This window comes from Lynx rufus, unplaced genomic scaffold (genome assembly GCF_022079265.1).
Source record: "Lynx rufus isolate CCGP_SWC_20201006 ecotype Redwood Valley unplaced genomic scaffold, mLynRuf1.p SCAF_3, whole genome shotgun sequence".
In the NCBI taxonomy this organism is placed as follows: Eukaryota; Metazoa; Chordata; class Mammalia; order Carnivora; family Felidae; genus Lynx; species Lynx rufus.
In genome coordinates, this window is record NW_025814845.1 from 176,865,235 (window position 1) to 176,937,323 (window position 72,089).

General features: G+C 42.9%; 1 pseudogene; it reads left to right on the plus strand.

Moving 5' to 3' along the window:
- The first annotated feature begins 24,458 nt into the window (after positions 1 to 24,458).
- LOC124521010 (aspartate aminotransferase, mitochondrial-like) lies at positions 24,459 to 26,264 on the plus strand (annotated as a pseudogene).
- Positions 26,265 to 72,089: the final 45,825 nt, after the last annotated feature.

Consider the following 72,089-nt stretch of genomic DNA (forward strand, 5'->3'; position numbering starts at 1 on the left):
GCGTCCTTTCCTTGTGGACAATCTCCACTCTTACCAACTTATCTCTCTTCCATTATTCAGTGTGCTACATCGCCACCAGACTGGGCGGGTACTGCATGCCAGACCCTTTAGCAGGCCTGGGGACACAAAGTCCCAGCCTGCCAAGGGCTCACACTGGCATTAGGGAAATAAGCCCACGGCAGCATGAGGACCCCTGATCAATTTTGTGATAGTGGCAAGAGGAAAGGACAGCAGAAGAAACAGCAGACTGCCAAGGGAGATGGGCCGGGGAGGCTTCTCGGCCAGGAGTTGGGACCTGAAAGGTAGCCCGTGGTTTCCCCCAAAGACAGGTGGCACTCATTCCGGGAAGAAGGGAAAAACTCATGGAGGCCCGAGCTTTGAGAAGCACGCTGATCTGGAGAAAGAGCACAGCTGAGGGGCCTCCATCGGGTCATGAAAGGCTCATCCAGTCCCTGAGTTTAGGGGAGCATAGCACACTTTCCCCTCAGCCACCTCCCCACTGCCTCCTCTGAGATAATTAACTAATCCCCGTCCCTCTCTCCTGGATCCGGCTCCGCAGGTCCCCTTTCCGGCTTGTCCTTGCTTTGACTTTTAAGCGCTGCCGGCCTTCCCATTTTGCCTGGGGTGGGGAGGAAAAGCTGAGTGAGGTCAGCAACTAAATGAAGGAGAAAGCAACCACATCAGGAATCCTAGCAAACATGTTAGACAAAAGCAGGAAGGTTGTGTTAAAGGAAAATCTTCACATAGGGAAGTAGGGAGACAAAAATAAAAAAGAGAAAGGGAAAAGCAAACAAACTTAGGTCACCTGTGAAAAACCACTAAGTTAGCTAATGAAATACAGGATGTGACAAAGTAAATTAGAAAAAGCTAGGGAAGTAATCATAGCGAACACTTAAATCGCAGTCCCTGTGTAAGCCCTTTTCTAAGCATAAAACACATATTAACTCATTTAAACCTCACAGAAACCCTGTGAGTTGAAAACCATTATCCCCACTTTATAGACAGGGAGACTGAAGCACAGAGAAGTAAGGGAAGTAAAGAATGGCTGTATGCAATGGAAAAGAATTAGTAGTGTGCACACGACAGAAGTTCACAAAGAATAAGTTTATTTGAGGGGTTTGCGAGAATTCTCGCCTTGTGCTCTTCGTGTTCTCCCTGGAGAGGGTTGCATTAGATGGACTGGCATGCCACCTTGCTCAAGTCCGAGTTTGGGACTCAGACATGGCCTGGGTCAGTAGCAGTCTTTTGACGTGAAAGCCAAAGTGAGTCCTGGGAAAGAAAAAACCTACACACACACAAAACGGGTCCTAGAGGAGAGAGGGGCAGGCCGACTTCCTTCTTATAAGACTAGAGATGGAGTGATCCAGGAAGGAACGTTCTACAACTCAGAAATCAACCTCCGTGCAAACCCACCCCCCCACCCCAACCCCGAGCCCTGAGGTTTCCATATCTCAGTTCCTTCTGTGTGGGCTCCAGGGTGTCTGGGTGAAAGTGAACAGGGGGGGCAATGGTGCCTGCGGACGGGGGCAGAGACTGTAGCGACCAACAGCCTGGCAGTTCCCAGCAGGGGTGTGACCCAGCACTGGGTGCACACAGCGTGGTATCTGGATGAAGTTGGCAAGTCCCCACCGGGACTCTGGTACCCAGTAAGAGCTGCTGTGCTGTCTGGAAGCCGTGATGTCACCTGGTAGTTACTGAAGCATCTGGCAGAGCTATGTCCAAACAGAAGACATGTAAACAAGAGAAAGAATCTTCCAAATAAATGTAGGAACAAACCCCAAAGAATCCCTGGCGGGGGGGGGGGGGGGCGCAGGGGGCGAAATTGTGGCAAGAGTGATAAATACAAATGATAACTATACATGTGACCTCCAATCAAAAAAAGCAAAATTCAGCTAGCCTTATGGAGAAGTATTTGGGTTGCTTTCATTTCAACTTAGACCTTAGGCAAAGTCTGCATCTAAAAAGAAAAACATGCTCGCAAATAATAATTTTCCTGAGATCAGAAAACAGATCTTAAGTTATTACAGTATTTATTCAAAGGAGACTTAGTGTTTAAAAAAATGGTTTCTTAGAAATTCATGTTCATTTTTGTGTCCTTAAAGCTTTGCTAATTACCAATGAATCTTGTCCATTTTCTGTTGTTTGGATAATGTTCGTGTTTCCGTGGACAAAATCCAAGACTCAAGAGTACAAAAAGAAGGTTCGCGGCATTTAGGTCAAGATTTGCTACTCCCCTCTCCCTTCCCTGCCCCCGCACGCCCCCCAATTTTGATTCATTGTGGTCCTGGAGGCATGACCTTATCTATCATCTGAATGACATTCTGGTTTCTGAAAGGGCAGTACTCTGAATGGCAAATAGTAAGATGAAAGTATTGAATCTCTTTAGTCCGTCTGGATCCTAGAGCACTTTATTTTCAAGGGTAGATAGTATACACAACTAACCCCCAGAATGATCACTCCGGTTATACCTAATGCAACAAATACTATTCAACCTTAACAACATAAGAATTTTATACTGTCTGGCTTGTTCTTAATTCTTCCCTGAGGGCCTATTTGGTTTAGCATCAAATATAAGATTAAGAGACTCTAAATTTTAGCTGAACAGCCACTCAAGGGATTTAGATGATCTCTTTACACAACAGTTAGCATGCAGCTGACACTTTCTGCTCTGAGAGCACAGCCTTCCACATACGATACACCTCAATTTCCTAATGTTGGTTGTTTCTTTGAAAACCAAATGAAGAAGAGTATTACTATACCCTCAAAAAATCCACCCTATTCGTTGTGGGAAATTTGGGGCAAAACGAATCTGTCGTTTTATACTGAATAAAGCAGAAGAAGAGAATGAAGCTTATCCTGACTATATAATCACATGAAAATGTGCGTGTATCTACATATGTGTGCATATATGTGTGTATTTGCATGCAGCTTAAATCTGCGAGGCAGAAATGAAATGGAGAGATAATAGCTCAACAGGAATTCAGACTTTGGTCTTCTAAGGCTGGTTCCGGGGTCCCCTGCACTACCCTACGCCGTAACCCAAATGGTGATAGAAATTTGCCGGCCAGAGCAGATAGGAGCTGTCAGTCCCACCAGCTGGCTAATAAATAAATGTTTTTGCATAAGTAGTGAATCATAATATGCACTTTTCTCATGTATTTAGACTTAAGATTCTTTGAATAGTTTTAAAGAGACAACAAGGAGAGAGAAACAGGGAAGGCAGAAGATGGTAATAAAGATAAAAGGAATGAAAAGGAATCTCCGTCCCTCTTTTCTCTCTCTTTTTCTCTCTCTCTCTCTCTCTCTCTCTCTTTGGAACAGCTTTTCTCCAAAGACATTATAGCACCACATAAGGAGCTGCAAACTTCCAAAATGTATCACTAGGAAGTTACAGACTGGAGAAGAGCTTTGGAAATGAGGTTGGGAATGGAGAATGTAACAGGGAAGGTTCAGGAAGGCAGGGGAGCACCTCTAGCAGCACGCCACTTGGCCAGACCTGGCTCAGTTAAAAATGTTTTCACGTCACTGTGCTCCAGCAGAGTCACTCTCCTAGACTATTTGCAGATGAGATATCTATTTTAATATTTGACTGTATTGTCTCTGCAGGGTAAATGCAAATATTTGTATACACAAACACATTTAAGTGATGGCGATTGATGTGGTTCCATTTTCTAGAATTAATTATTTCCCCATTCATAACGCTTGAGTGCATATCAGATTGCTGGGTGGAGGGAGGAGAGCACAGGGGTGGGCTGCAGCTCCTCGTGCACAGAGGAGCGAGTTGGCATGGCTATCCCATATGGCTTGCATGTGCACAACTTACGTCAAGTTGTATTTTTAAATGTGAGGGTGTGACTAAGCATTAAAAACTATTTAGACTGCCTTGAAGCTCTTTGATTCCCCAAAGTCTTAAGTTTTCTGCAAAGGGAATTGAAGGAGTAATCTTTGTTCCAACTTAATTTCCTCACAAATGTGTCCTCTCTTCTGCGGGGCAGACCTCTTGCCCTGCCTGGTAAGAAATGCTAATGATATGGCCACAGCAACCAAATAAAAGATTAGGTGCTGCTAGGGAAAGAATATTACTCATAACTCAGTATACATCCTGTCAATTATTCTGCCCTGGTGAATAGTCTGTGACGGGAAACGAGGAAGTGATAAAAGACCTCTCAACCCCATCTCCTTGAAAGGAAGGTGTAGCACTGAGTGATTGCATACCAGGCATCTTGCCCCACATCCCACAGCATGGGGGCTGGGTTCATCCATCACCCATACCGCTGTGGACAGCCCTTGCTCTGTTATAAAGTATAGGTATAAAAGGATTTGACATTTGGGTCTCAGTCGATAAGTCAAGAGTATAAAGAGTCCAAAATGAATGTCTTGTCCCAAACCAAAATATTAATTAAAAGTGAGGGGAGAAGCATAATCGTGCAAGCAAAATGGTAGCTTTGCCTAGAAAATACACCTTTTGTCTATTCTCTTTTTTCAGTTTATAAATAACATGATTTCATCAGTGTGTTGTGATTGAAACAGATTTTTTTTTCACATTTTTGAGTATGTCAATGGATAGTAAGTAATTTAGGTTTAGAATAGCAGACCCAGAATTGCGGGTACCTGGTGGCCTTGATATTGAAGTTCTCACCCAATGAAGGGACTCCTTCTATAATACTGTGCGGAATGACTCAGATCCAGTTAGTCCTTGAAAATTGCCAGGGTTATGGACAAATCATGACCTAACCAGGCACGCCATTCTATTTTTGAATAGTTCTGATTATTATTGAATAGTGGGATAGGATTGGCTAGGGATTAGATACTTTTGAAAGTTTCCGTGTCTCTCACCAAGTACCCATGTGCATGAAGCGATAGGTTTGGGAGCTTTGTTTTGACCAAAAAGAGGGATGGATAGAGGAGAGAAGAAACTAAAGACTACACAGAGTTTCCTACCTAGCCCTTTGGCCTGGTTGGCGCTCCAATAAGAATAAAGAGTAAGGGCCAGAAAATGAAGAAGGGCTCCATGCACAAGCACGCTACTGTGGAACCCAGCGACCAACTGCGCTTCTCCGTGGAGCCCAGCTCTGCTGCAACCCCCCCCCCCAAGGACGGACAGCCTGGGGAGCAGTGGTGGGGAGGGGGGAGGCACCTTCGCATAGACATCGAGCCTCGTATGCGACTCAGTCAGCTGTAGCAAGCGTGTGGCTCCTGCAAGTACCCGTGGAGGCAGCTCATGTGGAAAAGGGCGAGGCAGAGTAGACAGAGAAGAACGTAGCAGATGTCTCTGGGGGTATGCTGTGGACAAGCTGGTTATTGGGAAAGTCCCAGAAGTATTTTGGTTGGGAGGAAGCAGGAAGGAAGCCTGTGGTGCGGAAGTGTGGGCAGAACAGGTTGCCTGCGTTGCTGACGCCGAAGTGTATCCAGGCTGGCGACATCCACAGCAACATTTGGGCCACATTTATGCGCAGCCACGGCTCCTTCCTATGCAACAGGGGCTAATTTCATTCCTCCTCGTTTCCCCAGCCTGTGAGGATCACACGTGTTACTGACTCTCCGAACAGTTGCGTTAAGTCACAAATGGCTCTGGTCAATAGAAATAATTAATGAGTGCTATTTTTCTCACAATAGAAAGCACATTTGAATCTTCGGCAGGATGGGCAGTGAGAAGCCGTGGAGTAAGGTTAAAAGCTGTCACTGAAAGGAAGAGTGACCGTGTAATGTATCGCCTAAACCAGGACGCTCTTGAGAGTGAAAGATGGTGTCGTTAGTCATTATGCTGGGACAAGAAATGATAACAGGGACCGTTTGGATAAATTGGGCCACAAGGATACCCTACCTAAAGGTGATTGGTAAGACATACGCAGGCACTAAAATCAAGTGGCGGTCCCGTATTTCTCAAACAGCCTGGAATGCAGCCTAAAGAGAGCTCAGCCATCTTGAAGCCTACTTCTGCCCGCTGACACCAACCCTCCCCACCACCACCAATAACGCAGGGGTGGGGGATGCAGACTCTTCCAGAAACCTCAAAGAATAATACAGATATTTCTTACAGATATTCTTGAAAGGGGGGTTCAGTGTTTCCAAGGAGTGGATTATACACATAGCGAAGCATCCGAAAATTCTTCCTCCCACCTCAGTCTCCCCAAAGTCTGCACGGTGGCCGCCTCCCAGTCACCCCCACCATGTCCTTCCTCCCTCCTCCATACAATCGTCTCACAGCTGTTCACTGTCTCTTTCTCCTCTTGCCCCACAAATCGGTGCTCTTCCCTCCTGCCCACCCCTCCCTGCCACTGAACATGTGCAGTGGAGGAAAGCGGGAGATTGTGAACACGCATGCGTTAATTTGTGTGCGTTCATCACATCTTTTAGGTCCTCATTACAGTAAAAATAAAAATTTTTGTTAGGGAAAGAGACGACCCCAGGGTGGGACGTGCTGGGGGAGGTGGAATTCAGATGGAAGGAAGAGAAACACAGGAGCAGGCAATCACTGAGGGCGGGCCTGGGATGGGTGCTTTATTCACATGGTGTGAAAATGGGCACTTCCTCTCTTGGTTTGTCTGACGCACGAAGGCAGTAGCTGCTATGTGCCAGGTGAGCTGGGAGATGTACGAGCCCATGGAAATTTTAAACCATGTCAGACATTTCACCTATGCTAAGGGTCAAAAGGGTTGTGTGGTTGGAGATTGAAGGGATTGGTGGAGATTATTTATTTGGAGATTGCTGCTGGTGTGTTACAAATTCTACCCATGCCTCTTGTCTCTAGCAGCAGGGGGGCCTCTAAAGCCCACTTAGCAAACTTGTGTCCCAGCCTTAGAGCAGACTTGGATTTGACCCATGGCTGAGGAACGTGAGGTCCAGAAGTACCTGGCTATCTGTTCTGATGGCAGAGTGAAGGAGATTGTCAGGTTGGGGCCTGGTGGCTCAGCCTTTTGGGTAGGCAAAGCATTCCTGAGCGTTTCCCATTGACCTCATCTGGTGAACCCCCAATGAAGAGAAGGAATGAACGCTTGTCTTTGAACCTATTCAAGGGGCCCCTAGGAAAGCACCAGCCTTCAGGAGAGGAGATGCAGAGGCACTCTCCTCTTTCCACAGGCTCAAGAAGGGAGTGAGCAACCACAAAATAAATTCCATTTGCCCAGGGTGAGGGGACCCTACATGGAAGTTGCCCAAGGCTGGAGAGACCGCGCCTGGCAAACTACGGCCAGAAGGCTGGCTGCCTGTTTCCGGAAATACATATTTACTAGGACACAGCCAGACACTTTCTTTGACATATTCTCCATGGCAGAATCGAGTAGCCATGACTGTATGGCCTGTGAAACCTAATATATTCACTACCTGGCCTTTTACAGAAAATGTTTGCTGATGGCTGGGAAAGATTCTCAGCAGACTCTCAGAAATGCCCCATAGGGAAAAGAGTCCGACTTCAACCGTTTTCACACTCACAGAACGAATGACTGTCTTAGAACTTCCCACTGCTTCTTGCTCTCCCTGCCTCAGCCTGACAGGGTTAGAAAGCCAGAAAGTTCTGTGGCAGGAGAGGCGGAACCGAGCCAGCCCTCCTGTCCCATTGTGAGGGGTCAGCCCTCGGGCTTGGGCGTATGCATGGGAGGACTGGACAGTGTGAGAGTTTTTACTCTTAGATTTGAAAGTTTGCTTATTATGGAGGCCTGGGCACTATTCCTGACTAATCTTGAGAACAGGTTGATGAAAAGTAAATGTGTTTTTCATTCAGAGGCAAGGAAAGACCTTCCACCACTGAACAAATGTGCAGGAACAGTGGGAGGAAAAAAAGGAATTTAGCTTTAAGCTAACGCCCCGAGAGTCCAGCCTGTTTAATATATTTGCTGGTTTCGCATACATGTCTTCAGAGAAGAAAGCCAGGTTCTAGATGGAACTCTCCAACTATTTATTTTTTATTTTATTTATTTATTTTATTAATCCCCACCCACCCACTATTTACATTATGCAGGACAGTGCTCTGACTTTCCAGAATTCAGTGTTCTCATCTGCAAAGTTAGGGTTGGACGAGCACTAGATGATAACACCACTGGCCCGTACAGATGATAATCTGTGAACCCAGAGCTTGGTGGACATCCTTCGAGATGGATGGTGTCTCTTGGGGACTCTTTTGCAGTGGTGCACATGACGATTGCTGTAGCAACGGGTAACTTGTACTTAAATGCTGGGGAAATGGTCCACGGCATGTCCCCACCCTCACCTCTAAGGTAGTCCTTGAGTGCTGCCTGACTACCTGAGCCTCTCTCATTACGTGGGGTGAAAGGAGCTGGGGTACAGACGCCTTCACGGAAGGCCTTATGTTTATCTGGCCAGGAAGTAGGCCGTGTGTACTGTTTGCTCTAGCTGTGGTGTCTGAGGTTAAAATTTCCTGAAGTGTCCTTGCTTTTGGGCCCCCTCCCTTGTTGTCTTGGGGTTAAGGTAAAAACTCTGTAAACAGGGTCTGAGGTTTGCAGTTTTTTAGCAGTATCCTCCTGTTATGATACAGGAGCCCCGCTGATATTGTGGTGGGGTGTAGGAGTAGGGGAGGCGTTTATAATCCTGTGATTAGGTCTCAGTCTGTCGGTGAGGCAGCTGGAGTGGGTGAGGCTTTGGTAAAATAGTTGCCCTTCGGGCATTCCTTATTAAGGAGAACAGAATGCTCTGGCTATATTTCAAAATACTTACCCTGCCAGAAACACAAGGAGATTTTTCTTCAGTCTTCACAATGAAAACCTGGCAAAGCTCCTGGAGGTCAGATTCATGAAAGTGTGGGGTTCCAGTCTTGGGGGGGAGTTTCTGACTCTCAAAGTAAACCGTGACTCTCTATGCCTACGTGTCTGTCTCTCCGGTTTTAGGGCCACCAGTCGGCTTATGAACTCACTTCTCTGATGGGTCTGAGAAGGGTCACTGATCTTCACTTTGCTTGGCTTTTTTCTTGTAAAGACAGGAATGACGAGTTTCAAGCTCTTCACATGTCAGACCAGAAACCAGAAGTCTTCTCACTTGTGCAGGAAAACTGAAATCACAGAGAGTCTACAATGTTTGGCCAATAAAATGGCCATGTCACGCGTTCCACCAAGCTCAAGCAAATGAAGCAAATTAAGAGTGCAGGGCGATTGCCAAATCTGAGATTCAGAGTGCGCTGGTATAGGGACCCCTGGAATTGTTTTAGAGATTGATTATGATGTTTTGTGTTACAATTCAGTTTGGGAAATTCGGGTATATAAATCTCTAAAGCAATTTTCTGAGTACTGTTTCATGGGGAATTCTTACTCCGAGTCCTTCAAGCAATACCTGACACATATTTTATTTTAAAAATTATAATCACTTTTAGCACTTTAGACTTCACACAGATTTTCACATACATTCTCTCAGGGGTGGATAGAATCTCAAAGGTGAGTGTCTTTGCCTCAAGCCCTTCAACACTTCCTTACAGCAGCGGGGCCGAGTATGGTTTTGCTGTTCTCTAACAGATACTTGTGGAGGACCCGCATCCACAAACCTAAATTCATGTACACTGGGAACGTATCCATTTCGTTAACTTAAAGAAATTCTGATTCGGGCTTTCCGTGCTGAGGGGACGAGTAGAAAATTCCATTTCTATCGCTCCAAGTGCCCCTCTCTCCTCTCTGGGACGCAAAGAGCCCAGAAGGCCTAAATGGTACTGAGAAGGGAGAGGAACCCACCTGGTGTTTTCAGCCCATCCTGGCTGCCCCTGATCACACGTTTCTCTGAGCCTGCGAGCCCTAGACATGAACACTCTCAGTTCAAACTAAGCTGCTTCTTGCTTTGCCACTAAGCATAGGTGTCTGGTTATACCACACGGATTTGCCCCCGAGGCACTGCCAATGTGAGAGTGTGGGTCTCCAATACATGTGTACCTTATAATCTCACTACAGAAAGAATGGGAAAGAAGGAGGGAAGGAAGGAAGGAAGGAAGGAAGGAAGGAAGGAAGGAAGGAAGGAAGAAAGGGGGGGGGAGGGAGGGAGGGAGGAAACAACCATAATAACAGAGAGACTTTCTTCCCTCCCTGGGACACAGACTATTGTGTCTTCAGTGAGCTCCAACTCTTGTAAAAGACAAGTGGAGACGTTGCCCTCCATTAGCTCCTACTTTCTGCCCTGCCAAAGGCGTCTGAGGCAAGGGTCAATGTCTGGAAGCTAAGAACACCAGAGGGTAACGTGAAGAAGAAACGCATTTTAATCTTTCAGTGAATTATCCTGCCACACATCCTTCCGCTAAGAAACCAAAACCCACCCACAATAATTTCTTGACACCTGAAAATCCTTTCCTTCATTTCCTAGATCTGAATATTAAATATCGAAGGCATGTGATGGAGTGGCACAACACAAACGAGTCTGTGGAGTGAGACCGACACTCAGAGAAAGGTCAGTGGATACCCTCTGAGCAAAGTCATCCAAAGGCAATCACGTCACAATGCGTGATTCAAGAATGTGGGAAGAATGAAATAAACATTGCCCTGACATTCAGACAGAGCCGTACACATAGAGTTTTAACAGGTTAAGATGACACAATGGGCTTGATCTGAGGTAGATCAAGCTGAGGTAGATTCTGACAGAAAGTTAGAGCACTGAGAACAAACGAGAAAGAAATGAGGTAAGGCATGAAGAGGAAGGAATGAAACCTTACGTGTATCTCAGATAATTCTGTATTAACGAAAGTTTTGATATTATGCTTTAGTTGCCATTGAGCTTTTGTAGGAGTTAAAAAAAATGTCTCCTTCATCAAGGGAGCGGCAGGTCTAGACAGAGGATACTTTTCATGACCTAAAGTATACTTCAAATGATCTTACCTTGAGTGTAATTTCAAAGTTACGTAATATCTATCACAGTCACTTATCAGTGATCAATAGACCAGTGTCCTGTAAGATGTAGAGATGTTTATGTTTTTAGGTTACTGACATGTACCTGCCTTTTCTTTTCATGTCTTCATTTCTGTGTTTGGCAAGCATTCATTAGTAAGTATAATTGTTAAATTATTCAGTAGCCCAGAAATTCACTGAAGCATGTGATTCTCATTTTATATTTCCACTAGAGAACAGCTCCTGAATTCTTGCCACTGGATGTGACAAAAATTCAGTCAGAGCAAAAATCTACCTTAGAATGCTTCAGGGTATCAGGAGAGGCTAGAAGCAGCATGTGAGGGTGAGGCAATTCATTTCAGACACTGAAATCATTCGTATGGTGGGGTAAGGCCCTGGGTAGTGTTAGATTTCCTTGAGCAAGCCAACAAGTGCACACACACACACACACACGTACACACACGCAGAAGACCAGTTCCATTTCTGGAAATAAGGCAGACAAGATATTCACATTAGTCTCTTTAAATATAACTCATCTAAAAATGCTAGATGTATATTTGTATCAACATATGTGTATGGATAGGTAGGTCATTGATAGACAGACAGATGTATATTACATGACTTAGCTGGTCGAAGTAAGGAAATTCTTTAGTGTCCAGAAATGAAGAGAAATCTTGAATCCACGGGACATGCACTGGCATTGGAGTTTTCTCTGGAGGCATGCTGGTGGCCCGGTGACAGCCTGAAATTTAACGGTCCACATATAGGGATTGGGGGACAAAGCCCAGAGCCTGAACATTGCGAGAGATCACTAATGAGACCCCTTTCATAAAACTACATTTCCACGAGTGGCATCATCAGTCTGAACCAAAAACTTGTTTGGAGAGGAAGACATTGAGCAGAATTGCTTATATTGGTTTTGCAGCGTGACTAGAAGAAAGTAGGAAAGTGCTCTTTGTGAACATTTCTAACCTCAAGACCATATTAACAAGTATTTAAGACCAGAATTTCTACTATTTGTGTGGTCTGAAAAACCATAAGTTTACATTTAACGTGGTCTGAGCTGGTAGAGACCTTAAGGAAGTGGTGTTCCCGGACCGCTGGCAGAAAGTTCACCCTGGAAAACCAGAAGGAGGAAGGAGGATGAGGCTGTTACAAGGAAGATTCAGCAGAAACAGGAAACTGTGGAGTCAGAGATGCAAAGATGATAGATATTGGAATTGTCAAAGAATATAAAATAAGTATGTTTAATATGCTTGGGGGAAAAAAGGCAAATAGAAAGAGTGACAATGTAGTAAGAGATTATGAAGATCGATCAGATTGACTTGAAAAAGAACCAAATGGGTATGTTAAGACAAAAAACTGGGGACGCCTGGGTGGCTCAGTCGGTTGAGCGTCCGACTTCGGCTCAGGTCATGATCTCACAGTTTGTGAGTTCGAGCCCCGCATCGGGCTCTGTGCTGACAGCTTGGAGCCCGGAGCCTGCTTCGGATTCTGTGTCTCCCTCTCTCTCTGACCCTCCCCCACTTGTGCTCTGTCTCTCAAAAATAAGTGTAAAAAAAAAACCGAAAAACTGGAAAATGGAAACTTGATGACTGGATACCTAGTCAATTATGGGGAAATAGAGCTGGTAAAATTTCCCAGATGACAGCATGGACAAACATGGGAATGTAAAATCTGAGCGACGAAGAGATGTGGATAGTGGAGCAAAATCAGCCAATGTGAAAATACATTTAATGCTTCCTGGGCGCCTGGGTGGCTCTGTCGGTTAAGAGTCCGACTTTGGCTCAGGTCACGATCTCACCATTTATGAGTTCGAGATCCACATTGGGCTCTGTGCTGACAACTCAGAACCTGGAGCCTGTTTTGGATTCTGTCTCCCTCTCTCTTTCTCTGCCTCTCCCCTGCCAGTACTCTCTCTCTCCAAAAAGTAAATAAACATTAAAAAAAGTTTTAAAAATACATCTACTGCTTTCTAAAGGAGAAATGAGAGAGAGGAGGAAAGAAGCATTTGGAAAGATAATAATTGGGAATTTTCTAGGGCTGATGGAAGAACCATGTCCTGGGGTTCTGGAAACCCAACCAACCCCAAGCAGAGTAAATAAAAAGAAATTCAACACTAAGGCATATAATAAAATTGCAGACTGCTACAGATAAAGAAAGACTGTCTTCAAAATAGCCAAAGGGAAAGAGAGCTTGCCCATTAATTGGCTAACTACATAATATATCACTCAAATCAGGATGCTTTTGAGAAGGAAAGGCGATGCTATCCCAACAGAGACCAGGACCACAGGTGTAATCTGGGTCTGCACCACATAAATGAGAGCACCTGGTCACCAAATCTGTAAAAGAATAACGATTCAATTGACTGCAAGGACAAGGAGAGCCTGGAAGACAATGGATAAGATCTTCAGAGTGGTGAAAAAAAGTATTCAACTAGAATTGCATATCAGCAAAATCTCTTTTAAAAATAAGGGTTAAAAAACAAAGGCATGTTTAGGTAAGTGAAAACTGAGAGGTCATGATCAACAGATGTCTCTAAAGTAACTTCCTTGTAAGAGAAGGAAAATGAGCCCAGAAAGAGTCTGAGATGCAAAACAGTCAACAAAGAAAGTTTAAACTAACATTGGCTGACAAAAGTAATAGCAATAATAATGCCTAGTGTATAAGGCTACGAAAATAAGATAGACCTAAATTTCTGTACAAAAATAGCATAAAAGTCTGGAGGAGAGGTAAATTTTTTAAAAAGCTAAGTAAGACTATTAATGTTTTTGGAGGAGGGTAAAGCTATTGGTTAATTTTACATTTTGTTAAGTTAAATATCCATGTGATATTTTCTGAGTCACTACTAAAAAATGGAAGGAGTGTATTTCTTAGGAAATTCTAGAAAGACAATATTAGGGAACAGAACAAAAAAACATCATCCAAAAGAGTAAGAAAAGCATTAGGGCGCCTGGGTTGCTCAGTCGGTTGAGCGTCCGACTTCGGCTCAGGTCATGATCTCACGGTTTGTGAGTTCGAGCCCCGCATCGGGCTCTGTGCTGACAGTTCAGAGCCTGGAGCCTGCTTCGGATTCTGTGTCTCCCTCTCTGCCCCTAACCCACTCGCATTCTGTCTCTGTCTCTCTCAAAAATAAATAAACATTAAAAAATTAAAAAAAAAAGAGATAAACCTAGAAGAGTCGGGGTGTGTGGGGAGAACAATGAGAAAGTATGAACTAATAAACACATTAATTATAAATGGACTAATATCTCCAGCTCAAAGATAAAGATAGACCGGATTTATTTTAGAAACCCAGCTACATTATGTTTACAAGAAACAAACTTTAGAGCACAGTAAGGTTGAATAAAAAAAGATAGGGAAAGGTAATACAAGGCAAATCCTACAGAGTTGAAAGTAGGATGGCCATTTTAATCTTAGATGAAAGAAACTTTAAAGCAAAAACGATTAATGGCAATGAAGATCACTACATATTGATGAAAATTTCAACTCACCAGGAATTCAAAATTTGTATTGATTCCATAAAACAGCCTCAACATATATAAAGCAAAATTTGAAAGAATTACAAGAAAAAATTTACATATTAAATTTATCACAATAGTGGGAGATTCTGTTAACACCTCTGTAGCAATTGACAGATCAAGCAGGCAAGAAAAAGCTTGATCAAGAGGTCATTATATCTAAAAATCATACTTGGGGCCATAAAGCAAACAACAACTAATAATTTTTCAAAACTACTTCATATACATGACAGTCTCTGACCACAGCACAATTAGATACCAATACCAAAAAGGTAGTCCCTCACTGCACCCCTCAAAAAACCCAGTTCCCAGAAATAAGAATAAATAATCAATGGGTCAGAAGAAGTCCCAGCTTCTTAGAAGATAGTTAGAATTACAGAGTAAGGTAAATGCCACATATCATTGCAGTTAAGCTGTACTTAGCATAAGAAAAAAAAGCCTTAAATGCTTACATTTTCAAAAAGATGAAAATATATGAGCTAACATCTAATTTAAGAAAGTAGGTGAGGGGCGCCTGGGTGGCTCAGTTGGTTAAGCCTCCGACTTCAGCTCAGGTCACGATCTCGTGGTCCGTGAGTTGGAGCCCCGCATCGGGCTCTGGGCTGATGGCTCAGAGCCTGGAGCCTGCTTCCGATTCTGTGTCTCCCTCTCTCTCTGCCCCTCCCCCATTCATGCTGTGTCTCTCTCTGTCTCAAAAATAAATAAACTTAAAAAAAAAAAGAGTAGATGAGTACCAGAAAAAAACCCATATAATGAAGAAAAAAGGAAACACTCTTCCTTTCCTGTTTCTTTACAGTTTTCACTGAACATTGTCGTTCCTCGTTTTCCTTTCTTACTTTTATTGGTCTGCTTATGTTGCTAGGCATTCCATTTTCATCTTTTTAATTCAGAAGTTTTACCGTCATGTGCTCACTCAACTAATGGCCTGGCCTTTTCCAGTTCTATAAATCAGACCAAGTACTTCTACTGCCCTCTTATTTCAAAGTTATTTCTCCCACTGAGACCCACTATATCCTTCCTGATTTCTTCTTTCTGATTTCTCCATGTTTTGCTCAAACCATAATGGAATGAAATTGTTAGAATTCTTTTTTTCCCCCCTTTTTCTCCTCCTTCCAGGCATCTCTCACCCCCTAATTAAATCCTGGAATGTTTTTGCTTCCCCTTGCGCTCTTATTTCTGAGGTTTTGCTGAAATAGTTGGACACAGAATTTCATTTCACATTTGTTTGTGTGTTTGTCTTTGGGGTCCATGTGCAGGATTTACATTATATGTTATATTCTTATCCATTAATATTTAATGACATATTTCTAAAACCAATGCATTTTTCATCTCTAATTGTTTCCTGCCTTCCCTTTCCCCATCTTGAAGTCTCTGTTCCAGTTCATTGGTCTTTGGAAAGGTCTTTTTCTCAAGTATTTATCTCAGATGGGGCACTCTGTGATTTATGCTCTGAATCAGTGCATGTCCTTGAATATCTTCTGCTTACCTTAGCAGGTAAACAACTGAAAATGCCCAGTATAGGATTCAGGGTGGGGGGTGGGGGTGGGGTTCCTTGCAATCTTATTTAAAAAAAATTTTTTTTTAAGTTTATTTATTTTTGACACAGAGAGAGAACGAGCATGAGTGAGCGAGGGAGGGGCAGAGAGAGAGGGAGACAGAATCCGAAGCTGGCTTCAGGCTCCGAGCTGTCAGCACAGAGCCTGACGCGGGGCTTGAACTCACAAACCATGAGATCATGACCTGGGCCGAGGTCAGACGCTCAGCTGGCTGAGCCACCCAGGCGCCCCTTCCTTGCAATCTTCTAAAGATATGAGCCCACTTCCCTCTAGCTTCCAGTGTTACGGATAAGAAGTCCAGCAACAGCCAAAAAAGGAAAAGCCTGGAAACTTGTTTTACCTGGATATGCCTAAACAGGTGTTTATCTCATCAATCTAACTGAACGTTCCAAATCTTTTTACTCTGCAAACTTGTCTTCCTTAGGCTTAGGAAAATCTTCTAAGTGATTTAAAATTATTAGTTTTATTGATTGATTGATTGATTGATTGAGAGAGAGAGAGAGAGGGAGGGAGGGAGGGCACATGCAAGCAGGGGAGAGGGAAAGAGCGAGAGAATCCCATGCTGAGCACAGAGCACGAAGCAGGGCTGAATCCCATGACCCTGGGATAATGACCCGAATCGAAATCAAGAGTGGGAAGCTTAACTGGCCGAGCCTCCCGGGTGCCCCTAAAACTATTTCTTCTACTTCATATGTTCTTTCTTCTTTTAGAATGTCTGTTATTCAAATGGCTGGTATCCTGCCTCCATTTCCCAAATCGTCTCCTTGCCCCTTGTGATTTCCAATTTATGGTGTGTTCTATTCTGTGATTTGTGATGTGGATGGTCCCCCCATCTTGTAGGCCACCAACACAAATCTCATCAGCCACCCTCTACCCTCTGGATTCAGGCACTGAACAGGTGAGGGTTTTAAAAGCTCTAGGAAATCATTTTATCTGTTATTCTGTAGTCTTGTTCCTAAGTGCTTCTAATTGTTTGATTTAGGAACCCATTTGTCTGCTCCATCAGGTGTCTTTCGTTGGCTGTGCCATCTGATTGTTGGATCTATTTGTCCTCTTTGGCTCCTGGACATCTTTAGATCTATGTGGGGGGTTTTTTTGTTTTCGTTTTTTGTTTTTGTTTGTTTTTTCGTTTTTGTCTCCATTGGCAACTGGACTTCAAGCCTATTTTTAGTGTTCCTCTAAAAAATCAGGCAACTCTCAAGCCAAGGGGTCCCATCCCTGTGAGGCTGGCACAGAGGCAGACAGCCCCCTCTGGGGCACCTAGAGGAAGCAGGTCACCCTGGGCTCTCCCAGCGCCCATGGCAGAGAAGACTTGCCCAGACCTTTATGTTCCCTGCAGAATCTTGGCACACTTCAGTAGGACAGGGTGGGCACCCTACCCCTTGCGGTCCACACATCTTGATTGATAAGTCCAGTCCCTTTTCTGAGCTCACCCAGCTCAGCACTTCTCCCTGCTCCAAGGGAAGTTTCAGGGAGGCAGGGGGCCCTGCAGAGGGCCCAAAGCCTCATTTATACCCACAGTAGAGCCTGGCTCTTGAGAAGCAAATCTTTTGGATTTGGAAGTGGAGGGGAGGGGAATGTCATTTAGATCGCCGTATTCTGAAAATCCCCTGCCTAGGTCTTTCTTCTGTAAAATAAGAAAATTTAGACTAGTGTGACATAATACTTAAGAGATCTTTCAGCTCCCCAAATCTATAAATCAGAGATTAAATAAGAAGCATTGATGACTATGTTAATTTATGGGCTAGAGTGTGTCATAAAAGAAACCCTTTAGGGCGAGTGTTTTTAAGAAAAGACTAGTTTGTGCGTGAATGCTTTTACGGAAACCCAGCTAATCTGGTGTCAGGAGATGGAGTTTGGAACTGCATGGCAAGATCCTCTGAGTTTTCAAAGCTGTTCATCCTGATCATGTGCAGAACATGAAATGTTCTCTTTCCATAACCTAGAACACTGCTTCTCAAACTTTACTGCACCCACACGTCACCTGGGGGTGCTACAAAGCAGACTTGGATTCAGTAGTTCTGGAGGATGGCGGGAGCGTCTCTTTCTTACCAGTGGGACTGCCCACACCGCCTCAGCAAGGCGTGGAATATTTGCGGTGGTAAGTAGACCTCTGGTGGCCATAGCAGAAATGAGCCATTATTTTGTCATGCAGCTATAAATTCGTTTTCTGAGAATGTTAAACAAATATCTTCTCCCCCCGCCCCCAACAAAGCCAGCAACTGATACATCTCTGACATGATGTAGGCAAAGCCAACGTAGTTGATTAATTTGGACCCCATTAATCTGGAATTTGGTGTCCTTCCAGACAGACTACATTGCCAGTGATAATCCAAGAAGGGACGTGTTTAGTCTATTAAGCGCCAAAGTGAATGCCATTTTGTAAGGAAAAAAAAATGGAAATGAACCTAGTGGTAGCCTTTATATACAGATAATGAATGAACTCCAAATGATGAGTCTTTATTTTATGAAAAAAAAATTAATTCTGTCAGGCTTTTAATTTAATTCTCTTATCCCTGTCAAGGGTGGCCATAAATTACATTTCTTATAAAACATTCACTGATTCAGGCCCGTTTCTGAATCAGAGTAACCTACTCTTTAATTAGGAAACATGAAGGCAGTTTTAGAGTAGTTTCAAATTTCTCAGCCTTTTGGCTCCTTTCAGTCTGCGCTTCCCAAACAGAAAATAAAGAGTTGCTATGCCCTTTGACTATTGTCAGTGTTTCAAATTAAACAGAGAATCTATAAATGTTTGAAAGGTATTGAATTCTGGAAACTATTTTTTCCTATTGTTTTTTTTTCCTAGCTACAAATATGTTTCTTATTTTGAATGTCAATAGACATATTTCCTGGCTTTGGCATGGTAAATAGATGAATGTTCCAGAAATTGTCTATTTTTTTTTTTGAGATAACAAAATTAGTATCACTTTAGGAAGGAAGATAAACATCCTACACCAAGAATGTGCTTATTCTCCAATTTAAGCCCATCCAGTTGAAACAAACTTGCCTACTGGTGTCAGTCTGGACTTGGTGTAAACCTCCTGCCTCCTGTACAACTATCATTAGCCCTGAGCAGTTATTGGAAAATGTTTCATTGGCTCATGGAAATTTTCTCTAGTATAGTCATGTTCCAGTGTCCTTGCATTTGGACACTAAATCAGATGCCAAAGCAGGTCTGTTTCTTCCATTGGCTTCCATAGTATCATCATATCCATTCGCATTACAAGAGTTACACAGACCTTACATATTGTAGGAAGTTCTGTAAGTTTATTCAAACTGCTAATTAATCAGCTTTACAAAAACATCTGGAGTTATTCCTACTACTACCCAGAGTTGGCAGTTATTGAAAGAAGGATTTGTGTGGATCATTTCAGAGGCTTCCTGTTCTGGCATTCAAGTAAAGGTTTGATGAGAAGTACAGGTAAATGGTTAATTAAAGATATTTTTGTAGCTTTAGAGTCTCTAAAATCACACAGTTTTGTGTGTACCTCTGACTCAGGGAGCGACATGTGGTTCATGTGTACAACCAGGCATCGCCTGGTAATGGCCCTGAAACCGTTAGTTACTAAATAAAAGAGAAAACCCTATTCCTGTGCTCTATGCTCACAACTCCTCTGACACCGGTTGTGTGGGTTTTTTCTCATACCGACCAGTCAGTCCTCTGACACCAGCTGGGTGTCCTACAATTTATACTGTCCACTTGGGGTTAGCAGAAGACCCCACAGGTTAGGGGCTTAGTTTCACGAGACTAACCCAGATGCCTATTTTGAGTAGTGTGTCCCCAAGTCATCCACACTTCTTTCTGGCTTGGGCACAACGAATCAGGGGTTTCAATGACCCCCCTCCTCAGGTTCAATAATTTGCTATTGTGTCTCACAGAACCCTGGGAAACACTTACGTACATTTATCAGTTTATTATATAGTAAATAATATGATAAAGGATACAAATAAATGAATGGCCAAATGAAGAGATACATAGGATGGTCCAGAAGGGTCCCAAGCACAGGACCTTCCTTCCCCATGGGGTTAGGGTGTGCCACCCTCCCAGCACATTGGTGTGTTTATTAACTCAGCAGCTCTGGAACACTTCAGGGATTTTTATGGAGGCTTCATCCTGTAGATATAATTAATCATTAACTTGTTTTCTGGCCCTGCCCCCACCCCCTCCTTGAGAATGTGGAGTAGAGATGAAAGTTCCAAGCTTCTAATCATGGTGTGATCTTCCTAGTAACCCGCCTACTTCCTGAAGCTATCCAGGAGCCACCCAGAGTCTCCTCAGTTGAACCAAACGCACTCCTGTCATCCAGGAAGTGCAAGGAACTGGGGTCAAAGACCATTTTCCATGGTTTCAGTTATACTTGGTCAACCAAGGACAGGAAGCAGATGAGCCTCCTTCTGATCAGAAGGTCAAGAGAGCTTAATGCTACATCACAATGCCTACACCACTCATGTCCCATCATTACACAGTCATTTTATCATCTCACATCGTTGCAAGAAGAAGGGTGGGTGCAGCGCAATAACATATCTTGAGGGGGAGACACCACATTTGTGTAACTTTTAGTATATTGTAATAATCGTATAGTGTCAATATTATATAATTGTTCTTCGTTATTAGTTGCTGTTGTTAATCTCTCACTATGCCTCATTTATAAGTTAAACTTTATCGTAGATATGGTGTATAGGATAAAACATAGTATATATAGGGCTTGGTACTGGCTGTGGTTGCAGACATCCACTGGGGGTCTTGGAATACATCCTTCACAGGCAAGAGGGGTGCTGCTGTGCTCAAATTCGAGACATAATTCAAGTCCTTATTTTACACTTTAAAACCTAACTTATTCCTTTCTTAAGATAAGTCTAATTTATTCCCTGTCTTGTCTTTCATTCTGTGGAGCCCTTCTATTAAGTGAGGCCGAAAACACAAAGGTACTAATCAGAGCGACCCTTCAAGTCAGAATTGGAAGCAAATCGCTCCATATGCCAAGTCACACAAAAAAGCGTAGGCGTATTTTCCCTTATCTGTGTACCCACCATGACAACCGTAGAAGTCATTTGAAAAACTGAGACATTTATGGGATCTGTGACGTCAGGAGTAAGAAAAGAGGTGAAAATAAGAGGCAGCTGAGGAGAGCCATGGGGAGATTTCCCTTCCCAGGAAGGAGCGACACATTCCAGCTTGAGACTTCCTATACTCCAAATACGGAATACTTCGCTTTGCGTTGCTGCCTTTGTTTACTTCTAAAAACCAGAAATACATCTAAAATAGAAGCGTAAGTGTGAAATGGGTATTGCTCGTTCACGCGTGATGGAATCAATTCAGTCGGATCCCCTTCCCCCTACATCTGCAGAGCCCGGAAGGAGCAGAGCGTCCCCAGGGAGGAGAGGGGGAAGGCGAGATGGGACTTCGTCACATAAGTTTCTTCTGTCGTTGGCTTCCTGGGGCACGTGGGACTGGCTTCGGTGTATGGGTCTGGATGCGGCCGAGGAATGAGGCATCTCTTGCTGGTGGTTGCTTTGCCGTGTGTAGACAGGTAAATACTGAAGATCAAGTCCGCAGAGGAAAGCAAGGTCAGAGCCAAAACAGTCTACGCTGGGTCAGCAACCCCAGGGGTCAGAGAACAAGTAGAAACTAAGGTAAGGTGCCAGATGGGTTGGAAAAACAAACAAGGGGCGCCTGGGTGGCTCAGTTGGTTAAGCGTCTGACTCTTAGTTTCGGCTCAGGTCATGATCTCACGGTTCCTGAGTTCGAGCCCCACGTTGGACTCTGTGCTGTCAGTGACAAGCCCAGTTTGGATCCTCTGTCCCCCTCTCTCTGCCCCTCCCCTGCTCACACACACACTCTCTCTCTCTCTCTCAAAGCAAATAAACTTTAAAAAAATAAAAAGGAAAAACAACAAAAAAGAGAGAGTATCAGGCAGTACCCAAGGAGGCAGCTATTTGAGGTCACGCTGACTGCATTTAGAAGAATTTAGTTCTAAACTAACACCAACCCCACCCCCTTGCCAACCATCAACATCAGGCTTTCTCCTGTCGGGTTTTTTTCCTGGATTTGCCTGGTAGAAGGCTCTGAAAAAGTCTGAAGCTTGCATTTCTAAGCTGGAAGGGCATTCCCACTGTCCCAGTGGGTAAGTTAGCAGAGCTCTCATTGGGATCCAGTGTCCAGGATGAGGTGTTGAGGGTGGCCTGGGGTCTGTGTGGGCACGGTGGGGATGTTTGCAGAAGGAAGATGGAAACAGAAAGCTCGCAGGGCCCAAGTGGACTTCTGGTTTCTGAAGTGTAGGGTCTATGAGATTCTGGAGGAAAGCCAGGCATCTTTAGGGATGGACAGCTGTCAGTTTATGATTTTGGACCCTCCACATACTATAGGGTTTTACAGAGGGCTTTCTAAGTGTCACACTCCCTCCTGCCCCCAGGTACTTGTCAACTGCCGGGCCTATTGTTGTAGAGCGGATGTTGTTGGGGAAGGGGTTGTTACAGCAAAGGCTATTGAGTTGAGGTGGATGCCCCGGTTATTGTGGCTTCTGTAGAACTACAGAAGCTTCCCCCATTGCCCTTTTACCAAGTTAATGCCGACTAACTATGTAAGTCAAGCACAGTAATAGGGCTTCCTGTGCGACTCTCGTGGAACGTTTCCCACATTCTACAGCAGACGCTCCCCGGAATCCATGATGCCTTTCTTCTTTCCACCCCTCACCCAGCCATGTGCCCCAGGAGAATTCACTCCGTGCTCAGCACAAGGCTGGCTCTGATTTGTCTGAGGATGCTTCCATTCCTTTTGACGGTTTCTCTTCTAGGAATGAGCATGTGACCAAATTGTGGCCAACAGAACTTGAGGGGGAAGTACGCCAGAGGTCCTGGCAGTGTATCCTCACTCCTACGAGGAGCCATGGAAAGAAGGTTCTTTTCTTTCTCTAGGCCATGATGAACTTTAGTCTAATTTCTGGAATCTTGCTACTTGCCTGAGGTTGAAGCTTACAGAAGGAGGGGGGGATGAACCAAGAGAATCACAGAGAAATGCAACCAGGGTCCTGATACACGGTCCCTGCTATGAGATAATAGATCTCCTGACTGTCTAAGCTGGTTTAAGCTGGGGTTTCTGCTTATTGCTGTCAAATCATCCTATTGGTACAGCAATAAAAGGCAGGCGTGTTTTCTCCCTGTGCTACAGATGAGGAAATTGGAGATTGAAGAGGTTCAGTGATGCGTCCAAAGTAGTACAGCTCCTTAGCTCTACACGATTTGAACCCAGTGTGGCCCAACCCCTAAGCCTGTTTTCTTAACACACGCAACTTAGAGCCCCTGGTTGACACAATTAATCTGACTCTTGGTCAGAAAGGCGTGGGCCAAGGACGCTCATGCGGGAGTTCCCCAACCAGGTAGCTGACCCCTTGTCAGTGTACTCGTCCTGGGGTTGATCTGATAAGCGCGGTGCTTTTGGAGCCCAGGACATTTATAGGAGAACCAGGGATTTAGGTGAGAACAAAAGAGGACTTCACATGAAAGAATAGGAATTTTCTGTGTTACATAAAGACCTCTATTTCATGCTTCACGAGTCACCTTAAATGCTGTTTTCTCAGTGAGGGTTTCCTAATCCCAGGTTTGGTGGCTCATTGTATTATATGCTCTCATAGTACCCTGAACTTCTTGTACTCACCCCAATCATAATTAGGTAATCATTTGATGTCCGTCTTCCCTGCAGACTATAAATTCCTTCGTCCTCTGTGCCTCCTTTCCTCTGAGCCCGCCCCCACCCAGCCAGTTATTTGGTTTCCACGCCAGGTGATATGAGTGCGTCTGTCCAAACAGACAGGACATCTCTAGGGAGTGGGGTGGTTCTGCGTACAGGGCTGTGCGTGGGCCGGGGAATGGGTCTGAGGCCAGGCTGCAGGAGAAGGCGGGAGGCCTGGGGGTCTAGAGAGAGGACAACACTGTGACAGTATAGAAAGGACATGAAAGGAAACCAGAGATAAGCCTCATCTGTTGCAAAATTTTAGCTAGAAATCTGTATGTAGAAAAGAAGCATCTTTATCATCAAGACAGACAGACACACACACACACACACACACACACACACACACACTCACACACACGCGCGGAAGGGACCTGAGCGAACTCTTTTGTTACTACAGTGGAGTTATATAAGATTTTCTGGACTGGTTTAAAAACTTAACTATCATGTGTAATTTATTTCTTATGGGAACATACTTTGAGAGTACCCCCAAAATAACTACTACATATGAATTTTGGTAAGATATAATTATTGCTTTGTATCGAAGTGATTTTTTTTTTTTTTTGTCGGTGGAGGTGGTGGCGATTTTGGCTCCTTCTAAAGCCAAATCTAGTAGTGCCTGGAACCTAGTAGGCGCTCAGTAAATAAATGTGCAATAAAGGAAGGAAATTGATCACTGATTGTACTCGGTTTCTATGCAGAAGGTAAGCAGAAAGAAATAGTTTATTTCAACAAAGTGCATAAAACTAAGGATATTTCTACAAATGCAATTCCCTTCAACCAATATTGGCTGAAGAAGAAAGAAGAGAGCTTAGAGAATGTCAAGGCTGTTGGGGGCAAAGACGAGGTATAAGAATGATGTGTTCCCAGGCCAGTTTGGGGCCTGCTGTTTCTTAGCTTGTTTCTCATTATCAGGTATTTATTCAGCACATAATCGTAGCACATGACAGGGAACTGGCGGTGTTCATAAAGAGGTATAAGAAACACCACAGTCACACCGGCCTTTTAAAGTCAGAATACGATCGCATTATTCTCCTGCTTAAAGACATCCACCTGTGGCCCTCTGCTCTGTCCTGCATCTTCCCACTGCCTTCTCGCCTCCACCACGGCCATGCTGCACTTCGGCCACGGCCTGTCCACGGTCACTGCTACCTTCCACCCAGCCTCACTGCCGTGGCTTCTGCCAGAGCCAGCTCCTGATGGACCCATGTGGAGATGCGGGCCCCAGATCCCATGCTGGGAGTCACAGAAGCTCTTATGAGAGACACCAAGAACAAAAAGATGAATCTGGGGGGTGCCTGGGTGGCTCCAGCTCCGGGTCAGGTCATGATCTGGCAGTTCGTGGGTTCGAGCCCCACGTCAGGGTCTGTGCTGACAGCTCAGAGCCTGGAGCCTGCTTTGGATTCTGTGTCTCCCTCTCTCTCTGCCTCTCCCCTGTTCATGCTCTCTCTCTCTCTCTCTCTCTCTCTCTCTCTCTCAAAATAAAATAAAACATTAAAAAAAATTTTTTAAAGATGAATCTGGGAGTTGGTGCCCCACTGGGATGATAATGGAGCCTTATGTGCTCTCTCATGTCCAGAAAGCAGAGGCCCAGATTGCTGCAAAAAAAATTTGGACAGCAAATACCCGCCCATTGCAATCCTTGCTGAATTTTGTTGAGGCATCTGCAGACCTAGCCCTGGGTGAGAACAGCAAAGTGTTGAAAAGTAGCTGCTATGTCACCATGCAGACCGTTTCTGGAACTGGGGGCCTTGAGGATTGGAGCCGGTTTCCTACAAAGATTATTTTAAGTTCACCCAAGATGTCTTTCTGCCTGAACCATCCTAGGGAAATCACATACCCATCTTCAGGGATACTGGCCTGCAACAACATGGTTATCGATACTATGACCCCAAGACATGTGGCTCTGACTTCACAGGTGCTCTAGAAGACATTCAAAAATGCCATAGCAAAGTGTTCTTCTCCTCCATGCATGTGCCCACAATCCCACGGGAATGGGGGAGTGAGCAGTGGAAGGAAATAGCAACATTGGTGAAGAAGACCAACCTCTTTGCATTCTTTGACATGGCCTACCAAGGCTTTGCCAGTAGTCATGGTAACAAGGATGCCTGGCTGTATGCCATTTCATCAAACAGGGCATTCGCGTTTGTCTCTGCCAATCCTATGCCAAGAACATGGGCTTATATGGTGAGCATGTGGGAGCCTTCACTGTGGTGGGCAAAGATGTTGATGAAGTCAAAAGGGTGGAGTCACGCCTGAAGATCTCTATCCGTCCCATGTGGTCCAACCCTCCAATCGATGGGGCCCAGATTGCCTCAACCATCCTGACCAGCCCTGACCTGCAGAAACAATGGTTGCAGGAAGTAAAGGCATGGCTGACCACATCATTAGCATGCTGGTCTCCAACCACAAGAAAGAGGGCTCCTCCCACAACGGGTAGCACATCACTGACCAGATGGCATGTTTTGTTTCACAAGACTAAAGCTTGAACAGGTGGAGAGGCTGACCAAGGAGTTCTCCATCTATGTGACAAAGGATGGCCGCAACTCCGTGGCAGGGGTCGCCTCGGGCAACATGGACTACCTTGTCTACACCATTCACTAGGTCATGAGTTTCCTTGGTGAGAGGAAACAGAGACCACCTTCTTGTCTACAGCCTCTGCTATTGTGAGATTCACACGGAAGAAGAAGGAGGGTGGATGGTGGTGAGCTGGTCATTTCTTTCAACCATAGTGCTTAACAGTCAACCATTGAATGTGTTTCTCAGAAAAGAACGTGTAGTGAAATAGGGCAGAGGCATCTGTGGCTGGTGTCTGAAACTTTGTGGCTCAAAACCAAACTCCTGCTCATCTTTTAGCTGTTCTAAGAGTGTACCTATACAAGAAAGACATAGTTGCCCCCCAAAGCTGCCAATCATGCCATTCCAATATTTCAGAAGCTTTAACTGGAGCACCTTATGGTGTTGGGGGCACCTCTGTGGATCCAGCATGAGAATAGCACCTACAGGAGGCATTGTGGGAAAGTCTCATTCTAACATGAGCAGTCAGCCCTGTGTGTGTCCTCCCATGATTGAGTAAGCTTAGCAACAGACTTTGTTCCAGAAATGGTTTTCATGAAAACCAGCAAGTCTGCAGCAAGGAAAAGATGCTGTTTCCTGTCTTATTTAAGAAAAAAAATGCTCTTCTTTTTAATACTTTCAAACATTTTCATGTTCTTCTCTTCCCCTTTATCACTACTATTCTTTTCCTTAGGTACCAAGATCTAGAACTAGCCTAGATTTCCACCCTATTCTACTGCTTGGTTGACCAGCAACCCCATCGTATAGGGTAAACTTATTTGAAGAATGAAGAACATAATTTACGGCTCACCCCACACCCTCAGCTTCCTCATCAGAGAATAGCAGAGAGTAGGTCGCTGCACTTGTTTTTCAGCATCCTCTTCACTGATTGTTCGTCTCCTATTGGGAGGTTGCCTCTGCCCCGATGGACCCCTGACTTCATTCAGCGGTCGTGAAGCCTCTCATCTCACACCATGAGCAGGTGATGCAGGGCAGAACCAGGAAAGAGGCTACCTGGGCTTTGGTTTCAACCTTTGTGTGCTGTGAGCTGGGCTCAGGCTTCACCCTTTGGAAAGATAACCACCATCTACTCCAATCAGGTAGACTTATTGCAGCCTGGTTTCTCTGTTAAAATAAAGTTACTGTTGGGGCGCCTGGTTGGCTCAGTCGGTTGGGTGTCTGACTCTTGATTTCGGCTCAGGTCATGATCTCACAGTTTGTGAGATTGAGTCCCATGTCGGGCTCTGTGCTGGCAGTGCAGAGCCTGCTTGGAATTCTCTCTCTCCTCTCTCTTCCCCTCCCCCACTCATTCTCATTCTTTCTCTCTCTCTCTCTCTCTCTCCCCCTCTCTCTCTGCCCCTCCCCTGCTCGTGTGCTCTTCTTCTCTCTCAAAAATAAATAAACTTAAAAATATAATTAAAAAATTAAAAAAAAATAAAGTTATTGTAGACCTGATGGGGGGCAGGGGGAAGGCATCCTACTTCCCCTAAGATAAAGAGAACAGTCTCCAGCCTGTGTGCTCTACCTAAGTCACCAGGCTTTTCTCAAGGCACTCTCCCTCCAAATCTCTGTCCTTCAAGTCTGTGTGTCTTTCCATCCTTTGCTTGATTCTCCTGTCCACACACAGTTTTGTCTGCCTGAGGTGAACTCACTGTCCCCTAGCTAACACCCACTCAGCCTTCAGAGATCAGATCAAACTTCACTTCTTCAAGAAGACCTTCCCAAATCCCCTGGAATGGGTCCAGTTGCCCTGCCATCTTCTCTCATGCAAACTCCATGTCCCTTTAAAAGTACTTATCCAGAGAGTAATTAAGTAAATGGGCAATTATGTGTTTAATGGCCACCGCTCCTCTAGATTCAAACTTGAGGAAAATAAGCTTGTTTCTCTTATCCTTGCTGGATTCCCAGGTCTCAAAATAGTGCATTGTATGGTTGAAGGAATGAATGAATGTTAAATACAGTTATCTCCTTGTACTCTCCTACTCAGGCTTCTATTGTGGGCGTCTCATACTCTGTCCATACCACAAGAATCAGAGTTCTTTAGGGTTCTGTCCTCAATCCTTGTTTTTCCCTTTTTTCCTAGCCTTCCAGTGAGATTCCACGGCAGCAGTTACCATCCTTACATTCATCATTCTTGCCAAGATCTCTCTGTAGAATTCCCTACCCTCAGAACCACTGCCTCCTGGACATCCTCATGTTGACTTCATACAGGCACCTACACTTCAATTTTGATGCAAGCCCTGTTGTAAAAGCCTCGTCTGGTTATTGCCATAATTTCACGTTGCACTCTCTTCCCAGCCTTTCTCAACCACCAGCATCTCCTGAATGCAGACATCTCTTCTTGACCACTGGGCCTTAGCATGGCTGAGTTCAAACAAAGGAAGAGGAGTTGGGGGAAAGATGGAATGTAGGCTTTTCATGGGGGATAAACATGAGGAAACTATTTCAGGCAGCTTCATTTCACTTATTCTGTAATCATATTATATTTCCACCAGTGATTCCGATGACAAAATATCCATGACGTAGCAAAATATTCATGACGTTTGTGGAAAATATTCAGAAGCTTTTGATTCAAAGGAAATTTAGTGCTTGGGAAAGATAGCAGAAGCAGAATGCAATTAAATCAGAGGAAAAGCAGAGTACTGCAGAAAGGGGAAAAACTTAAGATGGAAAAAGGAACACTTACTAATAAGCGAGGATGGCTGTCAAAAGTCAAGAAAATGAGAAATGGAATCCTGGTAGAAAATACCGTTAAGTCAGCATGCTAGAACCAAGCTTTCAAAGCTAATTTGTTTGTAATTGGATAGACTCTATAAAGCACATAAGAGGAGAAACTAATTGGTGCAGCGGAAAGATCCTTGGAGTAGGAGTCTGAAGACAGAGACTCAAGTCCCGCTTCTTCCATATGGTAAAACCTCAGTAGAATCGGAGACCAGGAGACCTGGCAGAAAGCTGAGAGGTCATCCTACCCACACTGCTCCCTTGAAAAGCAAGGAAATGGAGCCTACTTGTGGGAGCACCTCCGAAGCCACATTGCAGGAAGGGACAGAGATCAGTCCTGGCGCACGGTGCCCCACACCTGGCTGTCTCACTGGCTTCTTGCTCAAAACGTAGGAGATGCTATTTCTATACAAGCCTTTAAATATACCATTTCAGTGGAAGTACAATTAGAAGGAGCAGCCACTGGCCGCCCTCATTTATGAAGCCACGCTGATCAAGTTAAAAATAGCAATCATCATCAAATTACACAAATTGACTTCCTCCACGTCTCCAGAGCTGCTGGAGAGCCTAGAAGAGACCTGAAACAGAGCCAGAAAACCGAGGCGCAAGTGGTGATGCACAAAGCTGTGGGGAGTAGTTAGGAATGCTTGTTTTCTCCGGTGACGATTTATTAAGCGTGCATTAAGGCACTCAGGTAGGGGCTGCGGTGATTCAGACAGACCTTGGTGAAGTCTCTCCATGAGCAAGATGAGGTGGCCAGGATAGTCCCTGAAGGGACTTACGCATTATGGCTGACATAAGTTCTGGGCTCAATGGGGACCCAAGGAAGAAAAGGCAATATCTCCCATGGAAGATGCACTCATGACCATCATTGTTAGTCCAGAAATATGTGGGAGGCTCTTTTAGAGTGAATACAGGCTGACTTATACTCAAAATGAGGCGAGAGCATGAACTTAGCTTGCAGCATCAAAAGAAGCAAATAAAATCAGGGAAAGCATCTCTGCATGGAAAGTTAACCCAAAAATTATTTGCTGTAAACGCTATGGACTCTTTTTTTCTCACACACAAAAAAGGATAGATTATCATTTGACTCGGACAGTTTAACTGTGCTAACTAAGGTTTTCGGGGCTCATTCAACTCATTTTATGAGTTATTTTTACAAAAACCCAATTACTTTAAAAATTGACTGCAAGCATGCATACTTAAGCACTCCAAAAGCAGACAATTAGCACTTATAAAACAGTGAATCATACTGCAAGGTGTCTCCTAAAGCCTGACTGTTCTTTGTAGTTACTTTGGGGAAATCTGATACTTACAAACTTGTAACTTGCAAGTAGTCAGGAATAGCAGCAAAACTATTTTTAGAGCAAAAACGTGAACCCTGGCCACCACCAGCAGAGGGCAGTAACAGTTACCTGTCCTCATTTTAGTCTGAATGCAGTTTTGCCCCTGACATTAGCCATTAGTCTAATGTGTGTTTATTATATTCACATTTAGTATGTAGGTACTTTTGTGAATGTTCTTTATTCCATTATCTCCAGTAAATGCAGAATAGAAATAGGGGCACCTGGGTGGCTCAGTCAGTTAAGCCACGGACTTCGCTCGGGTCATGATCTCACAGTTGGCGGGTTCGAGCCCCCCATCGGGCTCTGTGCCTACAGCTCAGAGCCTGGAGCCTGCTTTGGATCCTGTGTCTCCCTCTCCCTCTGCCCCACCCCGCCACTTGCGCTCTGTCTCTCTCTTTCTCAAAAATGAATAAAACATTAAAAAAATTTTTTTAATGCAGAATAGAAGTAGAAACAATAGAAAACATGGAAGAAAATCATGTGCAGAAGACATTACTCACGGCCCATAGGAACAATTCAGTATCACAAAAAGGACATGTGGAAAGAATTACTCTAATCTGTTGATAACATTTAGCAAACGATTAGGAAGAATAAACTACTCAATTGAAATTTTTACAAAAGGAGGGGAGGGCTTGGCAGGTGTGAGAAAAAAAGGCTAGTAGGTCGTGCAGCATTTCAGCATGGTAAAAGGAGCAAGCCTCCAGGGCTTGCTGAGAAGGCCTGATGACAAGCAACAGATGCCCAGGCGTCTTCGGATGTGCACACTGTGTAGGTCAGGGGTGCCGTGTCCACAGCAGATGGAGTAGCTGCGAATTTCTGCAAGAAGATTCCGGCCCACACAGGGCTATGGGGCTCAGTGAGGGGAACAAGAGCTGAATTCAGCTCCCTTTACCACCTCAGCTCGTGACCAACCTGCAAAAACAAATTGATTGCTGGGTAACTCCGGGGCATGTGCCAATCATCCTGGAGAGGGGCCGTGTGCCCAACAAATTTTCCGCACAGTTGAAACTGATCTGATTTGGAAATGGGTATCAAGTAGAGGTTACAGTGCTGAAGGGGAGCAGAAGATGTCACCCCTATGTATGCCACTTCGGCATAAGGATTATTTGGAGCTGAAGGCACCCGAGAAACAGCGGGAGCAACAACGTTGCCCTGACCTCCCCTTTTCTTCCGGGAAGCAAGAGATAAAAACTCCCCTGTGAAAAATGTCCTCTCGGTATCAGGAGGAAAGAAACATTCTTATCACCAGAGAGGAGGCTGGGAAGATTCTGTACACACAGATCTTGTGAAATAAATTCTCCTCTTCCTTTGGCTTCCCCAGGTGACTTAATTACTTTTTCATAATTGCCTGCCTTTGTTCAGCTTGGTATAAAATAATTTACATTTCGCCACTTCTTTGAGTATTTGGGTTTTTGTCTGTGTGTGGAGGCTTCCATGTACATGTAAAAATAAATGCATATGCTTTTCTCCTGTTCATCTGTCTTATGTCTGGAGACCCCAGAAGGGGAGAGGTTAAGTTTTGCCTCCCTTACATTAGCAACGAGGAAATGACCCTATCTGATTTTAAAGGTCTTAGAAGAATGGTTTGTTCACCTATGGGATGACAACACATTGGAGGACCATAGCCATAAACTTCTCCTAGCCATTAGAACCTACATGGGGGAAAAAAGCCTTATTAACAGCCTTTTATGACCTGGTTGGTTGTATGCATATATGGTCACCAATATCCTCTCCTTGGATGCCTACACTCGCTGCTTCTCCCATTCAAGTGCGATCCATTTCCTCTCGCCTTGAATCTGGACTGACCTTGCACCTTATTTCACTTGTTTTCATTTCTGTCCATGTCGGAATGCAACAGAAATGACATTCTGGGTCTTCTGAGCCCAGGATTTAAGAGATTGGCAGCCTCAGCTCGCTCCCTCTCTCTCAGGAGCCAGCTGCCATGTGAAAAGCCCAACTACACGGAGATCGACGTGCTGTGAAGCAGCCGGAGCCAGCAGTGTGGACAGATCATAGGGAGGAGAGCCAAGACACCTGGCTGGTGCCCCCAGCCCGTCAGCCAACGGAATGCAGACACACAAACAGCTCCAGGTATGACCAGCAGGAAACCCACCAGGTAACCCGCAGAATCATGAAATCATAAGAAACTGCTTTTGTTTTAAGCCTGGAAGTTTTGGGGTCGCTCATTTCGCATTTCTGTAATGACAAATGTGAAAACAAAACCAAAAACAGATGCCTATATGAGATTTCCTGGGAAGGTCAGCAAAAAACCCAAAGGTAAGGTAACAAAGGTAAGAAGAAAAATTTCGAGTCGAACTTTTGAAAACGGAGCGGGCTATGTTGTCACTGGAGAGACAAGACAGATGACCATGGCTATGGGCTGTTGGAAGGGATTCCTCTCGGGTATAGGACACTGGCGTAGATCAGTGGTTTTCAGTCTACTTCAGTCATGGAACTCCAATAGACACAATTGACAAAATACTATTTTATTAGTAAATTCTTTTTAAGTTTAAAGCATCCCTTTCACTTGTTAAAAGGGCCATCGATGAGATCAATACATGAATTTTAATGGAAACAAATTGTAATGGCATCTATACTTATAACCTCACTACCCACTTCTTTTTTTTTCCTTTTTTAAAAAAATTTTTTTAACATTTTATTTATTTTTGAGAGACAGAGAAGACAGAGCACGGGCAGGGGAGGGGCAGAGAGAGAGGGAGACACAGAATCCGAAGCAGGCTCCAGGCCCCGAGCTGTCAGCACAGAGCCCGACGCGGGGCTGAAACTCACGAACCGTGAGATCATAACCTGAACCAAAGTCAGACGCCTAACCAACTGAGCCACCCAGGCGCCCCTTTCCTTTTTTTTTTTTAAATATGAAATGTATTGTCAAATTGGTTTCCATACAACACCCAGTGCTCATCCCAACAGGTGCCCTCCTCAATGCCCATCACCCACTTTCCCCTCCCCCCCCACCCCCATCAACCCTCAGTTTATTCTCAGTATCCACTTTATTTCTATATGTTACTTTGCGCCATATCCTGAAAATTCTAATTAACCTAGAAGTACGCGGAGAGGAACTCAAGTTCAGGGATTTTGCCCCAAAGTAAAGGAAAACATCCCCAAACATCCCAGGACATGGCAGCTGCTCAATTAATGCTTCCGAAATGTGTAAAAAAGGAGGAGGCTTTAGGAATAGAGTTCCTGGTCAGGTGCCTTTTTCCCAAAATGATCATTTCCATGGCAGATAGCAGTGATGAAGATCTCTCCAGTGGACGTGGTCCCAATCCGATTCTCTTCAGTCATTTTCTTAGTTCTAGAACCATCTAAGGGAATAGGCCCCTCTTTTTTTTTTTTTTTAATCTATTTGAGGTGTAAGGAACTCTCAGCCTCCCTTCTCTGCTTCTTTACCAGGAAGGTCGGCTTCCAGGCAGTGGAGACCAGCACCTTAATCAGCCTGTTGTTCCTCGTCTTGCTTGAACACAACCAATAGAGCTGTTTTTATTATCTTTGCCCTTCCCCCCCCAACCGCACTTGACGCCTCTTCCCAAAAGAGATAACTTCATTCATTTCATTTTCACTAATTCGAATTGAATTTCATTCATTTTAAATTGTGGATGCTTGGGTGTTAAACCCAAATCAGTGGCCTTACTTTATAGCCTCCTGTGCTAAGAATCTCTGAATAGTGATTTTTGTTTCACCGCAGCTGACAATACTTATTATTGGGTACCTGTTTTGTGGAAGGATGGAGCTGGTGTTCACAATCGGAGGCTGTGGATTCTTTCTGCGGTGCTTGGTCTCAGCCTTTGAGACAAGCACAGATACAGAATCGCTTGGGGGTCACTGTAGCTGACTTGGTATTTTTAGCTGAAGCTATTTTTACTGAGGATGCTCTATCAGCATCGGCAGATGTAGCGTCCTGTGATGTAAAATGGCTCCACTGATGAAACATATTTCTCCCCCTTCCCCTGCCACTTGCTGAGACTCGGGTGGCTGAAGGAGACACAGGGGAAGGGAGGAAGAAAATGCAAGAGACAGCAGCTGCAAACATAATGACCTCCAGCAGATTGCTAAGAGGAGGTCCTTCTGGGCCAAGTCGGAGTCTCAATGATCTTGGAGGAGGTTTCCTGGAATCTTTTGCTTTGTCAACCCATCTGCCCTCCCCACCGCCCCCCCACCCCACCCCGGCACTGGGTGCATTATCTCTTTTAAATGCCGCTTATCACTTTGCATGGCAACTGAGAGTGTATGTGCTGCGTGCTCACATGTGCCCTGAGCTCCTCGAGGGCGGGACTCTGTCTTGGACCACCCGTGTCCCTAGCTTGGTGGGTATGAAAGAAATGCTGGCTGGAAGGATTCTCAATAGTGCCCTTTCGCTTGCCCTCAATCCACGGTTGGCAGCGTGAATCCTGTTTCAGATAGCACCTTAATATCAAAGCACTTGAAACTCGAAGCCAACAGTAGGGTCCTAAAATCTGCATAAATATTTATCCTGTGATTCATTAAGTGCTTGATCTTTTGAAGGTTTGCCCATTTCCTTGCTCACGTTTGGTCCTTGAAAACAAGTAGTTACATGCAATTATTGTTTGGTGGATAGAGTTTTAAAAAAGTAAATATACATATAGCCCCAGGCCTTCTGGCTTTAGAATATAAGCACGTGATCTTCGCACACCCCACTGGGGGGCCCTCTCTGAAGGTTCCTCACGGCCCCAACCCGGCTCCCTCTGGCAACATCCATGCACACCTGTTCAGTCACACCCTTCCTTCTTCCTCTCCTCTTCTTCCTCCTCCCTTCGGAAGATCACATCCCCCTCCTTTTACTGCCTCAACGCTGCCAATTCTTTTTGTAAGACACTCCTTCCTCTAACTGTTCTTTTTACCTTGACTTATTCCACCCTGTCAGACAAGAGAGCATCTATCACCACCCTTCCCCCACTCCCTTTCTAAGGTAAGGGGAGGAAAAGCCTTAACTTAGAGATGAAGAGCGAAAAAATAGCAACTGTGTTAAAAAAAAAAAATCCATGTGTTTTCACAAGCAATGATATGACAATAAATAGTGCCACTGATCTTTTTTTTAATGTTTATTTTTTTTTTTAATTTTGAGTTTTTGAGACAGAGAGAGACAGAGCATGAACGGGGGAGGGTCAGAGAGAGAGGGAGACACAGAATCCGAAGCAGGCTCCAGGCTCTGAGCTGTCAGCACAGAACCCGACTCGGAGCTCGGGCTCACAAACCGTGAGATCATGACTTGAGCTGAAGCCTGACGCTCAACCGACTGGGCCACCCAGACATCCCAGCCACTGATCTTTACAACCCAGAAATGTCCTTCAGAATCAGCTCAGTCTTTATCCATCTCCTCAGCCTCGTGAGGGGAAAAGCGACTCCTTTTCAATTGCCAACAGAGTTTACACTTAAAAAAAAAAATTACTCCATAGTTTCTTTTCATTTTGATATTTAAAAATTCCTGGTAACACAGTGGTATTTTTCTTAGTGCTTTTGTTTGTCAATAGCTAGCATTTTAACTACATGGTAGATAGAGGGAAGACTGGTCTCAAAGACCAGCCTGCAAATTCTTAAAACATTGTTTCCATGGAGAACTGTGTCCTAAGGTCCAGAAAAACCGATTGAAAGCATACTTTCCCAACATGGTGTTTGAGATGTGGGTAACAGTCCATGGTGATTAGTCTTTGTATTCAGAAAAATCGGTTGTGCTGCTAATTCCTAACTTTCTTCTTGTGTGGCCATTTCATACGGGTAATTTACTCTATCTGGCTTAGCTTCCACTTTACTTGATAATCTTTTTTGAGATTTGAAACAATTTTTCTACATTCAGCGACCTAATCCCTCAGTGGCACACACATGCACAAAAATCATATCAAATAGTCAGGGACTTGGAATATTGAACCTTATTAGATATCCATTTTATTCTGCCATATGGTCACCCATTATTTAAAAAATGGAAACCACAGACATAAAGCAAATTCCTTTCTATTCTACTACAGACTGGATTTTGGTATTCATGGTTTCTGAGTAATGTGCTTATTTACATTAATTTACTTTATGCTTAATTTATATAATTATTATATAATTATTATATTAATGTGTGTATTTGTATCCATAATCATATATGTACTTGACTATATATCTTATTTTTATTTGTGGTTTTCTCTTCTGTGTTATAAAGGGTGAACTAAAAAATTACAGTTGAATAAAGATCTCATTTGTCATTTACAAAATAATTTATGAAATTGTATGCCGCTCCGCTGAGAGGCTGGAGCAGGAGGGACAACCTAGTTGGTCCCACAAAGCCTGAGGTGGGTGCTTCTGTCCCAAATTCTAATGTGTTCAGCCAGAACGCAAATACTGGAAGGTGTTGTCCTGGAAGGTAAGCTGAGCTAAAAGCTGGGAAAGTAGGTCTAAGGCACATTGCCCGTGAAGAAGACCAGGAGAAAACCAGGAGCTGAGGTTCAGAGTTGGAAAGGAGAGGGTGAAGGGGCTCTGGGGAGGTAGGAATTCAGTTTCTGGAGATAGCGTGCCAATGCCTGTATTCTGGGGCCATTTAAAGGGGCCAGAGACCTTGAGTTTTTCCCGAGAACTCAAATTTGGTTTAACATTTTAAAATTGACCAATGAAAGTAAATATATCAAGAGTCTAAGAGAAAATATATGATCATCTCAAAAGATAGAAAAAAACATTGAGAAATCCATCCACCCATCCACCCATCCACGATAAAGTGTTCCAACAAACTCAGAAGGGCACTTCATCAACTAGATACAGTGTATGTATGAGAAACCTACATCTAACCTCTTAATGGTAAAGGACAAAACAGGAATGTATGTTTAACCACATGTATTCAGTACCCTACAGGAGGTTCTAGCCAGTGCAATAAGGACGAAAGAGATACAAAAGGTATTCCGATTTGAAAGGAAGAAGTGAAATTATCTGTCAATTCACTAATGACATGCCTGTGTTGAAAATCCTAGGAAATCCACAAAAAATGTGTTTAGAACTAATATGTGCATTTAGTAAACTTGCAGGATACAAGATCAATATACAGAAAATCAGTTACATCCCCATACAGTAGCAACAAACAAGTGGAGATTACAATTTTTTTTAATTGTTTATTTACGAAAAATTTTTAAAGACCACTTATAATACTAACAAAAATGTGGAATATTTTGGGATTCATCTTTGAGAAGACGTATAGGATCAGTTCATTAAAAATGTCAAAATATGGGGCGCCTGGGTGGCGCAGTCGGTTAAGCGTCCGACTTCAGCCAGGTCACGATCTCGCGGTCCGTGAGTTCGAGCCCCGCGTCAGGCTCTGGGCTGATGGCTCAGAGCCTGGAGCCTGTTTCCGATTCTGTGTCTCCCTCTCTCTCTGCCCCTCCCCCGTTCATGCTCTGTCTCTCTCTGTCCCAAAAATAAATAAACGTTGAAAAAAAAAAAATTAAAAAAAAAATGTCAAAATATTGCTAAGAGAAAGTAAACACCTAGACAAATGGAGATATATACCATGTTCATGGGTCAGGAGACTCAATAGCCTTGTCTATTGGGATAGTGGTGGATGTACAGTAATAGTGCAGAATGTCAGTTATCCTAAAATTGCTCCATAGATTCAATGCAGTCCCAGTGGACTTTTTTTGGTAGAAATTACTAAGCTGATGATATAGTTTATAAGGAAATACAAAATATGTAGACAATTTAAAAAAAAACTTTGGAAAGGAACAAAGTTGGGCGACTTATACTATTTGACTTCAAGGCATATTGTAAAGCTAGAGCAATCAATACAGAACAGTCCATAACAATAAACAAACTGATCAATGGAGAAGAATAGAAATAGATCCACACACATATGGTCATTTGTTTTCTTCAAATTTTCAAATGGAAAGGGCAATTCAGTGGAGACAGAATAGTCTTTTCAAACAATGTTGCTAGATAATGGTGCTTCATATATCCATATGAAAGAAAAATTAACCTTGATATGTATCTCTCTATATATAAAATATATAAATTAATTCAAAATTGATAAATCTAAATATAATGTAATATAAAATGGTAACTGTAAAACTCCTAGAAGAAACAACAGAGGAGAAAATATTTGTGACCATGGATTAGGCAAATGAAAAATTGATAAAGTGCACATCATCAAAAATGATTTCTACTCTTAAGAAAGTTAAGGTAATGAAAAGATGAACCATAGCATCCAGAATATGTGGCAAATCTCAAAAGCACAATTATAAGAAAAATAACCCAATATAAAATTGGGCAAAAGATTTGAATGGACCAAAGAAGACATACGAGTGGCAGATTTATGCATGAAATGATACCCTGTAGAATCAGTCACTAGGAAAATGCAAAATAAAGCTGCACACCCTTATCAGAATGTCCAATATTTAAAAGTCTGGAAGTTGATGAGGATACAGAGGACTGGAACTCTCATTCACTGCCATTGGGAAGGTAAATGTTACACTCAATTTGGAAATACATTTTGACAGGTTTTTTTTTTTAAGTTTTTATTTTAAGAGAGAGAGAGAGAGAGCGCACGTGCACACAGGAGGGGGAGGGGCAGCGAGGGCAGGAGAGAGAGAATCCCGAGCAGTCTCTGTGCTGTCAGTGCAGAGTCCCATGCAGGGCTCGAACTCGCAAACTGTAAGATCATGACCTGAGCTAAAGTCGGCTGACAGTGTCTTAAAAAGATGAAAATACACCTACCATATGATCTAGCCATTCTATTTCTTGTTATTTATTTAAGAGGAATGAAAGCATATGTCCAGACAAAGATTTGGACACATATGTACATTTCAGTGTTTTAGGTAACAAGCAAAAACTAGAAACTAGCCGGATGTTCATCATGAGAGGAAGGGACAAGCAGCTGACGGCGCGTCCATATAATAGAACAGTGCTCCGCAGAGACCTGAGACACACTATTGGTACGTGCAACAGCATGGCTGGATCCCCGAGTGAACACGCCGAGTAAAAGCAGTTGGACACACACACAGAAAGAGCACTTCATGTGTAGATTTCATTTGCCTAAAATGCTAGAGACTGAAAATTAATCTCTAATGACAGCAAGCAGATCAGCGATTGCCTGGTGTGAGGGGAAGGGCTGGGGCGGGGTGGGGTTGGGGGGGAGGCATGAGAAAACATTTGGAGGTGATGATTATGTTCCCTAGCTTGATGGTGGTGATAGCTTCATGAGTGTTCACCTGTGGCAAAATTTATGAAATTTTGTAATTTAAAATTTGTTTTAATGTTTATTTTTCAGAGACAGAGATAGAGACAGAGTGTGAGCTGGGGAGGGACAGAGGGAGGGGGAGGCACGGAATCCAAAGCAGGCTCCAGGCTCCGAGCTATCAGCACAGAGCCGGACGCGGGGCTCGAAATCATGGACCACGAGATCATGACCTGAGTCGAAGTGGGACACTTAACTGACTGAGCCACCCAGGCGCCCCTGAAATTCTATAAATGCATGCAGGTTTGTGTATCAATAAAAAGGTTTATGTCACATGGAAAAATCTCCAAAATATGTTTTTATGTGGAAGAATTGGAGTATGTATAGTTATAGGAGTATGTATAGTTCATTAGTACAGGCTTGTTCTCCTATTGTTAAGATAGATGATAGATAGACAGATGATAGATGATAGATAGATAGATACTTCCGAGTAAAGAGCACTGAGGTTTTGGGGGGGGGTGTTGGTACAGAGGACAAAGATTTCTTCATTCTGTACTGTTCTTTACCATTTGAAGGTTTTATGTGGTTTATATATTACCTTTATTTTAAAAATTCTTTTTCATCAGAAAAAAGGTCTGGGAAGAATTGGGCAAAAAAAGAAATATTTCCAGAGTAATTTCTGCCCTAAAGGTAAATGCAAGAGTGGTTAGCATTTAATATCTATATAGATATCTGTAAAGCCTGATAATCCTACACCTTCTGGAATCCAAATTTGTGTGTTGCTAAATTGCAAGAAATTTTAAACATTTGTAAAAGCTGCTGCACATAGCTCGTGGTGGAGACTGCTTTTTGTCCCCTAATGTTTGTTCCCCCATTGTGGCACAGCGATGGAATTTTAACAGCTCAGAATAATAGATAACTGCCTTTCCCAGCTTCGACTCCTGCCCTGCCAGCCTCTGTCCCTCTTCCCCCAGCCCACCCCCACCCCGTCACTATCTTCCCATCCACTCCTTCTCTTCCTTCCCCACGGAGACCTCACGGTAGTCAGATGTTGTGCATGATAGCTGAAGGCTCCCAGGATGAATGTCCCAAGAGATACTGGCAAAAGTCTCATTTCTGTTTCTTCCTACCTGGGAGATCACACGGCATCACTTTTGCCACTTTCTAAAGGCCTGGGCAGGTTCAAGGAGAGGGGCTGTATCTCTGCCAGTTTCTGTTGGTTTTTTTAAAAATTTTTTTTAAGTTTATTTATTTTGAGAGAGAGAAGAGAGCACAGGCAGGGGAGGAACAGACAGAGGGAGAGACAGAGAGAATCCCAAATAGGCTCTGCACTGTCAGCACAGAGTCCTATGAGGGAATCAAACTCACAAAACACGAGGTCATGACCTCAGCTGTAATCAAGAGTTGGACGCTTAACCGATTGAACCACCCAGGGCCCCTCTATGCCACTTCTTTTTTTTTTTTTTTCTATAATTTTTTTTTAAATATTCAGCTTTTTCTTTTTCTTTTTTATTTTTTTTAACGTTTATTTTTGAGACAGAGAGAGACAGAGCGTGAACAGGGGAGGGGCAGAGGGAGAGGGAGAGGGAGACACAGAATCTGAAACAGGCTCCAGGCTCTGAGCGGTCAGCACAGAGCCCGACGCGGGGCTCGAACTCACGGACTGCGAGATCATGACCTGAGCCGAAGTCGGACGCTTAACCGACGGAGCCACCCAGGCGCCCCTCTATGCCACTTCTTGATGGGAGTGTCTGGGGATTTGTGGGTATGTCTTAGAACCATCACAAAGACCCTTTCTCTAAAGGGAGTACATACCCCTTTTCTCTTCCTTATCCTTCCCTCCATGCTGCTACCTGGAATGTGGCTTTTACCATCCTGGACCACGAGGTGAGACCAGCACCCACAGAGCAACAAGATGGAGGGAATCTGGGTCACTGTGAACCATCACGCCGGCCCTTTACCGCCTACTTGGACTCCTACTTCTATTTTATTTCAGAAAATGTTATTCTGAGTTTTCCATCACTCACAGCCAAATCTAACCCGTGCTGATTAGCAAGGTCAGCAGGACTAGACAACGAAAACCTTAAGAAGATCAGGGAGTAAGAGCAATCCTATAAAAACGCAGGAAAAATAACATTCCACTAGCCTACCACCCTTGAAAACTGAAGTTATTGTTATGGCTTTGTAGGGGGAAATCTCATATTCTACTTTCTGTAGGTAGTCAAGGGGTCAACCCTACAGAACCAGAGTGGTGGATGTGAATTGCAGTGCACGTGGTAGGTGTGTGTGTGTGTGGGGGGGGTCCGTCTACCTTGACCGGGGTGAAGCTGGGTGCCTGGTACACGAGCCTCCTCTGGCTTATCTCCTTAGATCCTTTGATGAAAACTCTCACAGATTCTCAAGTCAGAATACTTCCAGGGGCGCCTGGGTGGCTCAGTCTGTTAAGCGTCTGACTCCGTCACAGGTCACGATCTCGCGGTTTGTGAGTTCGAGCCCTACGTCAGGGTCTGTGCTGACAGCTCGGAGCCTGGAGCCTGTTTCAGATTCTGTCTCTCTCTTTCCCTTCCCCACTCACACTCTCTCTCTCTCTCACTTTCTCTCTCAAAAATAAACATTAAAAATTATAAAAAAAAAAAAAAAGAATACTTCCAATGAAGCCGACAATCACCTCTTAATCCAAAGCAGTGTTTAGCATCTGTGAGTGAGATTTGGGGCAGATTCCAAGGGCTGCTTAAAGTTAAGGAATTATTGAAGGGAGGGAATTGTATGATGAGTAGCTACATACAATACATATATGAGTAACACAGTATAACCCACTCCCACCAGGATTACATTTTCCTACACAAAATATTCCTGCAGTCACTTTTTTTTTTTAAAATTTTTTTTTTCAACGTTTATTTATTTTTTTTGGGACAGAGAGAGACAGAGCATGAACGGGGGAGGGGCAGAGAGAGAGGGAGACACAGAATCGGAAACAGGCTCCAGGCTCTGAGCCGTCAGCCCAGAGCCTGATGCGGGGCTCGAACTCACGGACCAGGAGATCGTGACCTGGCTGAAGTCGGACGCTTAACCGACTGCGCCACCCAGGCGCCCCACTTTTTTTTTTTTTTTTGAGAAGAACTTTTCAGAGCCCGTCTATCCTCTGACCGTTTATCATTTGGGGTTTTCCCGTGTCTTATATCCTTTTGGGTGAGTTTTTTCGGAATCAAGGTGTCTGGTAGAATTAATTCTGATGCATTTTAATGCCACTCTTCATTGTTAGTCATTCTCAGAAAATTATAAATATTTCATGTTGGGTATTGCCAAATGTTACGCATCATGGTTCTACATGAATAATCTCTTGCTGATAATTGCTAGTGAGGCTTATGGTCTTCCGACTTGCTAGAGTTCATGGAGATTTATTGACTTAGAGCTAATTAAATTGCTGCCTGCTGCTTTTGAAATTCTGCCACAGAAACATGCCTGTCATTAGCACAGCCTTTGTGCAGGAAGCCTGAGTTGGATTGAGACACAGACATTTTTCCCAAGTGCTTGCTGGGGCTGGGGGTGGGGAAATGGGATGGCTTCATAGGGGCTGAGGTTGTATAAAAAATGTAATCACGGGCACCGTTTTGCTGTTTCGTGTTTGCGTGTTTACTTTTGGTTTTCTGAGATTTTCGAAATGTATGCTTAAACTTGCTACATTTCCTTTCCAGAATTTCTCTACAAAAAGGAATTCTGTCTGCTGGCCAGCCATCCTGATTTCTTTTGATGTATAACTTTTAGGAGCATTTTTATTTTTAAAATGTTTTCCAAGTTTATGTATTTCGAGAGAGACAGAGACAGCAGGGAGAGAGAGAGGAGGGAGGGAGAGAGAGAATCCCAAGCAGGCTCCACGCTGCCAAGCACAGAGCCCGATGAGGGGCTTGAACTCACGAACCGTGAGATCGTAATCCGAGCTGAAACTGAGTCAGATGCTTAACTGACTGGGCCACCCAGGTGCCCCTTAGGAAAACAATTTAAAACCAGTATATTTTGCTGCAAGATTGTGAACCCGTGAATAACTTGGGATAATTAGAGAATTTGTGAATACGTGAATAATTTGTGAATATCTGAATAATTTGGGATAAAACAAAATACATAGGTTTTTGATTTAGGACATGACTGAAGAAGCTTTCGGAGTAGAACTAACCATCCTTTGTGGCCACACTAGACCTATGATGTCCCTTCACGTCAAATCTGTCGGAGGAGAACTGATCAAGAAGCCCAGCTGTGGCCTGGAACACAACCGCCTTCTGCCACTGCCCAGTTATGTGGCCGCTTTGTCGGTTGTATGTCATTTAATCTCCTCTGCCTCAGTTTCCTCCTCCAGGAAATAGTGATCGCAATCGTACTATCCCATAAGGTGGTTGTGAAGATTAAGAGACCACCTGTTCACAGGCTTTGAGATGGTCAGCAAATGTTAGTTGGTACTATTTTTATTTTCATCGTTATAATTCTAGTAATAAGACTCACGTATATGCTGAGCTTGGGCGTGTAAGAAGTTTTCCACCTGCTGTTTCATTTGACCTCAACCGCAAGGAACTCAGTTTTGTATTACTTTTATGATTCTGTCTTAGAAACGAGATCTAGATTAAAAGGTTAAGATTAAAAACGTTAAGAATTTTTTTGAGAGTCTAACAACTACTAAGTGGTAAAACTCACATCGAGCTCTGCTCACTCCAATCTTCCCCAGTTATTTACTACATCGCTGTGTTTTTCTCATAGTATCATTGAATTTAGAACTGGAGGAGGTGCCAGAAAACATTTATTCAGACTCCCTAATTGTAGAGGTGGGGAAAATGAGGCCCCCCAAAAGTGAAGATTTGCCCAAGATCACATACTTTGGAGAAGACCCAGATTTCTTGATTATCATCTAAAAAGCCTTTTGCCACAACCCTTATCAGGCAATAGAAATTCCAGTAAAGCGCTGAGGACGCGGTGATAACATTCCCACATGAAGAGTAAGGTTTCCCTTCAGCAGTTTGAGAATTTTCGTTATCATTACCGTTCTGCAAGCTCACTGTTGTGAGGCAACAGGCAAATAACAAGGCAAATAACATCCTTCCCATCGATGAGTTCTGGTCATACCCAGAGGATCCCTTTAACTTCTGCTTTGTAGCACTTTGGTTTTGTCTCCTAGTAATTTCTCCCTTTTCCATGGGGAACGAAGGATCCCACGGTGACTGCCCTGCCTCACTGTCATTACGCTCGTGTTTAGCGCTTCCGTGGACTGTGAGGTGTGACCACAACGCAATAAGGCTAATCTTCATGTGCAGCTTCTGGAAGGCAAAGAGGAATCAGGATGTCGGGTAGCACACGTCATCTTGCATCCTCGGTGGGACAAGTGCATGCAGTTTAGTGGTGGCAACTTTGTTACGCATGTTACAACAAAGGAGAAATATCATATTTTGTGTGAAGTCAGCTCTCCAAGCCTGGCCCTGTGTTATGGGAACGAGAGGGAGGAGGTAATTTCAAGATAGGAAATCTGTCTATCGCGATGGCTGAAGGGGTGATAGAACGACTCACTGGAAAGATTTCTGGGAAGGGCTTTCTCTCCCAAGTCCTTACCTGACCACTCTCTCCTCTGACCCAGGGAACCTGCATATTCTATTTGATTCTTCTCCTTCTCCATATCCTACCTGATTCTTTTACAGCGCTGGTCACAATTTTAAATTACTTGTTTATTGTTGCAATAAATATTCTCTCCTTCCAGCTCGATTTTAAGATGCATGAAACTAGCTGACATTCAACTCGTAAATTCAGTGCCTAGAAGATGCTTCGTAAACACGTGCTGAATGGATGTATTTGGTTTGGCCAATTAGATTGGATAACCGAGATCCTTACTAAGGGTTAAAGTGAAATAGCACATTTAAGGAAAACAATTTAAGATGGTATCAGGGCGCGACCACAAAGTAGCAACTGATGGGTTTTAAACCAGCAAATCTGTGAATGAACATTTGTCCTAGTAGGTGCCATTCCAATGTCAGAGGTAGCCTAACCTTTGAAAGCAAAGTTAAATTGGCATAAAGCCACTCCACGTGCTGTGATTTTCTGAGTCCCTCCAACTCTCTTGGGGTTTGGGCAGAGGACCCTGGTTCTTGGTCACCTCTGGATCACCTTCCGTTTTTGCTGAGTCGTTTAGCTTGTGGGGATCTGTACGGCAAGTACTCTCCTTTCCTTTGTCCTCCGCTGCCACAAACACACAATGCTCTACTCTCCTCCAATGTCAAATTCCTGCTCGATCCTTCTTTAGCAGCTCAGCTCTTTCCGGCCAAGCTGTGTCTTAGAAATTTTACCATAAATCCCTAAGCTACTTTTCAAGGTATTTTCACAGGCAAAAATAGTTCTATCCCTAAGAGCCATTCTGGGGCTGTTAAAATAATTTGTTGTCTCACCTTGCTGCGTTAAAGTTCATGTGGTTATGAGCAACAGAATCCAAATGAAACTAAGAAAAGCAGGTTAAGGAATTTTTGTAAGGATGGTGTGGTTTTTAACGGAACTGAACTGAATAACCAGGACTTGGGAAGTTGTCTCATAATAAAAACAAGTAGTTTCTAGGGCTCCTGGGTGGCTCAGTCGGTTAAGTGCCTGACTCTTGGTTTTGGCTCAGGTCGTGATCTCACGGTTTGTGGGTTCGAGTCCTGCATCAGGCTCTGGGCTGACAGCACAGAGCCTACTTCGGATTCTCGGTCTCCTCTCTCTCTGCCCCTTCCCTGCTCTCTCTCTCTCAAAATAAATAAACATTAAAAAAATGAAAAATAAAAACAAGTTGTTTCTGAGGATCATAGACAATTCCCACAGAAGGGGAAATCTACGAGCTGATCAGACACCCCCAGAAATGTCTGTGATGTGACCTGCTGAGTGTACAAGATCTCTGCCCATTTCAGGGGGGGGTCCCTGATTATAGAACACTTCACGGTATGCATGTAACTTGTACATATAACCATTTTCAGATTTTTAAAAAGCATAATCATTGTTTCACTTGGTAAAAAAAAAAGAAATACAGGAAGAAAGAAAGAAAGAAAGAACTCCTTTACCATTCAAGTGAGACGTGGATGAGAAAAAAAAAATTCCCTTTTATTTATTTTAGAGAGAGAGAGTGCACGAGCAGGTGCGTGCACAAGCAGGGGAGAGGAGCAGAGGGAGAGAGAGAATCCTAACAGGTCCATGCTCAGCATCGAGCCTGATGTGGGGCTCACTCCCATGAGCCTGGGATCATGACCTGAGCTGAAAACAAGAGCTGGATGCTCAACTGACTGAGCCACCGAGGTGCCCCCAAGTAATTGACCTTTCAAACTCATAATGCCAGAAATTACATTGACCTTTGGAGCGACCATCTTAAAAGCCCAATATTTATTCTGTGCTGCTATTCTTCGCATTTGTGTGTGTGTGTGTGTGGGACACTACATGCCCCTGTGAGACATGTAATAGATATTTCACTCCTACAAAACGTGAGATATAGTGTGGAGACGCTGACAACGTGACTCCAGCTTTGGCCCCCCTGCTTGGTCTCCCCTCTGGCCCACGCATGGTGCCACTTGAGCTAACTAGCCGAGATCCTCTAGAGCACAGGTGGCTTTTCTTTCTCTCTTGTTTTCTTAATAGGCTTTAATTCTTGAAAATGGCATCAAACGTGGCTTTGGGATAGGTGCCCGCCGTGCCAATACAGCTGAAGTGTGGCAGCCATCAGTGCCAGCCCATCACCAGTAGCATCATGCGCTCAGGACTCGCATGGTGTCAGTGCCTCTGGGGACAGGGAAGAGGCGCACCAGCAGAGAGCCACAGTAGCCGGTCACCGTGCACGGAGTGTGGGGCTTGACGACCGTGTTCGCCCAGCAGCCTCACCCGCACAGGGACGACGGAGGGCTTGGCCAGGGAAATGGCCCCAAGGGTGGCAGCGGCTACCTCCCCAGAGCCCTTAACAGCCAGACCCACGTGTCTGTCGTAAGCTCTGACAGTTGCCTTGAACCTGGTCCCCTGGCCGGCGGGGGTCTGCTTTTACGCGGGCATAATCTTCAAAACCTCATCCTTGAGGGAGGCCCCCAGGAAAACTCAACGATTTCAGATTCCCTGATGGGCCGGGAGAAGAGAGACATCTCTCCTCCGGGGACCCGATCGTGTTCCGGACCCGGTGGCCCAGCCTGGTGAAGGGGATCCACTCCTCGTCCTCAGCCTTGTCTCGTCCCCGGCTGGGGAGGCTGCTGCCCAAGGCTGCGCCAGAAGCCAGTGGCCGCCCATCCAGGCCCTGCCCTGCTCGGGTGTCACGTGCCATCCGGGGTTTTCGCAGAGAAGAAGCCAGGTGCGCTGCTTTAGGTAACTCCCACGTGACCTCCCCACCAAGCCCCTGGCTCCATAAGAGCGTGGGCCGGGCTCCGGCAGGGGGAGCTTGGCTGGGGAGACATGGCTGCCTTCTGTCTGCATCTTCCACCGGGGGCTCTCCCTGCCGGTAAGTGACCCTGAATAACTGTAGACGCGTCAGGGTGGGTTGCTTCCTGTTTGGGTCTCAAAGTGCTTTCTCAGTCTGGAGGATACGTTTGCTCACCTTCCTCCACCTTCTAACTCTTGGCTTAGCCAGCAGGGTACCGGAGACCAAACGAGCATGGGTAAGGGGGCCGAGCTGGGGAAGAGCCTGTGGTCCCCGCCAGGGGAGAGCCCCTTGTCCAGGCCCCGGGGGAGCTCCTGTTGTCTGTGCAATTGGGGGAGCTACTGAGCCGCTTGAAGCAAACAGGCCTAGAAGGGCCGGCACCTTGGGTGTCCCGACTATGGGATCCTGGGGGAGACGGTGTTGTGTTAAGTGGGTCCCAGATGTCAAAAATGGTCTCAGTCACTGTTCAACCTGACTTTCAGAAAAGAGTGTGCATTATAGGCATGGTAAAGCATCTGTAAGCACTTAACTAATTTGATTGAGTGGATGAATGCCAGCATTAAGATCACCTGGCCTGACGAAGGGAGATGTTCCCCCCCCCCCACCCTCTGCCGGGCTGGACCTCTCTGGAAGAACTACAAGAAATCGTACGTGGGAATGAAACGTCATCCCTCTACCCAGTGTTGTAGAGGCCCAGACACAATTATTTTCCTCTGGTATGAAAGGTCGTATCTCGCAGTCAGCTCTGGGGACGCGGTATGGGATTGGAGTATCTATCCTTGCCCCTGTGGTTAATTGGGCCATTGCTACAGTAGCCACGATGATGGCTGATGTAAGTAAGACCAAAGGAATTGTCATGGGGGAAAGAGATGGGTTGAAAAACAGGGAAGAACCAAGGATCCTGCTGATGATAAAATGGTGGAAAAGGGGCCCACCAAGGTCTGTTGTAAACAACTGTCAAGTTCTAATATCCAGGGCCACTCAAGAGAAAATACAAAAAACCTGATTGTCTCGCTAAGTCTATGGAAGGCATTGCCTAAGGGAAAGCAGTGTGCTCCCTTGGAGGAAGGCTTAAGAAGCCAGCTGTGCTACCAAGAGCCCCTCCACTGAAGAACTTTGGGGCTGGACACCCCTACCCGAGAGACCAAGGGTTGGGCCGGTGTTGCCTTCTGGGGCATGCAGTCGGGGACGACCAGAGGCTCCATGTGGAATTAACCACTTATTGGTTCCACAGCCTGTCCTACTCCGATAGACAATGGAGCTGAATGCATACTCCTCAAAATTTGGGGGAGAAATAAAAGCTGTTGATGGTTACGGGGGACAAAGTAGTGTTTGCCTACTGATTGGTAGGCTTCTTCCCTGTTTTCTAGTGCATATTTCCCTTTTTGAGTATATTTTGGGTGTAGATGTTCTACAGGATCTGGATCTAACTGCAACAGCAGGTTCAAGTTGCATAACTTGTGGTGATTTATCCGCCCTGTCTCAAGCGGCCACGTCATTATTACCGGCATACTTAAAGCCATGAGGATGACTGATAAATATCTACAAGATCCAAGGGTTGGATCAATCAGTAAAGCTCCTGGGTGTCAGCCTGGGGAAGAACAAAGGGATGCTGGAGGGGGTTCCTGATAAAATGCAAACCATCCCAATCCCTAAAATGGTAAAGGAATTACCGGCTTTGTTGGTTTATTGGGTTACTGGAGACCTTTTGTTCCCCATCTAGAATACCTCTTAAGACCTTTATATGCCTTGGTTAAGAAGAAAAGCCAATGGGCGTGGGGTGAACAACAAGAGGCTTTCTTAAAGGCCAAAATGGTAGTAAAACGAGTATAGAGCTTGCAGGTATTAATGCCAGATGTGAGTTTTGAATGTAAGTTCATATCCAGAGGGTTTGGCCAGGCCTGTGGCAATGAGAAAATGGGAAATTGTAATTATTTGCACAAGTTCAATAAGAATCTGTTCTCCTTTTTACATGACACCATTAGAACCATTGGTTATATTAGTAAGGCTTTGACTGGAATGTTATATTTGAGAGCAACCTGCCTAGACTCGGGTATGACCAGACAGCTTGAAGGGACTAAGGTTGACTTTATGGAGCCTAAGAAGCCCCTTGGAAAAAAAAATTGGCCTGGTACCTTGCTCACAGGGTTCCTGGGAGCCTTACCAGGTGAATAAGTGAGGGTCACTTTCTGGCAGGCTCTGGAACCTCAGGAGATTTGGGGGATCTTGAAAAGAGAGGAAGCAGTCCAAATCTATAGCTAGAGCAGGTAAGTCTGATGGAGAGTATTTGCCTTGGCGCTCAGCCTTGAAAGGCTGTTAAACGCTCACTCTGAAAATCCTTCTTAAAAGTTCGAGTAAAGCAGATTTAAAAGCACCCAAAGGGTCAGTCACTATTCTTGCTGCCCTTATGTAAATAGGCCAAGGTTGTTAAAACCGGACTTGTCGTTACAAACAACTTGGTTTTAATTTCACTACCTTTTCTAGAAATAGGGGTGACTTTAGAGGAGAAAAACAAACTGTTTCAGTAACATACCTCTGTGGATGTCGGATTCTAGTTCTGATTTATTGTCATCGAATGTTTATGGTTTACCTCTAAAACCAGGCTGAATCCTGAATTCTGGTTTCCTTGCGTATCTGGCGAAATTTCTACCTGATTGCTTGCACACTGTAGGCCTAACGGTGAAAGGCCATCTGCAGGACCACCTCCTGACCTGAGACCACTGTTTAACTGAACTGACCTAATTTACCTTGTCATGACATGGGGAACAGGTGCTGAGACTATCCACGAGCGTTCCAAAATAATGGCTCTGCGAAGGATGGGGCTCGACTTAGTACTAAGGAATGTCTGCAGTTGGACGCAAGACTGTTTCATTGCTCAAATCCTGCTCTGTGCTCCTTTTCGGCAGGAAGCGGCTAGATCTGTACCTCAAGACTGAGGATTGATGAAAAGCCAGGGGTGGTGTTGGCTCATGGGGTCCAAACAGCCACTGTGGTGTCCCAATAAGCTTTGTCATTGCTGCTGCCTGTGAGACAGGTGCCTGATGGCCCGTAGCCTCACATTGCTGGTGTTGGTTTCTGTCGCGTCGGAAAATGTCTCCCTGTCATGGGGCCACCACTGACACAGAAGTTCACAATTGCTCCCACTGTCAAGTCTGGGGAAAGAACCCATTTTACCAGGTCACGGGGGAATCTCCCATTGCTCTTGACATTGCTGCTGGGGGGTAGGGATGCCGCTCCCCTCCCGATACCTGCCTCTAGGGTCCTGACAGATCGGCGTGCAGAGATGATAGGGTCCTAAAGATGTTGGGGGTGGAGGGTAGGCGCGCTGCCAACCGTGACTCCAGCTTCGGCTCCCCATCGTGTTCTCCCCTCTGGCGCACACACACGGCGCCACTTGAGATAACTAATGGAGAGCCTCTGCTGCACAGATGGCACGACTTGAGATAACTGGCCTGTGACTACAGCAGCGTGCCCCTCCCTCTCTAACAGCCGTGGGCCGAGGGCCAGGCGAGCTGGAGACTCGGCTGGGGGGAGGGACGCTGGAGAGCCAACTGGGGGGCAGAGCAAAGCTGGATCCCACCCGTCAGTAAGTTGCTGTGAATAACTCTGTCAACGGGTACGGAGTGGCTTCCTTCATTTTTTGGGTATTAAAGTGCCTTCTTGGAATTGAGGATACACTTCTGACCCTCTTCCACCTCCTCAAATAGAGTTATTTTGCCATTTCCTACACAAGAGAACTGAGGCTTGGGCAAGTTAAGAACGTGAGGATTTTGCATCTAGTAAATAGTGAAAATATTCACTTTCAGACTTCAAGGACTATGATTGAAAAGTGTTCTCCTTGTAATATGGAGGGTGTGTGTGGTATGCATATATGTATATCTATATACAGACACACGTTTTAGAGGCATGAGAGCATGAGTGGGGGAGTGGGGAGGGCAGAAGAGGAGGGGGAGAGGGAGAGAATCTTAAGTAGGCTCCACACTCCACCCGAAGCCTATCGCGGGGCTCCATCCCACGACCCTGGACTCACGACCTGAATCAAACCAAGAGTTGAATGCTCGACCAACTGAGCTACCCAGGTGCCCCTGAAGGATATTTTTAACAAAGAAGTTCTTAAAAAACAAAAACCGCTATGGCCTTATCTAAGAGCATAGTTGTGTTTTTTTTTTTTGTCCAAATAAAAGTAGTCTTTAAGAATACGGATTCATCCAGTCCTCGGAAGCCGAGGCTCTGGGTTTCATCCTTAGATGTGGCAGCACCACCTAGTGGTTAAAAAAAAACCCAGACCTAGTGAGTTGATTTTCTTCGTTGGACAACTATCCCCGCTTTGAATAGTAACCAAGGTTAATATGGGGCTTCCAATTAAAAAGACTAGGTATGTTTGTCTCCTTGTGAAAAATTCAACAAATACTAAGTAGACAGAGTACAAAAGAACCATGCATAAAAATAAATTCAAAACGTATGAAAGACATAAATGTGAGGCAGGAAACCATCAAAATCCTACAGGAGAAAACAGGCAGCAACTTTATATGTCTCTGGAGGCAAGGGAAATAAAAGCAAAAAAACGAACTCTTGGGACTTCATCAAGATGAATAGCTTCTGCACAGCAGAGGAAACAATCGACCAAACTAAAATGTAATCGATAGAATGGGAGATATTTGCAAATGACATATTGGATAAAGGGTTAGTAGCCCAAATCTATAAAATAAATCCAGGAAACAAATAATCCAGTGAATAAATGGGCCAACATGAATAGACGTTTTTCCAAAGACGACCTCCAGATGGCAAACAGACACCTGTGAAGAGATGTTCACCATCACTCATCAGAGATCTACAAATCAAAACCACACACTGGCAACCAACCTCACCCTGGTCAGGGTGGCCAAAATTAACAACTTGGGCAACAACAGTTGTTGGTGAGAATGTGGAGAAAAAGGAACCTCTTGCAAGGCCGGGATGCAAACTGGTACAGCCATTCTGGGCAACAGTGGAGGTTTCTTAAAAAATTAAAAAATAGAACTCCCCTATGACCCAGCAATTGCACTACTAGGTATTAATCTATAGGATACAGGTGTGCTGTTTCAAAGGCACACGTGCACCCCAGTGTTTATAGCACGACTATTGACAGCAAAGTATGTAAAGAGCCCAAATGTTCATCAAATGACAAATGGATAAAGAAGATGTGGTGTATATATACAATGGAATATTACCCAGCCATCAAAAAGAATGAGATCTTGCCATTTGCAACTATGTGGATGGAACTGGAGGGTATTGTGCTAAGCGAAGTTAGAGAAAGAGAAATATCCTATGACTTCACTCATGTGAGGACTTTAAGACGCAGAACAGATGAACATAAGGGAAGAGAAGCAAAAATAATATAAAAACAGGGAGGGGGACAAAGTGTAGAGATTCTTAAATACAGAGAACAAACTGAGGGTTACTGGAGGGCTTATGGGAAGGGGGATGGGCTAAATGGCTAAGGGGCATTAAGGAGGATACTTGTTGGAATGAGCACTGGGTGTTCTATGTAGGGGATGAACCACTGGATTCCCCTGAAATCATCATTGCACTATATGCTAACTAACTTGGATGTAAGTTAAAAAAATAAATGAAAATTCCTCCTGCCACCCCAAACATCTGGTTTTGCCCATTTGACTCCATCATCGCCTCTGAATTTGGTAAACAAGTTGTTCTCTTAGGCTGCTATAGGTGAAGTCTTCGTGACTGGCCACTTAGGTTTGCCCTAAACTCAGAGGTGTGAACCACCAGACATTCTCCAAAGAAGATAAATTACTAGCTTCTTGTCCTCATCATGTTTAATTCCTAACATTTATTTTATCAAAATACCATCTAAGATTTATCCCCTAATGATGAAGTTTGAAGCACAGATAAATGTATGCATTTCTTTGCGTTAATGAGGTAAACAAATATTCTATGTGCTTATCGATGCAGTGAAGTTTATGAACTTTCAGATAACATCTGAGTTAACCTCTCATCTAGGAGGTTGGCAGAACCATTGTAGGCTAACTAACAGTAGGCTTTTGTGCCTACGTGTACCTGTCTTCCTTAGTAATTCCTGTAGTTGATAGAGAATTTTAGGCTTTTGCTCAGGTTGTTCCCCGTGTCTAGAGTTCACTCCACTTTACCCAATTAAACAGACTTCATCTTTAAGACCGCCTAGAGTCCCTCGTTCCAGGAAGCTTGCACAACAACATCACCACCCGACACTCCTATGGATTTAACTGATCATCTTTAGAACTTAATGCCCCAGGTGTTTCTCCATTCATTCTTCCCACTGTAATGCACTCACCTTGAGGGCATGGATTTGGTGTTAGTTTGTGGCCAAGCACCTGGTGGGACATACTAGATGTTCTTTGTGTTAATGAATAGAAGTCACAATTGCCCTGAAAGAACTTTTACAGGTGGTTCTATAGCCAAAGTTCTCCTGGCTGTCAGTGATTTCTTAGATTGTGGGGGCAAGGACTGGCTTGAATTTAAGATGTGACAGATGTCAGAATGGACCATAGGAATAACAGTGTCAAATAGAGGCCAAAGGACAATGACATGGTAACAGACCATTGAAGGGGATTCTTCTGGTTAATTTCCTTAGCCTGAACGCAAGGTCTTGTGAATAGTACCAACGTAGGGAGAGGAGAGAATTGGGAATTCAGCTGGCTCCCAGAGATGCGGATGTCTTTAGGACCAGAAAACTTAAAAACTTCAATTTGACAACTCACTGCGATATTTCATACGTTACTGTCGGCAGCAAAAAAGTCTCAACCAAATGGGATATAAACTAGTAAGAGTTGAGGATGAAAATGTGCCACATCTTGTCTTTAAAGGGTATCATTTTAATAGACAGTATGAAGCTTGAGATTTGGTATGTATTCCTCTATTCGTGTCAATTGTTACAAACTTCGGATCTTTGGAAGCTGATGGGAATTTTTAGACTTATTAATTGAGACTGTGCTACAACTGAGGAAATGGTGGCAGATGGTGCTTCCTACTATATTGTTTTTTCCAAGTTTCTACCAATTTAGTATGAAGAAACCTCTAGTAAGCCTCTTCTGTCTAAAAACATGTCCAAACAGCAAACAGAGCGCTTGAAGGATTGGATAACTGGAATGATGGGGAAATTTTGCTTCTTTTTAAATGTCCATATCTTCTCTTAAAAATGTACGTTATGCTTGTAATCATATTAAAACAAATGACTAAACAATCCTCTAAATCACTTTTCAGGGTTTGGGCAGCATTCCCCAGTGCATTTACAAGTACGTCTATGGATGGGGCAGGGGTGGGAAGGAAGTCTGAACCAGACATTTACATGCAAATCCCCTTATTTCCTCTACTGCCCCTGCCCCTCCCCTACCCCCACCCCAGGACTATGTGGGAAAATAGGCTAGAAAGAGTTCTACAAGCTTATTTCAGCCTGAAGTTGATCTTCTGAACACTAGGTGACACTGGTGTGCCTCTACAAGGAAACCTTCATTTAGAAATTTTCAGTAATTAGAAACAGTGGACAAATTGCCAAATTAACCCAAGGAGAAATGGAGTATACATGTTTTCTTGACACATTTTTATGAGCAGGTCGGAAAATTTTATCTTGGTAAGACCTTCTGTTTTCAATTAGGAAAAGATAACATTCTTATTTCTGCCTGAACATCCCCATATCTAAACTCTACATTGATATATAAGATTATGAACATTGAGTTAACAATCACTCAAAATGTGCGTAACGTATACATATTCATCTCCTTCCAGATTTTTGGGTGCCCCCATGCAGTAAAAAAGTCAAGACCTATCTTAGACTTAGCCTCCCCCACAGTGTAACTGAAAAACATGTTTCCTTCCTGGCTTTGGGTTATTTTGCACAACAGTCTTCCATTAATGTAACAGAAGATGGCACAAAACCCAGCTCCAGTCAGCTCGTGGGTTTCCCCAGCAGTGGAAACTGATGCCACCATTCTTGGACTCAGGGCCTTTTTTTGACCTTCCTAATGTGTTTTTTTTCCTCATAAGACATCACAAATGTATTACTGATAAGTGCAAAAAGAATATGCATGTTTACTAACAGTAGAAGACCTAAATTGTGGTAGGTTCATGAAATGGAATACCATCTAGCAAGGAAAGTGAACGAACTAGAATTAATGATTGAAATAAACTGGACACAGGGCGCCTGGGTGGTTCAGTCAGTTGAGCGTTGGGGCTCTTGATTTCAGCTCAGGTCACGATCTCGTGGTTTGTGAAATTGAGCCCCGACTCGGGCTCTGTGCGGACAGTGCAGAGCCTGCCTGGGATTCTCTCTCTCCTGCCCTCTCTCCACTTCTCCTCTACTCCTATGTGTGTGCGCACATGTGCGTGCACTTAAACATTTTTTAAAAAGCTGGATGCCAAAAGCATATGATTCCATTTTTATGAATTCGAAAACAGGCAGGATGAATCTGTGGTTTTAGAAGTTAAGGTAGTAAATTTGGGGAGGAGGTGAGGGTAGTAATTCGGAGTGGGTGCAAGAGGAACTTCTAGGTTCTGGTTACGTTCTTGTGCCATCTTCATATTTTGACATTCTGACTAGATGTCTTGTTATAAATCCTGGAGTACGGGAATAACATCACTTCAGTCTACCGTGAAGAACTTTTTGTGGTCTGTCACGTATGGAAACAACAGGGTGAGATCAACAGATGAATATCTGATAAGGGACCCTTCTGGAGGAGAAAGTCCTCGTTCTTTCTGCTACCTTTGTAATTTGACACCACCCACCGCTTCAACCTCCTCTAGGCCCCCTTCTCACCTCCGCTACTCGGCTTTTGGCCACTTCGTAAGCAATACTTACTCCCCCGTATCTCTGCTGACCCCCTTGTGTGGACGACTCCTCACCCATTGTTTCACCTGTCCGGTCCTGGCCGTTTATCACTTATCTGCTACCTCACTTCATCTATTTGAGAGCTGCCATCTACTCCCCAGACAGCACAGCCGACCCTGGCGCATTGATCAGGCACTTAGACCTCCATGGACCTGTTTTTTTCCTACTAAACTATCTGCTTCTAAAAGGCTGATAGAATCCCAAACACCTGTCCCAACGTTAGGCACAAGGTAGATGCCAGTGCGTATTCTCAGAACCAAAGATCTAACTGTGAATAGGAGTGTTACTAAAAGAGATCTAGATTGTCTCTGTGTAGAATTCCTAACCTTCATGCACCGTCAACAACGTGAAACACAGGTAGCGTTAGAATCTGTAAAATTAAGAATGAAAATAAAGACAATTGCGTTGTCCCAATAAATGCGTGGATCCCTTTGACTTCATAAAATTTTTATTTCCCTATAGACCCCCTTGATGTTTTAATTTAAAAATCTTTCTTTAAAACATTTTTTTAAATGTTTAATTGAGAGTGAGAGAGAGAATACGGGGGAGGGGCAGGAGGAAGGGGGAGAGAGAGAATCTCAAGCAGTATCCACACTGTCAGCACAAAGCCCAACAGGGGGCTGGAACTCAAAAACCGTGAGATCATGACCCGAGCTGAGATCAAGAGTTGGACCCTTAACCAACTGAGCCACCCAGGTTCCCCATCTTTAAAACATTTTTAATTTTAATTCCAGTATAATTAACATACAGTGTTATATTAGTTTTAGGTGTACAACATAGTGATTCAGCAGCTCTATACATTATTATTCCATGCTCATCATAAGTGTACTCTTAATCCCCTTCACCTGTTTTACCCAACACCCCCTGTGTCCCACTCTGGTAACCATCAAATTGTTCTCTATATTTCAGAGTCTGTTTTTATTTTTTATTTTTTTATTTTTGAGAGTGAGAGAGACAGAGCACGAGCACGAACTGGGGAAGAGACTGAGAGGGAGACACAGAATCAAAGCAGGCTCCAGGCTCTAAGCTGTCAGCACAGAGCCCGACGCGGGGCTCAAATCCATGAACCGTGAGATTATGACCTGAGCCGAAGTCGGATGCTTAACCGACTGAGCCACCCAGGTGCCCCTAAGAGTCTGTTTTGTTTTTGTTTTTGTTTTTTGGGTTTTTGTTTGTTTTGGTTTTTTGCTTGTCTTTTTTCTTTGAGCAAAATCATGGTATTTGTCTCTTAGTTATTTCATTTAGCACTATATTCTCTATATCCATCCAGATGGCAAGATTTCATTCTTTTTTTATGACTAATATTCCATTGCATGTGCGTGTGTGTGTGTGTACCACTTTATCCATTCATCTATCAATGAACACTTGGGCTGCTTCCATAAATTGGCTATTGAAATAATCCTGCAATATACAGAGAGATGCATGTAGCTCTTGAAATTGGTGTCTTTATATCCTTTTGGGTAAATAGTAGTGAAATTACTGAATAATAGTTCTATTTTTAATTTTTTGAGGAATCTCCATACAGCAGCTGCACCAGTTTGCATTCCCACCAGCAGTGCATGGAGGTTCCTTTTTCTTCATACCTTTGTCAACACTTCTTTCTTATATTTTTGATAGCAATTCTGACGGGTGTGAAGTGATACCTCCTTGTGGTTTGGATTTGCATTTCCCTGATTAGTGATGGTGAGCATCTTTTCATGTATCTGTTGGCCATCTGGGTGTCTTTGGAGAAGTATCTGTTCATGTCTTATGCCCATTTTTAAATTGGACTGTTTGAATTTTTGGTGTGGAGTTATAGAAGTTATTTATATGTTTTGGATACTAATGTATTATGTGACCCATCCTTTGCAAATATTTTCTCCCATTCAGAAGGTTGTCTTTTAGTCTTGTTGCTTGTTTCCTTTGCCGTGCAAAAGTTTTTGTTTTGATTTAGTTCCAGTAGTTTATTTTTGCTTTTCTTTCCCTTCGGAGACAGAGCTAGAAGATCGTTGCTATGGCCAGTGTCAGAGAAACTACTGCCTGCTCTCCCTTCTAAGATTTTTATGGTTTCAGGTCTCACATTTATGGCTTTAATCCACTTGGAGTTAATTTTTTGTGTATTTTGTATGAAAGTGGACCAGTTTCCTTCTTTTGCAAGTAGCTGTCCAGTTTTTGCAACACCATTTGTTAAAGAGACTGTCCTCTTCTCATTGGATATTCTTTCCTGCTTTGTCAAAGATTAATTGAACATATAAGCATGGGTTTACTTCTGGGCTCTCAAATCTGTTCTGTTGATTTATGCATCTATTTTTGTGCCAGTGCCAACTGCTTTGTAGTATAACTTGAAATCTGGGTTTATGGTGTGTCCAGTTTTGTTCCTCTTTGAGATTGTTTTTTCTGTTTGGGGTCTTTTGTGGTTCCATGCAAATAGGAAATTAGGGTATTTTGGTTTTGTTGTTTTTGCTTTTTGTTTGTCTTAGGATGATTTTGTTTCAGCTCTGTGAAAAATGTTGGTATTTTGATAGAGACTGTGTTGAATCTATAGATTGTTTTATGTAGTATGGACATTTTAAAAATATTCTTCCAATCCATGAGCATGGTATATCTTTCCATTTGTTATCTACAAATTCCTTTCATCCATATTTTACTGTTTGCACAGTACAGCTGTTTCACCTCATTGGTTAAGTTTATTCCTGTTTATTCCTAGAGATTTTATTCTTTTTGATGCAATTATAAATGGGACTGTTTTCTTAATATCTCTTTGCACTGCTTCATTACCAGTGTATAGAAATGCGAGAGGTTTCCATACATTGATTTTTGTAAACTTGCTGAATTTACTTATCAGTTCTAGTAGGTTTTTGGTGGAGTCTTCAGAGTTTTCTGTATGTAGTAGCAAAAGTTTTACTACTTCCTTACCAATTGGTATGCCTTTTATTTCTTGTCTGATTGCCATGGCTAGGATTTTCAGTACTATGTTGAATAAAAATGTTGACTGTGGACATCCTTATCTTTTTCCTGATCTTAGGGGGAAAGTTCTCCGTTTTTCTCCACTGTGTGTGATGTTAGCTATGGGTTTTTCATATATGGCCTTTATTATGTTTAGGTATGTTCCCTCTAGACCTACTTTGTTGAGGGTTTTTATCATGAATGGATGTTGTGCCTTGTCAAATGCTTTCTCTGCATCTATTAAAATGATCTTCCTTTTTTATCCTGTCTCTTGTTTATGTGATGTATCATGCTGATTGATTTGCGAATATTGAATCACCCTTGCATCCCAGGGATAAATCCCACTTGATCGTGGTGAGAGATTTTCTTTTTTTTTTTTTTTGGTCATGTGTTGTTGGATTCGGTTTGCTAATACTCCTTTGATAATTTTGGCATCTATGCTTATCAGAGATCTGGGCCTGAAGTTCTCCTTTTTTCTTTTGTAGTGTCTTATCTAGTTTTGGTAACAGGGTAATCCTGGCCTCATAGGATGAATATGGAAGCTTTATTTCCTCTATTTTTTTGAAATAGCTTCAGAAGAATAGGTATTAACTGTTTTTTAAGTGTTTGTTAGAGTTACCTGTGAAGCCATCTGGTCCTGGACTTCTGTTTGTTGGGAGTTTTCTGATTACTGATACAATTTCATTACTGGTAATTGAGCTTTTCAAATTTTCTATTTTTTTCCTGATTCAGTTTTGGGAGCTTTATATGTTTCTCAGAATTTATCTATTCTCCTAAGTTACCCAGTTTGTTAGCATGTAATTTCTCATAATATTCTCTTATAACCCTTTGTCTTTCTGTGATGCTGGTTGTCATTTCTCCTCTTTCCTTTCTCATCTTGTTTGAGTTCTCTTTCTCTCTCTGTCTCTGTCTCTATCTCTATCTCTCAATGAGTCTGGCTAAAATTTTATCTATTTTCTTGTATTTTCAAAGAACCAACTCCTGGTTTCATTCTTCTGTTGGGATTTTTCGTTGCCATATCATTTATTTCTGCTCTAATCACACTATCATTTCCTTCCTTGTACTGGTTTTGGGTTTTATTTGTTCTTTTTCCAGCTCCTTTAGGTGTAAGGTTAGGTTGTTTATTCGAGATTTTTCTTGCTTCTTGAGGCAGACCTGTATTGCTATAAACTTCCCTTTTATTTATTTTTTAAAAATGTTTATTTTTGAGAGAGAGCGAACGGGGGAGGGGCACAGAGAGACGGGGAGAGAGCATCCCAAGCAGGCTCTACACTGTCAGCGCAAAGCCCAATGTGGGGCTCAAACTCATGAACTGTGAGATCATGACCTGAGCTGAAATCAAGAGTCAAACGCCTAACCAACTGACCCACCCGTGTGCCCCTTTTTAGAACAGCTTTTGCTATACCCCAAAGATTTAGGGCTATTATGTTTTCATTTTCATCTGTCTACATGTATTTTTTATTTCTTTTTTGATTCCTTGGTTGCCCCAGTCATTGTTTAGTGGCTTATTATTTAACTTCCATATACTTGTGTTTTTTTCTAGATTTTTTTCCTTGGGGTTAATTTCTACATTCATAGCATGGTCAAAATAAAGGCTTGGTAGGATATCAAACTTTCTGAATTAGTTGACACTTCTTTTGTAGTCTAACATGTGATCTGTTCTGGAGAATGTTCCATGTACACTTGAAAAGAATGTGTATTCTGTTTTAGGGTGGAATGTTCTGAATATATCAGATCCATCTGGTGCAGTGTTCATTCAAAGCCACTGCTTCCTTGTTTATTTTCTATTTGGGTAATCTATCCATTGATGCAAGTGGTGTGTTAAAGTCACCTTCTCTTATTGTATTACTATTGATTATGTTTGTTATTAGCTGCTTTGTTTTGGGTATTCTCATGTTGGGTACATAAATACTTACAATTGTTCTATCTTCTGTAGGATTGTTCCTTTTATGATTATGTGGGGTTATTCTTTGTCTCTTGTTACAGTCTTTGTTCTAAATTCTATTTAGGGGCGCCTGGGTGGCGCAGTCGGTTGAGCATCCGACTTCAGCCAGGTCACGATCTCGCGGTCCATGAGTTCGAGCCCCGCGTCGGGCTCTGGGCTGATGGCTCAGAGCCTGGAGTCTGTTTCCGATTCTGTGTTTCCCTCTCTCTCTGCCCCTCCCCCGTTCATGCTCTGTCTCTCTCTGTCCTAAAAATAAATAAATGTTGAAAAAAAAAATTCTATTTTGTCTAATATAAGTATTGCTACCCTGGCTTTCTTTTCACTTCCATTTGCATAATAACTACTTTTCCATTCCCTTCACTTTCAATCTGCAGTTGTCTTTAGTGTTGAATGAGTCTCTTGTAGGAAGCATATAAATGGGTCTTCCTTTTTTATCAATTCTGTCACCCTATGTCTTGATTGGAGCATTCAGTACATTTATATGCAAAGGTAATTATTGGTAGATACGTATTACCATTTTGTTAATTGTTTTACAGTTGTTTTTGTAGTTTTTTTCTGATAATACTTCTCTTGCTCTCTTTTCCCATGGTTTTCTGCCTTCTTTAGTGATACACTTATACTTGTCTTCATTTTTTGCATATCACTGGTTTCTCATTTGTGGTTACCATTAGATTTATATATAACATTTTATGCATATAGCCATCTATATTAAGTTGATCATTACTTATGTTTTTATTTAAAAAAATTTTATTTTAGAGAGAGAGCATGAGTTGGGGAAAAGGGAGAGAGAGAAAAAGAAAATATCTTAAGCAGGCTCCATGCCTGATGTGGGGCTCAATCTCACAACCCTAGGATCATGACCTGAATAGAAATTTAGTTGGATGCTCAACTGACTGAGCCACTCATGTGCCTCCATGGTCGCTTATGTTTAAACCCATTCTAAGAGCATTACATTTTTACTCTCTGCTCCCCCACATTGTTATTATATATACATATATATATCCACACACACATGTGTGTGTGTGTGTATGTACGTATATAGTATCATAGTTTACATCCTTTTATTTTGTGAATCTCTTGACTGATTTTTATAAATACACTTAATTTCACTGATTGTGTGTTTCCTACTTTTCTTACTCCTGCTTATGGTCTTGCCATTCCACTTAAAGAATCCCCTTTAACATTACTTGTAGGGCTGGTTTAGTGGTCATGAATTCCTTTAACTTTTGTTTGACTGGGAAACTCTTTATCTTTCTTTCTATACTGAATGATAGCCTGGCTGGATAGAGTATTCTTGGTTGCAGATTTTTCTCTTTCAGCACTTTGAAAATACCGTGTCACTTCCTTCTTGTCTTCAGAGTTTTTGCTGAAAAGTCTGCTGATAACCTTAGGGGTTTCCCTTGTATGTAAATGTTGTCCCCCCCCCCCCCTTCACCCCCAGCTACTCTTAAAACTGTCTCTATCACTACTTTTTGCCATTTTAATTACTATATGTCTTGGTGTGAACTCTCTTGGGTTGATTTTATTGGGGGTCTGTGTGTCTCCTGGATCTAGGTTTCTGTTTCCTTTTCCAAGTTCAGAAAGTTTTCAGCTATTATTTCATCAAGTAAATTTTCTGCCCCTTTATTCTCTCTCTTCTCCTTCTGGGATCCTATAATGTGAATATTGCTACACTTGATGGTGTTGCTGTGTTCCCTTAGTCTATTCTCATTTTTTACTTTTGTTCTCTGTTCTGTTCAGCTTGATTGCTTTCCATTACTCTGTGCTCCAGGTCACTGATCCATTATTCTGCTTCTTCTAGTCTACTATTTATTTCCTCTAGTGTATTTTTTAATTTCAGTTACTGAGTTCTTCCTCTCTGATGGGTCTTTTTTTTATGTTTTCTGTATCTTTGTATCACTGAGGTCTTCCACTCTTAATTCCATTGAGTATCTTTAAGACCATTACTTTAAATTCTCTATCAGACATATTATCTCTATTCTATTTAGCTCTCTTACTGTGATTTTTGTCCTGTTCTTTCATTTGGGACATCTTCTGTCGACTCATTTTTGTCTAACCCTCTGTGTCCATTCTGTGTGTTGGGAAAGCCAGCCAAGTCTCCTGCTCTTAAAAATAGTGGCCGTATGAAGAAGAGATCCTGTGGTGCCTGGCAGTGCAGTGTCCCCTGTCCACCATAACCTGGCACTTCAGGGGTGTCTCCTGTGTGTGTTGCTTATGCCATACTGTTGTGGCCGAGCTTCAGTCATCTGCAATGGCTCTCTTTGCCTGCTGTGGGCAGGGTCAGGTGCCTGTTTGGTTTGGCCAGTCTGGGCTGCTTTGGGCTTGAGTTGAGTCACATCACGTGTTTGCCCCAGATGCAATAGTACCCAACTACAGGTCTTTTCCTGTGTTGTCCCTGGAGAAGCTTTTGCTGGTGGGTGGGGCCCATAGTCAGAACATTTGACAGCTCCCAGCCCACTGCTGGGACAGTAGTTGAACTGGTGTGTGTGGTTGTCTTTCCCCTCTCCCTGGGGCCCGAGCCACTTTGGGGTGGTGCTGGCCCCTGTCACAGCTGCTTGCACAATGCCACGCCGGTGGTGCCAGTTTGGATGTACTCCTCTGGAAGGTGTGTTGGAGGGGGTGAGTCTGCAGGAGAACTTGGGGGTGAGGCATGCTGTTAGCAAGCTAGGTGGAGAGTATTGGAACTGCACTCGTTCCCACGGGTATCCCTGTATGTAGGCCAGGGGGCAGGCGAGGGAAAGGGTACCCGCCAGCTCTTTTGTTCTTAGAGAAGTCTTCCAAAGTTCCCTGCCCTTCCAGCACACACTATGAGATGAGTAAATAAATCTCTGCATATACTCCAGGCATCTTTAAAATCCTGCTTTGCTGCTGTATCTCAGAGGATCTGTTTGTTGTGCTGTGTCTTTAATGGCAGGGACTCGGTTTCCTATTGCCCTCCTGGCTCTCCAGAACCAAGCCTGCTGGTTTCTAAAGTTCCAGGTGGTAAGCCCCACTGATTGTAATAACTCATGAAGTCTAGCCCCCTTTGGTTTTCAACGCCAAATGTTATCAGGGATTTGTCTTCTCAGTGTGGATCCCCTGTGCCTGGGATGCCTGGTGTTGAGTCTGTGCCTCTCTCTTCTGTGTGCCTGTAGCACCCCTTCCTCACAGGGACCTTCCTGCAGGTCGGTTTGGCTCCTGACCACGTCTCTGCCCTTCCACCCTGCTCGATGTGGCCTCTTCTCTACATTTTGCTTTGGAGGATCTGTTATGCCAATCCTTGGGTAATCATTTACACTGACTATTATCTAGGTGTATCCAAGTGACGAGGTGAGCCTAGAATCCCCCTCCTCTGCCATCTTCCCCATCTTAATTTGAAAATCATATCAAGTTGATGGTAACATGAAATCATTTGTTCATGTATATCCAGATATATGGTCATTCGGTACACATTTATTAAGTAGTATATATACAAGGTGCTAGAACCATCCAGATAATTTGACTTGGGATGGAAGGATGGATTTTCCTGTCTATGTGTCTCACATATACCTGCTAGTCTGAGTGGATTTATAAATAGAGGTTTCTGGATCCAAAGGGATGATGATTGTGAGTCTGGTCTGCTAATTTGTCTCTAGGTCCCTTCCTTTACTCAAGTTTGGCATTTTTATCTCTATCTACAAATTCTCTACCTCCAGTTACTAGACTAAGTTATAATCTGAGAAGGGAAATTTTCAACCAGTTGCAGCCCGGCTTTCTCATGGCTTTTGCATCATAATCCTTGTCAATCTGAAATGAAGGTTGTGTTAATGTCCTGAGGCTGCCATAGCCAAGTGCACCACCTTAATTATTACAGCTTTGTAGTAAAGCTTGAAATCAGGAAGTGTGATTCCCTCAACTTTTTTTTGTATGATTTAGCGTTTCCATTAATTTTAGGATTGGTTCAGTTCTGCAAAACAAAGGCATCTCTATGCATAAGGAATATTGTTCTATAGTTTTCTTGTATCTTTGTCGTAGCCAGGAATAAAGCTGATTTTTAAGAAACCTATGAAACAGAAACTGTAACACAATACTCGAGAGTGAATTTTGTATCGTTAAAGTAGTATTTGAAAAGATGAGAGAACATTTCAAATCCAGATATTAAAATTTTGAGTTAACCTGAATTATGATAAAAAGTAAAAGAAAATTACCTTAGAAATGAAGACTTAGTTACATGGTGATCAAATAAGAACAGATGTAAGTGAGCATCTTAACTGACTTTGAAGAGGGTAATGAAAACAGCCTAGAGAATTGGAAACAAAGAGGTAAGAAGGGTAGGAGAGAAAGTAAGAGAGAAGATAGGGAAAGAACAGTCAATGAAGAAAACCAGCAAATTATTTTTTAATTATATTCAGGAGAACTTTTTATAAAAGGTCTGAATCTACACATTAAGAGTCCACCATGTGCCTAAGAAAACTGAACTTACAGTGTTCAAGTTTGAGTCCTAGCCTTAACAAACTACTAGACTTGAATGATTTTTTAAGTTGGAGGCTCCAGGTAAAAATCTAGATCATTTAACAAAAGAACAGAAATCGGTGTGGTGTGATACTCTGAGTAGCGCTCGCGTGCTTGCTCTAATAGTAACTATTAAAACTATTTCACTTGCCACTTACTGCGGAGTCTAGGAGTTGAGCATTTGAGTACAAGAGGTAAACCACAGGTCTGTTCTAATTCCACTGATGTGGAAATATTCTTGGAACTAAAGGTATGTTTTTCTTTCACTCCCCGTGTTGCATAAGGAGTTCTTAAAACCTTTCACCTTGCCATTTTGTTTCCTTTTGTCCTTGCTTAGACATGTTCTAGCATGTTCTACTGTCCAACAATGATTTATTCTGTGTGCTGGTGCATCATTGTTTCTTTACCACAGACACAAGTTGTTGGTGACCAGTTGTTGGTGGCCGTAAAATTCATTCCATAACCCCACATACACACACCTTTTTCCTTCCCTCCCTTCTTCCCTCCCTCTCATCCTCCTTTCCTTTGCCTTTTGAAAGTATCTGATCTATTGTTGCTTCCTTGGAGTATCTTGACTAATTTCAGTGGCATTGATTTATAAAGAAATCAAGTGGATCAAAGTTTGGTAATTATTCACTGAGTATTCGGCAATAAAGGCATTTCAAAGAATACAGAAGCTATTTTAAGTATGGGGCACAAAAGCATACAAGATTTTCCTGATTTAAATGTTACATAGCATTGTTCTATTTTTGTTCATTTTGTTTTCATTTGGATCTCTGCTAGTTGAAACTACATGAAGGGATAAGAATATCCTGCATGAAATCCGAGTAAACAATACAAAACATGTAAAAAGTACAATGCCTGATGGATGTTCTAATCCGAACAGGCAGCAAGTAACACGGGGCAAAGCAGAAGGACAATTCATGCTGCTTGAGAGGTTGGGCATTTGACAGGAAAGTGCTTTTTTTTAGTTCAGCCTCGGAAGATAAGTAGAATGTCAGTATATAGTATAAAGGAATGTGGCTTCTAAGGCCAGGAACCAATGTACAGGGGTATTAGCAGAGAGTTCTTTGAGACTCTGTTTTAGGACAGATGTGACACAAATTCAATAAGAGGCTGGGAAGCAGAGGCTTCACAGGCTGAAGCCAGAGTGAAAGAGGCTAATTAGGTTTTCTCCTTCCTCCAAAAGGGACCATCAAAGGTTTTCAAGCTAGGGGATCGGAATTTTAGAAATATTTTCCTTGAAGCGATGAAGGAGGTAAATGATGGAGAGACTATCAGAATAATTCATGAAAGGAGGTGATCTACACAAGTAGTCCTGAAACAGTTTTGCTCATGAAGTCCCTAAAAAAAAAATTTGAAAAACGATGTTCCCCTTCACATATTTTAACTTGAAGTATACATTTTTATCATAACTTTGAATAATGACAAAGTGCAATTTTCAGCTTATTATAACAATATTTTAAAATAAAATAGTTCTAAGACTTTTTATTTTTTTAATGTTTTTATTTATTTCCTCAGGAAGGGAAAGCCTGAGTGGGGGAGGGGCAGAGAGAGAGGGAGAGACAGAATCCAAAGGAGGCTCCAGGCTCTGTGCTGATGCTGGGCTTGAACTCAGGAGCTGTGAGATCATGACCTGAGCTGAAGTCGGACGCTTCACCGACTGAGCCACCCAGGCTCCCTAAGACTATTTTTAAATGTATCTAATGGAGTAAATATGATATGATTTTTACTGATAACTATTTTTCTTTTACATATACAATTTCTTTAATCCTTTTGTCCTTTAGCTTATATTTCCATTCCACTAACCCTCTAAGAATGTTATGGTTATATAACATTTTATACTTGAAAGTCTTTCATTAATCATGATATATATTTTTTTGCAACAAAACACAGGTGTGTGTATATGTATATATGCGTGTCTATATACATATATACATGCTAGACCCAAATCCCTTGAAGCTGGAAGTTAAAAATTGAGCTACCTCCTTGGAATAGATTTTTTTTAATTTAAATCCCACTTATTTAACATATAGTGTAACCATGGTTTCAGGAGTAGAATTTAGTGATTCATCACTTACATATAATACCCAGAGGCCCACCCCTCTACCCACCTCTCCTCTGGTAACCATCAATTTGCTTCTTGATTTCTCTGTCTCTATTTTCACCTTTTGTTTCTTAAATTCCACATAGGAGTGAAATCATAAGGTATTTTGCCTTTCTCTGAGTTATTTCACTTAGCATGATACTCCCTAGTTCCACCCATCCAGAGAGTATAACATTTTTGCAAATGCTCAGATTTCATTCTTCTTCATGGCTGAGCAATACTCCATTGTGTGTGTGTGTGTGTGTGTGTCTGTGTACATACATACATATACACAATACAATACACAGCTTCTTTATCCATTTATCAATCAAAAGACAATAGGGTTGCTTCCATATTTTAGCTATTGTAAATACAGCAATAAAAAAAGAGTGCACCTATCTTTTCAAATTAGTGTTTTTTATCCTTTGGATAAATACCCAGTAGTGGAATTACTGCATCATATGACAATCCTGTTTTTTCTTTTTGGGGAATCTCCATACTGTTTTCCATAGTGATGACACCAGTTTGTATTCCCATCAACAGTACATGGGGGTTGCTTTTTTCTTCACATCTTCCCCAACCATGTATTTTAGCCATTCTGACAGGTGTGAGGTAATGTCTTATCATAGTTTTGATTTGCATTTCCCTGATAATTGATGGTAAACATCTTTTCATGAGTCTGTTGGCTATCTGAATGTCTTATTTGGAGAAATGGCTGTTCATATCTTCTTTTGGTGTGTGTGAGTGTCGAATTGTGTACATTCTTTATATATTTTGGATACTAACCCCTTACTGGATATGTTATTTGCAAATATCTTCTCCCATTCAGGGGGTTGTTTTTCAGTTTTGTTGGTTGTTTTCTTTTCTGTGCAAAGGCTTTTTATTTTGATGTATTCCCAACAGTTTCATTTTGCTTCTCTTTCCCTTGCCTCAAGAGACATATTTAGAAAAATGTTGCTATGACCAATCGGAGATATTACTACCTGTGATGTCTTCTAGCATTGTTGTGGTTTGTTTCACATTTAGCTCTTTAACCCATTTGGAGTTTATTTTTGTGTGTGGTGTAAGAAAGTGGTCTAGTTACATTCTATCACATGTAGGTGTCAAATTTTCCCAACATTTATCTAAGAGACTTTTTCCCATTGGATATTCCTGACTCCTTTGTCGTGGATTCATTGACCATAAAGCATGTGCTTATTTCCATGCTTTCAATTCTGATCTATGTGTCTGTTTTTGCGCCAGTATCATACTATTTTGATTACCACAGACTTGTAGTATAACTTGAAATCTGGGATTGTGATACCTTCAGTTGTGTTTTTCTATTTCAAGACTGTTTTGGCTACTCAAGGATTTTTTTTTTCTGGTTCCATACAAATTTTAGGATTATTCTTTGAAAAATGCTGCTGGTATTTTGATAAGGATTGCATTAAATCTATAGATTGCTTTTGGTAGTATGGACATTTTAACAATATTGGTTTTTCTAATCCATGAACATGAAATATCTTCCCATTTGTGTCCTCTTCAATTTCTTTCATCCACGTTTTACTGTTTTCACAGTATAGGTCTTTCACCTCTTGGTGAAGTTTATTAGATATTTTATTCTTTTTGCAGTTGGGATTGTTTTCTTAATTTCTGTTTCTGCTGCTTCATTATTAGTGTATAGAAATAGATTATTACATTATTAGATTAATACATTATTAGTGTATAGTGTATAGATTGCTATATGTTATGTAACCTGCAATCTTACTGAATTCATTTATCAGTTCTAGTAGGGTTTTGGTGGAATCTTTAAGGTATTCCATATATAGTATCATGTCCTCTGCAAATAGTGAAAGTATTACTTCTTCGTTACCAATTTAGATACCTTTTATTCCCTTTCCTGATTGCTGTGCCTAGGACTTCCAATATTGTTTTGAATAAAAGTGGTGAGAGTGGACATTCTTGTTTCCAATCTTAGGGGAAAAGCTCTCAGGTTTTCACTGCTGAGTATGATGTTAAGCTGTGGGTTTTTCATATATGGCCTTTATTATGCTGAGGTATCATGAGTGAATGTTATATTCTGTCAAATGCTTCTTCTGTGTCTGTTAAAATGATCATATGTTTTCAATCCTTTCCCTATTGATATGATGTATCATGTTGATTTGTGAATATTGAACCACACATACATCCCGGGAATAAATCCCATTGGTCATGGTGAATGATTTTTTAAAATGTATTGTTGGATTTGGTTTACTAATACTTTTCTGAAGATTTTGACATCCATGTTCATCAGAGATATTGGCCTGTAGTTTTCCTTTTTTTTGTAGTATCTTCATTTGCTTTTGGTATGAGGACAACTGTGACATCTTCAAATGAATTTGAAAGCTTTCTGTCTTCTATTTTTTTTTTTTTGGAATAGTTTGAATATAATAGGGATTAACTCTTCATTAAATATCTGGCAGAATTTGCCTGTGAAGCCTTGTGGTCCTGAACTTTTCTTTGTTTTTTTAATTTAATTTCATTGCCAGTAATTGGTCTGCTCATATTTCCTATTTCTTTCTGCTTCAGTTTTGGGAGGTTATAGGTTTATAGGAATTTATCCATTTCTTCAAGATTGCCCATTTTATTATATAATTTTTCATAATATTCTCTTATAATTCTTTGTCCTTCTGTGGTGTTGGTACTTATTTCTCTTTGATTTATTATTTCAAATCCTTTCTCTTATCAATTTTCTTTTCTTTTTTTTTTATTTTCTTTTTATTTTAATTCTAGTTAGTTAACATACAGTGTTATATTAGTTTCAGGTGTACAATATAGTGATTCAACAATTCCATACATCACTCAGTGCTCATCATGACAAGTGCACTCCTTAATCCCCATCACCTATTTAGCCCATACCCCCATCCACCTCCCCTCTGGTAACCATCAGTTCTCTATAATTAAGAATCTGTTTCTTGATTTCTCCCCCTCTCTCTGCTTTTTCCCTTTGCTGATTTGTTTTGTTTCTTAAATTCCACATATGAGTGAAATCATATGGTATCTGTCTTTCTCTGACTGAATTTCTTTTCTTTTTTTTCATGTCTTTATTTTTTTTTCAATATATGAAATTTATTGTCAAATTGGTTTCCATACAACACCCAGTGCTCATCCCAAAAGGTGCCCTCCTCAATACCCATCCCCCACCCTCCCCTCCATCCCACCCCCCATCAACCCTCAGTTTGTTCTCAGTTTTTAAGAGTCTCTTATGCTTTGGCTCTCTCCCACTCTAACCTCTTTTTTTTTTTTTCCTTCCCCTCCCCCATGGGTTTCTGTTAAGTTTCTCAGGATCCACATAAGAGTGAAACCATATGGTATCTGTCTTTCTCTGTATGGCTTATTTCACTTAGCATCACACTCTCCAGTTCCATCCACGTTGCTACAAAGGGCCATATTTCGTTCTCATTGCCATGTAGTACTCCATTGTGTATATAAACCACAATTTCTTTATCCATTCATCAGTTGATGGACATTTCGGCTCTTTCCATAATTTGGCTATTGTTGAGAGTGCTGCTATAAACATTGGGGTACAAGTGCCCCTATGCATCAGTACTCCTCTATCCCTTGGGTAAATTCCTAGCAGTGCTATTGCTGGGTCATAGGGTAGGTCTATTTTTAATTTTCTGAGGAACCTCCACACTGTTTTCCAGAGCGGCTGTACCAGTTTGCATTCCCACCAACAGTGCAAGAGGGATCCTGTTTCTCCACATCCTCGCCAGCATCTATAGTCTCCTGATTTGTTCATTTTGGCCACTCTGACTGGCGTGAGGTGATATCTGAGTGTGGTTTTGATTTGTATTTCCCTGATAAGGAGTGATGTTGGGCATCTTTTCATGTGCCTGTTGGCCATCCGGATGTCTTCTTTAGAGAAGTGTCTATTCTGTTTATCTTTTAATGAATCAGCTCCTGGCTTCATTAATTTGATCTATTGGTTTTTTGTTTTTTGTTTTTTGTTTTTTTAGTTTCTATTTCACTTATTTCTGCTCTAAT